A 60,948-nucleotide genomic window follows, 5' to 3' on the forward strand; every position below is an offset into this window, starting at 1 on the left:
CAGAGCGTAACCGAGGCCTCTTTTGAGATTGGCGAAAAAAGCCCTCTCAGACTCAGAAATAGTAAAAAAAGACAGTTTTTTTGGCAACAGCAAAAATACTGTTTACAGACTTTGACAACAAGGACACAATTTGAGGTAGATAGAAGATATTGGCAAAGACATAAGTGATTGCTGATCTGTTGGCCGTGTCATGTTTCGGCCGGTGTGACAGATGTTGCTCAGCCTGTTTATATTAGGATTGTATCGGCTGCGTTGCATAATGTATGTTGTGGGATGACAAAGTAGTAGGCAAATATGCTTAAAGCCGCAGTCCGGAAGAATTGGCCTGGAGCTCCACCTAAAGTTGCGGAGGTAGTTAACTTTTATGCCACTGTCGTAAATACAAATCGCGCTTTGTATACACGTGTATGTGTTGACAAGCCGAAGGATATGGAACCAGCAAAGACAAAGCCAGAAGCCAAAGCAGTATGTCGACTGACAAGGTAGAGTATAGCAAGATTTTACACAAATATGACTGTACGAGCCAAATTTATGATTTCATGTAAATTCATGAAATTCAAATTCATGATTTCATAACAGTGAAAATAAATAATTTCATTATGATTTGAAAGAATGCATAGGTTAAAATGCATCATTTAGTATTGTATTTAAAAACTGAAGAACTTCTGAATGTAAGTTTCCAATCAGATAGTGTTACGTCAGTTTAGATTTGAGGTCAGAGACGTTGGAAACGACATCGTTTTTTGACCGTTTGAAATTATAGTTTCTATGTTTTCTAAGTAAACATTTTTTAAAGAAGATTTTCTTGCCTCACTCAATTTTCAAATACTAGTTGCTAGACTGATTTCAAACCTGTGGTACAGAAGACTTTGAAGGTAAACGGAGTGCCACTACAACGACTCTACATAGTTTTATTTATTGTGATATCGTAGATGAATTCTTACATAACCAAAAGAATAACAATAAAAAAAATGACAACATTTAGTTTGCATTCTTTCATAAATAACATTGGCAGGGATGTTGTTACGACCCCCTGTGCCCCTCCGCACCATGCCTCTGTGTGACGACCCTCACTCTCGTGTGTATTAGTGACAGAGAATCGGACCAGGGGTTCTTCACAGTGGCTTTTATTGCCTGCATTCACAATAGAAACAATTAATCCATAAAATCTTTACTGCAAACGCGACTGCATACGTACGTCTCCAACAGGGATAGTCTAGCTCTCAGGTACGGGCTAGCTAACACTGCCTTACTGGCTAACCTCATGCGTTGCAAAGCATCTAAATTATATAGAAATCAAAATGCACAGCTCGTTAATCTTCGTGCAAACCAAAGGACTAAATAAACCAAACAAAAAGACAGACAGCACTGGCATAGCACACTGAATGATCGTATAGTTTGAACACTTGCAATATATATATACACGTTCTTAAACATTTACATTTTGTACAAACCAAATACCTGCATTCACAATAGAAACAATTAATCCATAAAATCTTTACTGCAAACGCGACTGCATACGTACGTCTGAAAAAGCACAAAACCAAACTCAGGACAATGCTCTCCCTAACGCATAGCGCAGCGTGGTTGCCGCCAAAATATACTTTATGTTGGGGACAACCAGGCCCGGGGTGGGTAATCGGGAGAATCGGGAGAGTTCCCGGCGGGCCGCTTCACTTCTGGGCCGGTCGAGAATTACATTTTTGGACATTTGTCACGTTAGTCCATCTTCTCTTAAAGTAGGCTACACACGTTCCGCATTCTGGCACCGCAGCCTCTGCATGGGTTGTACCATGCGAGGAAGTTCTCCCCTCCCAAATAGAGTTGGTTGGGTCCACAGCCCGTCTTTTCCAAAAAGTTTTCTCAAGATAGGCTACCAATAGCTGGGCCGGCCCTACCGCAACGATACGCGTCAGGGAGGATGGATGGGAGGAAGAGGCCAGGAGGGGCTGAAAAAGCCAGGTTGATAAAAAGAAAGGCATTGGAGGAGGATGCTGCCAAATGTGCCAAGCTTACCGATTTATTTTCAAGAGGACAAACACAAGTGTCAACTGGTAAAGAAAGACATAGGGCTAATGATTAGCAACGTAACTATTCGGCTAACATTGTAGCGTTGGGTAATATCGTTGTAGCGTTGTCAACCTATTCGCAAGCAAAATATTAAATTTAATTAAAATATTAGCCTTTTAATATTACCCAATATATGGCGATCCATATACTTTGCAAATATTATGCAAATATTGATAATATAAATGTTTATTTGTAGCTTCTGAGCAGCAGTTATAATAAGCCAGTCTCCTGCTGAAAATGATGAGCCTGAAATTTGCAATGAGGAGGTCATGACTACAGGGACAGGTAGAGAGGATAACAGAGTAAACAATATGAATTAAAGTTATTTAATGTAAGAAAGAGCAGTACATCATATACGTTTCTGTTGACTTTGTCCATCACACAGGTTGCATGTGAGAGAAGCTTCTCAACCTTAAAATTTGTGAAGAATAGGCTACGAAGCTCATTGAGTCAGGACAACTTGGAGGCTTTCATGTTAGTGCGCACAGAGAAGGAAATCCTCATGTCTATAAGCAACGACACAGTTATAGATAAAGTGGCTGAAACCAGTGCACTGCTTAGGCGGTTAGGCTGTATATGCTGTTGGTGCTATTCGCAATGTAACTGTACTGTGAGTTGAACTGTAAACATTAGTTCCATATGCCTTTTTGTTGAAGAGTGGGATACGTTTCAAATGCTTTATTTATTTATTTCTGCTTTTGTTAATTTATCAACCTATCCTTGTGGAATAGTGGAATATTTTTTGTTAACTTCTCATCTTAAGTGGATTATTATTTAACCTTTACATTATTTGTTGAACCATGGTATTAATAATAAAAAAACTACAGAATGGTAAGCTGAACTGTTGCTTCATTTATCCAATTTCCACTACCATGGAAAAAGTGGGCCGGTCTTGAGCCTGAAATTCCCGGGCTGAAAAGTGGCCCCACTCCGGCCCTGGTTACAACCTTTACAAATCACTTCCTATCGTTAGCAGGGACGTGCGGTCCTATGAGGCAGGTGAGGCAGAGCCTCACCTGTCATCTTGAAAAGTAAAAAAAAAAAAAAAATTATAAAATAAAATAAATATTGATATTTCTCTACTAATCTGTGGAATAGGTGTAATTTCTGCATGATTCCAATCATTTCGAGCATTTTTATAATCAAAATCGCTGAATTCGCTGAATTTGCGCATGTCCTATTCAAATAGACGGGAGAAAACAAGGGACGTGCGGTCAGGTTAGGCACCATGTATTGTCTATGGGAGCTAGTGAGGCAGTGCCTCACCTAGGATTGCGCAATCGCTCCAAACTGGGTTTTGCGCATGCGTGCGCATGCGTAGAACCTTTGAGCTGAGCTCAAAACGCATTGAAAAATCATGTAGGTGAGGCACACAGTACCTCTGCCTCAATGAAGGGGGCGTGCGAGAGCGCACCTGTCGGGGTTATGCTGGGAAACGTTGCTCTTCTTCTACACTTCTACTTGACGGCGAAAATGGAAGATTTTATTGCTAAGCTGAAGCAGTTCTCAAAACTGGACTTTCAGTCCAAACGTGAAATGATTAATAATGGGAGACCAATGCCGGAGTTAAAATGTATGCTTCAAGCGACGGGACAGAAGATAACTCGATCGACTTCTCACATTCAAAGCCAAATTGCTTTGAAGATGTTTGGAACCTCAAGAATAAATTTGGTTTTGAACTTACAGCGGCAGCTCTGTTGATTTCCCATTATTTCTATTGGGATTGTTTTATGTCTATGTGAAGCCATTTAACATCACTCAAGTGGTTATGATCACTTGGAACCCAAGACTGCTTTTTATTGGTGAGCTGATTTTGAGAAATTAAACTTAAATTGTAGGTAAGTTGTGTTTCCTGGTTGCAATGGTTATCCTGTTGCTACGTTAGCTAATTAGCTAGCTAAGGACACTTAATAACCTTACGAGTTAATCGGAAGAGTTTAATTTGCATGAAATGATAGCTGGTTATCTAGCTCATGTTATAGTCTCCTCGATTTAACTCTTAAAATTATAATGGGAAAAGGTAGAAACCCTCAGGGTGCTTGTGCAACTTCGTAAGAAAGAGTTCATATTCAGGAGTTCATATTCATGAGTGCATAATATTTACACATGAGTTCATCACAAGCTAGCAGCTGCCTACTGTATGCACCTTACCTATGTGTGTGTAAAGAATGCTGATATGAAAAACAACCAGTAGTCAATGTGAAAGCTGCCAATTGAATGGTGATCTTAGATACTCTATCGTAAAGGCGCCTATTAACGCCCCAGCTATTAAAAACATTTATAGATCGAAAAATCTTTAATCAATCAATCAATCAATCTTACATATTTCAGTAGCGGTGGGTGTCTAGATTAGGACTGGTAACTTGTTTGGATTTCAACTGAAACGTGTTTTCAGTTTTTTTCTCCGTTGTGTAGCCTTTCTGTATATATGTCTATGGAAAGCTCTATGACCCTCACAAATTCTCGTTGCGAAATTGAATTCGTTCAGTTCGTTCCATGAGGGTTTGTACACACAGAAATAAATCGCTGTCTAGTACACTAAATAACGCTGTACTGCAATGTTTTGGACACATACAAGTTAAATACCCCCTTTGGGTAGGAGCGTATGGTGTTTAAAATCCGTTATCCTGGTTGATATAGAAATCAATATTAAGTAACATGTACCTGCGTGAGGCTGTTAATAGGCGCCGTTACTAAATTGGGTTTATGTATTTGTAAATTTGACTCTGAAAAAGTCAGTGCCTCACCAGCCACGAACCTCACCGCACGTCACTGATCGTTAGTTTGCTAGAGCATCCATTAGTGCAACTTATATATGGGGCGCCGTTTGTAAAATGTTGCACGTTCGAAAATCCTGCTCAGTTTTGCTACATTTAGCATTTTCACATGGAACAAAAAGCACGACAATATTCGAATGTCACTTTTTCAAGCATTTAGAGAGAAATTCATGTAAATTCATGCGATAACTTTTCCAAGGATATTTTTTGGCAGTAACACAAAGTTGTTGAATAATATAAATGTTTCATCTAAATGTAAATGTTAAATATAAATGTAAATGTTAAATGTAAATGTTAAATATAAACGTAAATGTTCAATGTTATATATAAATGTTAAATGTAAATGCTAAATGTAAATGTTAAATGTAAATGTTAAATGTAAATGTAAATGTTAAATGTAAATGTTAAATGTTCAGTCTACATGTCAGATTTGAAGACTGAACCTTACAATATTTACGGTAATTGGCTTTCATAGTTTTCACGTCACGTCAGAATTACCAGCTTGCGGGCAAGAAAATACACTCCACAGCTGTCTACCACTGGAATTTATACTGGAACTGACCATCTTTCATTCAAGATTATTTAATATATCCGCTTTAAAATTGTCTGACATAGGTAGTAAAATGCCAGACAGTTGTTGCTCGGTTGGCTGTTCAAATCGGCGAGGAGACAAGCCCGGCTGTTTCCAGCTGATTGTAGACGTCTTCTGGGTCAACTTTTCTCAGGCGGGCAGTAAGCTAGCCTTCTTTTTGGAGCTTGCAATAAAAGCATTAACCCTGTTTTGGTCGCCTCATTCATCAGAATAACTACCTAAAACGGGAATAGATCAAGAAATAAAGTCAAGAAACAAAGCATCAACACGATTAAAATTGGATTACCCGGTTTCTGCTCTGAGATTGCGACAAGTACCTAAGCAACTAGGCTAGGCTACTGTATTTTGTCATCCAACTGGTAATACTACAATGCCAGTAGAAAATACTTGGGAAGATAATTTCAGTTGTCATTCGTCAGACCAGGTGGTTGTACTTGTGTTAACCAGGAAATTGTGTAAAATGATAAAGAACAGTGTTGGGTAGGCTAAAGGTTGCTAGCTAACAGCATGTAGCTCGCTAGCTGGTAGCTAGCTATTAAATGGCAATCATCTTTGCTCTGATAATGAAGATGTTTATTAGTTTTCACCTTCCAGACGACATCGTTATTAACCCATCCCCTTCTGAAAATTAAATTACTATCTGTGCTTTTGGTAGGCTTTCAGTTTTTGAGGTGTGTAGGGGGACGGATTTTCTATTAGATATATGTAAATATCTCCAAACTGGAGCTCAGGCAGGGACTTCTACGACGTTACAGAAATACAAATGTCAGCGGGTGCAGTAAAGGGATCACAGGTTCCCAAAATGTAATTTTTTTCTAGATATCTCTGTCTGGCTATTGTGGTATGATCTGTGTTTGATGGCGATCGTAATTGAGTAGGTTGCACTGCTCGACGATGTCCACTGTTGGTCGACACATTTTGCCCGCAAGGTATCCCTGGTAGTGTTACTGAAAGCTATGAATTACCGTAAATATTCTAATGTTCTGTCGTCAAGTCTGACATGTAGACTGAACATTTACATTTACATTTAACATTTACATTTACATTTAACATTTACATTTAACATTTACATTTAGCATTTGATATTTGTATTTACATTTAACATTTACATTTAACACTTATATTTAACATTTATATATAACATCGAACATTTACGTTTATATTTAACATTTACATTTATATTCAACATTTACATTTAACATTTAACATTAACATTTAGATGAAATATTTATATTATTTAACAACTTTGTTACTGCCAAAAAATATCCTTGGAAAAGTTATCGCATGAATTTACATGAATTTCTCTCTAAATGCTTGAAAAAGTGACATTCGAATATTGTCGTGCTTTTTGTTCCATATGAAAATGCTAAATGTAGCAAAACTGAGCAGGATTTTCGAACGTGCAACATTTTACAAACGGCGCCCCATACTTATATACATTCATATACAATCATTAGTTCGTAAGTAAAACATGTTCATTTATTAAAATATCAAATTATTCACAGAGCGCTCCCAAAAGCCTGCTTACCTCCAACAGGGATAGTCTAGCTCTAAGGTACGGGTAGCGCAAACGCCCAAAATGTGTTAAAGTGAAAGAAAATAAACAAGCAGTCGCGCAGCCTTATATTGAATCTTAGTGAATGCAGTATAGTATTTGGGACATTTCCAGGTTTCACACAGAACATCAAAAAACATTGGATCACAATGGTATGTGAAATACAAATTTTGTTTGAATTCACTTAATCTAAAGTTAGGTTCATTTCAACTCTGTTACACCTGCAGTCCCTGTACTGGCCACACGGAGGCAGCAGGTTGTGGGCCTGCAGCGGGGACACTAATTAACGGTAATTACTCACACCTGGCGCCGGTGTGAGTATAAAAGCACCTTAAGGTCTTGTGAGCGGCCCTTTTTCAGCTTCTACTCCTCTCATTTACTTTTGGACATACTTTTTGGCAAACACTCCTACCCTAATAAAGTGATTTATTGGTTAACAATGTGAGCATGCGCATTAACTTGCCTCCTCTCAAAAGAGGAGCAGAGCAAAGCAACAGGCAACAAGCAAAGTCCATTGCTCAATAACTAAAACTAATTTAATAATTTGGCCAAGCATTTCGCTTAATACAATGAGCAAGATCCTAAGCACAAACATGGGTAGGTCACCGCAATGTTCCTTCACTCCACACAATAGCTTTAGTTCATGCACTGCTTATTGCCCCATATTGTGTACCAGTGTGGGTTGATCCTGTATTCACACAAGTTAATCAAGTTAACAAGTGTAGCCTATTTTTTTGCCAAAAACAATACAAATAAGGTCTTACTGGTCAGACGTGTTGATGAAGCAGTGACTCAGAAAGACAGACAGCTGGCTGGTTGCACACAAACTCTATTTGCTTAAGTGTTGAGGTCAGAGTAATTACACATCTAAAAAGAGTGATGCTTTAGCACTCCCACTCATCTCAATGGCAGTTAGTCACATGCAGCAACTGGGTGAAGCAGCACTACACCAACGCTGTGAACAGAGGCAGCTGAAACTATCTAACTTAACTATCTTTAACACTGCTCTCTCCACTATTTCAGCTGAAACTATCCTTAACTATCTTTAACACTGCTCTCTCCACTATTTCAGCTGAAACTATCCTTAACTATCTTTAACACGGCTCTCTCCACTATTTCAGCTGAAACTATCTAACTTAACTCTCTTTAACACTGCTCTCTCCACTATTTCAGCTGAAACTATCCTTAACTATCTCTATAATAGGCTGATGGCTTATCTTGGCCAACAGATTACCTCAAAATCACAAAAATATTATTAATAAAAAAAACATGCTGCCTAAAGCATAGGTGCATGATTGAAAAAGAGAAATAATCTAAACTGTAATCTAAAGAAGACATAAAGGGACCTTAAATATGGCCATGAAGATACTACAACATATCTCAAATTACACTTTGGTCCTATTTATCTAACCTACTGTACTCGTCCTCCAAGGATAAATTGTCCTCTTTATCAAGACCATTCTTTCCTCTGTTGAAATAGACAACATTAATATGCAGGAATCTGGGGAAAGAGGGGGAGGCCTGGGCAGAGGGGTTGGATGAGCTGAAATGTTATTTGGATGATACCCTGCATTAAAGAGGGAACGCTGTGTTTGGTGTCTGTTTTAAAGTCAGCAGCAGGGCTCATTGTGATAAGGAAATGAGGCAGATGTTACTTGATCAGGTATAATGTGAACCAATTACCACTCCATTGCATGTTACTACAGAGCTGTAAAAGGGTTGGGGTTGGCTCCTCGGCATAAGTAGTGGAGTCAAATTGAATGGTCATTGATAATATGATAAAGGGTGACAGTGATGGGCCTCTCTAACACATGACTGATATTTACAGTCAGTATGGAGATGGAATGACCTAGTTTGGGCGGGCAAATGGACAGGGCAGGGCAGGGCAGGGCAGGGCCACAGCAGGTTATACCAACACAAAACAATGAAGTGAAATGTATGACCATTTTATTTAACATTGGGACTTCCCTTGAGGGCAGTATATACAATAGTAATATAAAATCCTGAAAAGATTCATTTTTTACAAATGTAGCTCATTACTGAATGTTTCATGTGTCGATGTTCCTGTGTAACACTGTCAAAACATTCCCTAACTGTACCAACATAGAACCATAAACACAATTGGCATTAATAGACATTACTCTAGAAGGTCATTATATACACACCCCCAAACACTGTTTCTAAAAAAGACTTACAGCGTAAAAAAAAATCCTGCACTGAAAAGACTAAGGAAATATTGTCATTGAAACAGCACATTCAGAATAAACAAAAAAACATCAAAACTAATGTTCAGTGGCCGAAGTTAATTTCAGTACAACTGTTTCAATGCCAATGTTTTATTTTTCAGTTTAAGTTTAAGTTTAAGTTTGGCCTTAAATTAAAAAAAAAAACTAAAAACAGAAAACTAAAGTCTTAGTTTTTAGAATCAGAATCAGAATCAGAATAGTATTTATTTAGGTTTCCAGCCAGTCAGGCTGATATAGCTATGATAGGATCGAAAGCTTTGGACAAGCCCTAGTTATTCTGCACAGCCGCATTTGTTGCATTTGTTCCTTGATTCCATTTTTGTACTTACTTTCCAGACAACATGATCCTGCAGTCTCCATCACCGGTGGGTTCTGTTATTATTTACACTCTTTTGGGGGTAGGCCTTGCCCATGCCATCTCAACCTGGCAGGATCTGCCAGATCCAGACTCCACTAATGTACCTTCTTTACTGATTTCAGTGTGCCATCATACTGATGTTCCCCTCCTCTACCCCGCGCGGGGCCACGAGTTTGGTCCCTGTGCTGTTGTTCAGGGATAGGCTCCGCTCCTGAGTAGAACTGATCCCTATCCAACAGTTTGGTTTAGGGTGACCACAACAATTGGTATCGAGTGTTTGATTAAAATACTACAGTGACACTACTGCATACTCTGATACAATAAAGCTTTCTGTAATGTGGATTTTAGATACTTCAAACGGTACTGATTTAGATTTAGATTATTTTTTTTACCAGGACAGTATAATCATGCTCCAGAATCTAGATATCATGCCCCCAAAACCAGTAAGGGTTCTCTTACATTAGGCTCCAGTCAGATGCACTGGAGGCTTCTGCTATGATGGGTAAAGATAAAGAGAGCCTACGTGTCATTGAGTCTATCATAGTTTCTGAAGGAATGCACAGAATAACGTTTTTTTATGAATAGTTTTATTACTTCAGTGAAGAAGATTAACTGCTATATTTCTATATTCTCTACAAATACAACATTGCTTTCAGATGATTTCTAAAAGTGAATTGTAATCACACACATTTTGCCTTTGCAAATATTCAAAATAGGGCACCAGTTTTTGAGATAATCCAATCAAGGAAATGTATCACATTAGCGTAAACACCTGGCTTGTTTGCTTTCCCACAACTGTCACCCCAGCTCACCAGGCCATACAGGAAGTGTGTCCCCTCCATCTCACATGTCAAGGGCCCTCCAGAGTCTCCCTGCAAATGGAAGACAACCAGTAGGGAAACAAGATTTAGCTGTTAAATATACTCAGATAAAGAAAATATATTTTCATTTTTTCTTTTTAAATCATTGCTTACAAGTAAAAATCAAAAGAAGGAAGTATACCGTGTATTGTCATCTAGTTTTAAATACAAGAGTTTGAATAACGTTATAAAGCCATTATTAAGCCATTGAAGAAGACTGGAATCAAAGGATGTTTTATATTTTCCTTCAAGGGCTTTACACTACACTATATAATGTGACAGTCTGCAGATATGAATGTTTTTTTTTGATTAAGTCCTGAAAGAAATTGAAATGGAACAAAAATCACGATGTAGCACCACAGTTGTAATGTACACCTGCAGTAACACATTGATTATCCCATGAGCTTAAGCAAAAAAAAAAGAAGCTATGTGCTTTTCACTCTACATGTATTCTACCCTTGACTAAAGTCTATGGTTTGTGCACCACGTGGGCATCAGGGGGAGCAATACCAACATCTAGGGGGCAATTGCACTGTCAGTTAGCATTTGGCTACCTTAGCTGTGCTTTAGAACTGTGCAACTTAATGTGGAAGTTTCAGGAGTTGAACACCCAGCTGTGCACTAAGAATATGATTGCTGTGTAAAAAGAAGCGTGGGTTCAGCTGATGCACTGTTGAACCATCTGGAAACTGGAACTACGATACAGAGACAGTGATGCCAGAATGCCACTTAATGACATTCGATTACATTCACACCAATATCAATATTATTAAAAGTGTAATATGAATAGCCTACAACCATTTGCATTGTATATGCATGTGTACAAATATTCATAATACTTTTTTTTCTTAAATAAAGAATATAGCTGTTACAGTGTCGGCATTATCGTGTTGTGTTGGTCAAACAGGGTGAAGACAATTTTGAGTGTTGTCTTGTTAAATGAAACAAACAGAAGGCCCGCAGAAAAGGTGGTTGATGACGTGTCCTATACCAGAGGCATTTTCAGACAAAAGCCACGCATTCAAGGTAACTACAAGGTTAGAATTCCACTTTGTTCCAAAACTTTTTTTTGCTTCTTTGTTTTCTGTTTTAGATGCCAGGTCCTTTGACTCAGCAAATGAGGATGAGGGGAGCCAGTCTCAGAGATGAGTGGGTGATGTGTGTATGCCAGACTAAAGTGCAGGAGTGAATTTGTGAATTAACAAATACACTTTTTATTTCTTTTTGATCATGAATGTTAAAAAGTTGTCCATGGCCATTTCTGTAGGCTATAACGTAATGATACATAGGCTAATAGATTGGGCCTAAGTATTTCATAACATTTATCCTGGCTGTGTTAAATTTCACAATAATTTGCCGTATTAACACCAGGTTTAAGCTAATATGCACAAATCAAACTAAACCTGAGCTACAGGTGCAGATGACACAGCACTGGGGCTTAAGAGTCACATTACTTTTTTCGCAACATGCAAGTTTAAAACCGTCAATGGCATGCTATTCATTCAGCTGCAATTTGAATTCTGATTCTGTCCCTTTTTTTACTATGCAAACTGGGGACTCTTATGAGCTTATCTCGTGCGTTAGAAGTGGACTGAGGCCTATCAGACCTCTTCCTGAACAACACCACACAACCGGTTAATATGCCATTGAAGACATGCACAGGTTACATATTCTTTTATTATATGTTGTAATGGATACTTCTCTTGTTTGGCTTCAAGTGTTTTCATCTTTAGAGGTTCACTCAACACATTCCCAGTGCTTAACATGAATCAAAATTAAAAAAAAGCAGAGAAAACCTCGACAGGTAGTTGACGGGTAGTGTTAACGAGGGTGTGAACCAGTTTTCTTCTATTTTAAATAAATCACGCCTCTTACATGAGCATGCTTTCATTATTAAGTGTTGTGGGCAAGGTTAGGAGAGACATTTCAAATGTGTGTAAGTGGAGGCGTGTAAAAAAGCACCAAAGCAGAAACATGACGATACGACCCTATTTGAGAGGATACGAGCCTATTTGAGAGGATACGACCCTATTTGAGGATACGACCCTATTTGAGAGGATACGACCCTATTTGAGAGGATACCACCCTATTTGAGGATACCACCCTATTTGAGGATACAACCCTATTTGAGAGGATAGGACCCTATTTGAGAGGAAACAACCCTATTTGACGATACAACCCTATTTGAGGATACGACCCTATTTGACGATACAACCCTATTTGAGGATACGACCCTATTTGAGGATACGACCCTATTTGACGATACGACCCTATTTGAGAGGATAGGACCCTATTTGACGATACGACCCTATTTGACGATACAACCCTATTTGACGATACGACCCTATTTGACGATACGACCCTATTTGAGAGGATAGGACCCTATTTGAGAGGATACAACCCTATTTGAGAGGATAGGACCCTATTTGAGAGGATACAACCCTATTTGACGATACAACCCTATTTGAGGATACGACCCTATTTGAGAGGATACAACCCAATTTGAGAGGATACAACCCTATTTGAGAGGATAGGACCCTATTTGAGAGGATACGACCCTATTTGAAGCTGATTGAGAGAATGCCAAGAGTGTGCAAAGCTGTCATCAAAGCAAAAGGTGGCTACGCTGAAGAATCTAATATATAAAACATATTCTCATATGTTTAACACTTTTTTTGTGAACTACATAATTCCACATGTGTCATAACTGTGATGTATTCAGTATTCAATGTAGAAAATATTAAAAATAAAGAATACCATTGAATGAGAAGGGGTGTCCAAACTTTTGACTGGGACTGTATATGAAAGCAACATATACATGTTTAGTATTGAATTGATTGTTACAAAACGTGTAGCAGTCTGACCATGTAAATATAATTCATGACAATTTAAAATATGTGCACATGACTTTGACTTCTGGAAACTAATCAGCCTCCATGACACGTCTGTCCCACCAGAGGACCAATCAAGGGATCAGTTGGGCCAAAGGACACTGAGCTATACCACTGGATTGGCTTGTGGAAATGGATGGAAATAAAGATAAGAGTATATAACCAGCCATCTTAAGACATTAAGGTCTCTTGCTTTCTAGTTCTTTTCTGCACCTCTTCTACTTCTCTCCTCTCTGTCACCCCCATTAAAGAATGTCTGCTCTCTCTCTCTCTCTTTCACCCTCTCTCTCTCCCTCCCTCTCTCTCTCTCTCTCTCCCTCTCACTCTCCCCGTTTCTCTCTCTCTCTCTCCCTCCCTCTCTCTCTTTAAGTAACAGCCTACAACCAATCAAGATTATTATCAGAGCAATGGCACTATGAGACAAGATAAAGCCTTTCAATCGTTTATTGGTCAACAACAGCAAAACGCAGTTTAGGTGAGCACAACTGCCCCCGCAAAGTGAAATACTTACCCTGTTCTCTAGTTTCTTGTATTACCAGGGTCAGCGCTAGAACAATTACCCAAGGGGGGGAGGGGCATGAGGCTTATAGCAGCGGGGTGTCAGATGACTACTAATATAGTGGTGCCAGATGACTACTAATATAGTGGTGCCAGATGATTACTAATATAGTGGTGCATAGGGAACAATACACATTTCCTTTCCTTTCCTTTCCAAAGCTGAAAGAGAAGGCAAGGCACACACCGCTGCTGTTGAGCTCTACTTTCATTTTATTTCAGTTGGTTAAAACCGAGAATACAAATTGAATGTGATTAAGGAAGGATAATATGGGTGCGGTCAGTGCAATGTCATTTCAATTCGTCATTTCAGAGTCAAGGGCATCACTGCTATAGCCTGCTATATTTTCCAAAAACAACAGCAACTGAAGGTGATTTAAATACACCAAGTAATGTCGGACAAGCTAACTCGACTCAACCCCCCTCCTTTCCTTCCCTCTAACCATAAGTTGAGTATTTCCCCAAAAACGATACACTCGATAGAGCTCATTAACAAGTGATGGCAAGATGAAGCTACATGAAGTCTTAAAGCTTTCCAGCCAAATGTTTTGAAAAATGGTTCATTTATCGAGTCTTCGAATGCACTCTAGGGACACCTGCTGTTCAGTGAAAATAAGATAAGAGAAACATTCTCTACCTAGTAGGCTGAGATGTGTGGTAGCTTATGGAAGGCCTGATACATTGAACATGAATACAGAATCATCAAAGTCATGTCAAATAAAAAAATAGGCCTAGTTCATTGGAAGTATATATGGTCAGTGCAATTTTGTAATGAAATTTAAATTGTTCATGTATGATCCAAGTATTAGCCTTTTCATATTAATGCAAGGACTTTGGCAGTGCCAAAGATAAAGTAATGTAATATAATATAAATCACCTGATCAGTGAGTTTTCCGGGCAGTGTAAGCCATTTTGACATGGTTCTTTAAAATGGACAGAGTGGATAACATGTTGCAAAAAGATCCGTGACAACATGAAATAATAAAATAATAATTCGGCTTGTATTATATTTCATGGAAATCATAGCCTACAGGCTGGAGAAATCAAATCAGAGTTCCCCACACGTTACTGACTCCATTTCAATCAATATACTATTATTACAAAATCACCACTCAAAATATGCAGCTACCTCAAACACTGATAATAACCCGTTTAAGAGAAAGAGCTGACACTAGCTAGCTAACTCCTTCACAAGCCAGTGTTTCAAGAGGTGCAGCTGCCATGTTCTCATGCGCTTTCTAGTTGCCCATAGGCCAAAAAACACTCTGAAATCAAGACTCCAAGCATAGTCTCTTTCAGTGTTCTACACGGAGAATGAGAATTGCCTCCCTCCCCTTACTGTTCCCATGCTTTTGAATCACGTACTAAAATGTAATGAGAGAAGGACGTGATTAGAGAAATGGGCAAATGCAGACAGATTATTAACAGTAAACTAAAATATTATTTATGAATACATATTGATGTATTTATGAACACATATTATTTTTTTTCCATTTTGAAAATCGTTAGGCTTTCAGAAAAGGCTTAGCAGGCCCTGGGGGTCGGCCACTGATTCTGCCCTGCATTCTTCTCTCTCTCCCCCTCTCTTACCACCTATCTCTGCCCCTCTCTTACCACCTATCTCTCCCCTTCTCTTACCACCTATCTCTCTCCCTCTCTTACCACCTATCTCTCCCCCTCTCTTTCTTTGCATGCAATGGATTTAGGTTTATTTGAGGTAGATTTCCAATAGGTTTGATTGGAATGGAAATCATGATATTTAACAATTGGCAACCATTTCATTTAAGACTATTGTGATTGTTTATGGTTATTAACACAATTTGGATTTCAATTTGAATATAATCTGGTCTATGCAACTAGGGTTAATGTTTTTTGTAAGAATAAAATCATTCAGCAATCATACAATTCTTCTTGTGAAATGGCTTTACTTAATCAATATCAGATGAACTGGTCTTAGTGATCTTACAAAGGAGGTGATTGGTCCACTGTATGAAGTTGATATTGTAATATTGACCTCTGTAAGGCAGGAAACACTGTGAATCCCATCTTTTCCAATCACTATATGTTGCCTTTTGCCCCATTTTTGTCTCAAATATGCCTTTTTCTTTTAGACTCGAATGCCAGCTTTCCAGAGTCTCTTCACTTTTGACATGGGACTGGTGTTTTATGGGTACTATTTGATGAAGCTGCCAGCTTAGGACAGGTAAATCATCTATTTCTAAAACTAGATATTCAATGTTCTTATGCACATGCACAGTTGTACACCACAGCCTCCCACTTCTCTTTGTATCCTGGCTAGAGCTAATGTGCACTGTTACATAATACACACATTTGACCAGAGCTAGTGTGTACTGTTACATAATGCACACATTTGACTAGAGCTAGTTTGCACTGTTACATGATGCACACATTTGACTAGAGCTAGTGTGCACTGTTACATGATTGTGCACACATTTGACTAGAGCTAGTGTGCACTGTTACATAATACACACATTTGCACAATATTTTCCGCCATCATTTCTTAGAACAATAATAGACTGATGCGTTTCTGAAGAAAGCTATTTCTCTCTGACCGTATATAGACAATAATCAATTCCACAAGTGCTGCTTCTGCAGGTACTAAAGTAGCCCAAAGAAGGCCAGTTCAAAAATGTAACTTTAAAAAATAAAGTCTCCAGTTTGCAGCTGTGAACTTGAGTAATTTATGGCATTAATCCTGTCTACACGACATTTCTGATCAATTTGAAGTTATTAGAATGGAAAACATTTGATTTTCTTTCAGAAACAAGGCCATTGCTCAGTGATTTCAAACCTTTGAACAGTATTGTATATTACTTATATAATGCCAAAACACACATCAGAGAGAGAACTAATATATTGGGAATTCACCAATCCGGTTTACAAATATATATTGACCTTCATGCCTACCTACTGATTGTATTAATGTGTTTTCAATTATATGTTTTAAAGTAACAAACTCCACTGGCACATATTTGCAAGCTGCAAACTCTCCATGGCACAAGTACATGTTGTTACGTCATTTGATAGTAGTTGTGTTGCTAAAAGGATTTATGAATATTTTCAGACAGGCAAATTGATTGGATATGAGATATGGTACATCAGAATCAGGGTTTCAAGGAAGTAACTCCTGTGTTGACATTAAATGCAGGAGAACAGATTTCATGCAATTTCTTTCTAGTTCACAAATCAGCACTGTTTTGTCATTTGTGTACAACATTTCGGAGGACATCCTATAATTTGCAAAATTCGAAAACTATCTTTACTGATGCCTGAGACAGAGCATTAGTTTCAAAGTCCTTATCCTATATAAGTCCTATAATGTCCTCCTTTGCTGGTGTGTTTTGACAACACTGACAGGCGCCAAGCAATACACGTATTGTACAATAGCTGGCTGAAGTCACCCTTCTAGATTCTGTTACATGGCATGTAACTATACTCATGGTAATGATACAAACTACACCCATACATGGACTACCATTGCCACCTACTGACCTGTCTTAGTATTGCTGGTTGGAAATACAAAAAAGACTGTTTTTGTCAGTGACATTATGTATCTGTCTACCTATCTATCTATCTATATATCTACCTATCTATCTAACTATCTATCTATCTATCTATCTATCTATCTATCTATCTATCTATCTATCCATCCATCCATCCATCATCCTCATCATCTTCAGGGTGATGATGGGTTTCCTGTCAATAGCCAGCCTTCTCTGCAGGCCAGTTTCAGATTGGAAACCTGATCTCATTACTTTATTTGAATGGGGCAGACAAAATCTTATATTATTCATGGCCCAACGCTTTCTCTAGCCTTTCTATAGGCCTGCTAGGGGGTGACTCCTCTGGACCATATTTGTTGGTGTGGTCTTCCATGAAGCTTTTGGTGTCCCCCCAAGTGTGATATGAGATTTCTACCCCTGATGAGAGGCAGTGGTTAACTACTAAATATCATTTCAGTGGAGGTGTTTATACATGTACATCTACTGCATCTGTAGCACTGCATTAGTATTAGTGCTATCTGGTACAATGTACTGAACGAACTCATTAATGAATGAATGAATGAATGAATGAACTAATGAATGAATGAATGAATGAATGAATGAATGAATTAATTAACTAACTAGCAGGTCTTTGCCTTTTCTGTCATGTCTATAGGCTACAGGTGGTGATTCAGAGGTTCAGGAGCAGTCTCTGATCCCTGGGTCATCCTGGACCAAGTAGTTGAAGACATTTGTATGGATTCATTTTGATATAAGATAAGATAAGATAAACTTGTATTAATCCCGTGAGGGAAATTCAGTCATATTGGGTTGCTAAAAGATTTCCTCATTGCCTCAGCTAAGAAAGTTAATATGCACTATCTGCAATAAGTGTCTTCAGTCTCCCTTCACTTAATTTAGGCAGTTTTCTCGCCTCCGACTCAACTGTTGCTCAAGATTTTGGCTGCTTGGTAATGGGGCCATTTCTATCCTGTCTGTGAAGTCTATCATTAGAACTTTGTCGGTAGTGCTTTTTAAAAGCCTTATTGGCAAACATGTTCTAGAATATCTTACTTCCAAAAGGACTGTTTGGAATGTTGTCATGCTAGCCACAATGACATCACACTTTGAAGCACATTGACTGTTATCCGATTGATGGTTCCTTGCCATCCTGTCCCAGATAATACATTTGAAAACAGCCAAGCCCATTCAGTGTCTTTATTCCCACCACTGCTCATTTTTTCTCCCTTTTCTGTCACCGTTTTTGTTCTCAACCAGGGGCCAAAGTGTAGTAGACAGGTATGCAAAATGAAATCATGAAACGTATGAATCATCTTTCTAGCAGCACAGTGTAAGTCCATGTTATATCTGTTCCCTGCCTCAGCTTGCCTGGCAGGTTGGCCAACAATGGTGTCATACATGGGTTACTATTCATGTTTTTGCGCTTCAGTCATTATGTCTTTTCAGAGTTTTTTACGTTTAGAAATGTACAATTATTGTTGTACTTTGTCCACTAAATGAACAATTTTCATTTGCAATTCTTACACTAACACGCCCAGTTGTTCGACTAACACTCCCACTTACCTGACAGGAGTCTATTCCACCCTCGAGGTAGCCGGCACAGAACATGCTCTTATCCAATATATTGCCGTAGACTTTTCTGTCGGAGCAGCGGTCGTCTGATATAACGAGGACATCAGCGTCCATCAGTTGGCTGGAGCCAAATTCTGCTGCAGTTGATAGAAAGAGTACTTGATTATCTGAGGCAAATATGTGTGACAAAACTAGCATATGAATGGTCAGAATGTTTAACACCTAATAGCTACAACAAACAACATAAAGCAAAAGATTTGATCATACACTCTGGTGTTGCACCCCATCCTGCGATGCTGCACTCCGTTCCGTCTGCCAGAGTGGTGTTGGGCAAACACACTGCCTTCACGTACTGAGACTCCGTAGCGCACATCCCATCTGTGGCCTTCAGTCTTAACAGAGCTGCATCGAATTACAAACACATACAGATAACATCACATCAGTGTCTTTTTCACTCATTAGCCACTTTATTATTTAAACCTCTCTAGTGCTGGGTAGGACCCCCTCTGCACCCAGAACAGCCTAAATTCTTTTTTTTGCATGGATTCAACAGGGTCCATTACATTCAGTACAGATTCTGGTCCACTTTGTCATGACAGCACCAGCGCAGTTTTGCTGGATACACATTCATGTTGCCACTCTCCTGTTCCACCACATTCTAAAGGTACTCAAGCCTGTCCAATGTAGTCTCACTTTTCTGTTCTTAGCCGACTGCAGGGGAACCTGAGTCCAATGTAGTCTCACTTTTATGTTCTTAGCCGACTGCAGGGGAACCTGAGTCCAATGTAGTCTCACTTTTCTGTTCTTAGCCGACTGCAGGGGAACCTGAGTCCAATGTAGTCTCACTTTTCTGTTCTTAGCCGACTGCAGGGGAACCTGAGTCCAATGTAGTCTCAATTTTCTGTTCTTAGCCGACTGCAGGGGAACCTGTCTGCTGCTCTAGCCCGTCCATTTGATATTTTTTCGTTTTCGTCTGCTGCTGTTCCTGGATGTTTTATTATTTCCGCACAATTTCTTTGTACACTCTAGAGACTGAAATCCCAGGAAATCATCATTTTCTGAAATACTCAAATTACCCTGTCATTCTACAGTGACTTACGTTACCAAATATCTGACAGCTGTGCAAAATATTTAGGTCTTAGACTACTAAAAGTTTGTTAAGTGCGATTGACTCTTAAAATAAACCCCCTCTACGAAATCAACATGTGGCCTCCTCCATGTTGCCATGCCCCTGGCCCCTGGCAACACAAACAGCCAATCATCAGCGAGAATATGAGTGCAGTTAATAAAGTGCGTAGGAAAGCAACAAGCTGTATCCTGAGCCGCACAGGAAGACACTAGCACCACTCCACTGATTTAAAGACACTATCACCACTCCACTGATTTAAAGGGAATATTTCTTCCAGTATGGCAGCACATGGAGCAGCTAAAAGCTTCCAAACAATAGTGTCAAGTCAACCCTATCCGTTTTAACGACAACGAGTGAGTGTCAACCATATCTGTTTTAACAACAACGAGTGAGTTTTACAGTTAAATGTGAAAATTGAGCACAATTTAAATGACTAAGTACATACCAAAATGTTATTGCCTTTTTCAATTGAGTGGGTTTATTTTTAAGAAGATTTATTGTATAGATAACTTGCCTGTTTTACTGTAGGCTACTTTACAAAACATGATGAATGCCTGTCAATCGCTGATGTCTTAGTAAATTGGCTACATTTATGGATTTAAGCTAATGAATTTCATAAATTAAAAAAAAAGGCTCGCAAATGGCGGCTGGAGTTGGCATCTCTCAAAGGTTGCAAATAAACCTACAGTAGCCCATACATTCAGTTTAATTTCATTTAATTTAAAATGGCATTTTCCCATTCTTTACTGTGGAGGGGAATTTGTTTGGAACCATTTGGCAGTCCACGAATCACATGATCACTCAGCAAATTTGACTTCAGTTGGCACAACTCTCTTTCTCTACATGTTGGATTTGACCATCTCAGCAGTTTCCACCCATTGGAGCATGCAGCTTGTCATCAGTCACCTCACGTCACGCCTCGACTGAATCTCAACAAAAAGCCTACACAGAATGTACAGTGGAGCAGTGCTGCAATGCCATATTTAAGCAATATAGTACGAGTGCGAGTGGGGTAGGTAAGGGATATTCCCACGGGTGGTGTTCGGCCGTAGCCACGAGGCCGGAGGCCGAGTGGCGCAGGCAACAACACCCGTGGGAATATCCCTTACCTACCCCACTCGCACGAGTACTATATTGCTTTTATAAAACAATTTTATAGTCAACCAATTAACATTTAAACACGAAGTTATTGATTAAAAAATGTTTATTTCGCCATTGTTTCTCCGCAACAAAAAAATAGTTCCATTGTCAACGTCTTTTGGAATTATAAGAACTTTGAATTAACGGTTATCGCTTAATTGTATCAACGTGCTATAGAATGTTTCATCGCGGAGTGATTTATTATTAGCTGTGAAAAGTCAGAGTTGGGATGTCCTGGGATATTCCAACTCATGGAACGTCTCTCGTCCAATCAGAAACAGCTAAATAATTCAATAGAACCCAATTGTTTTATAAGATACAATATATGACTAGCGCTTAACTTGCACTTCAGCAGTTACATTCCTGCACTTCTTTTTCCTTTCTAGGTCGTTTTTCTAATTCTTATGTAAAGTAGTATTTATTGTTACACCATGTTCTTTATTGCTCCTAGCTTGACTGTTCTCTCCATTGTACGTCGCTTTGGACAAAAGTGTCTGCTAAATGACTAAATGTAAATGTAAATGTAATGTAAATGTAAATGTAAATATCCCAAACGGTTTTTCATAGTAAAGTAGTTATATTGAAAAATGTCCTCCCACTATATTTAAAAAATATAAAGCCTTAAAACAGGTCATTAGAAATGATTAGGGCTGTCAAGTGATTAAAAAAATTGATTCCTGACCATGCCGTCTTTATGTATGTAAGCTCTTACACACACAATGGGTGGTCTTATGCTTACCACTCCCCTCTCACCTGGGGTCCAGCTCCAGAACGCTTGAGAATGTACTACTGCTGCAGGCATTCCACACACTGGAGATCATTCAACTATTGGATGTTCTCACTCAAATTAAGCTTAAGCTCTCAATGCAGTCATTAAAGTCACAGGACATAGTGAGCAAACCAGTGATCCTTTGACAGGATCTTGCAAACAAAGACAGAAAACACTGCTACAGACCAAAAGGGGGACGAAAAAAGGACAGCTACAAGTAGTAGCATTTTCTAGCACAGACGTAATTAGCATACGAGACTTAAAAGTGGCCTACCCAAGAACACATTAATACTTCACCTAATCAAATAATGCTGTAGACTGTTTTCTCAGAACAGGGCACGTGGCTGAAGGTGGGGGAGTGGAGAGATTCTCTTGTGAGACCAGCCACCAATCAGCAAATCAGATGAATCCACAACATGCTCGCTGGTAAAGGTTCATTGGTATATTTATGACATGATGAGGGTCTGAACATGTTGTTAAACCTGTATCCACTGTACTAACACTACACTCAGAAAGAACTAAATGATCATGGGACAACCAAGGACATTCATTCACTTGAAGATAAACTTTCTGTGATGACTGCCAACAGTATGAGTACTTGCTATTCGTCATTGACAGATTGAGCCACTAGGTGGAAGCCTTGTCCTGCTGCAGAACATCGATTGCTGCTTTTTGCAAAGGAATTGTACACGCACATTTTGCCATGATGGGGATTTCTCCTCCAAATTGATCGTGACCAGGGTTTGGCTTTCACAGGACAGCTGATGAAAACCATTCTGAAAATGTGGAAATATGACACATTCTCCTGCAGGCCATAGAGTTCAAGAGATGTGGAAATATGACACAATCTCTGCAGGCCATAGAGTTCAAGAGATATGTCCTCACTGCAGAGGTAGGAAAGGAAAGCCACAGGGTAGTATTGGAAGACTGTTGTCAGGATCTCCCTGAAATGTTATGTTGCAAACAATTGCTTGCAGAGGTAAGACAGAAAAGATTCCGAGAGTGCTACAAAACGTCAAGTGAACGACAAAAGTTTATGCTAAAATGCTTTAGCACTCATAGGCACTCGAACCTGTATGCAAGATCCTTCTGCTTTCTATCTCTAGGCAAATGAAACATATGCTGAGTTCACCTCTCACAGTCAAACCCCTCTTGCGATGACTTGCTAATCTGCAACCATCTGACCAACACTACCATATCCTCCAAATCCAATATCAACCTTCACCCTTCTTCAGATTCATGCATTTAGAATGCCTTTTTCACCTTCTCTGCACAGACACACACTACTTTATCATTATTGAGCTGTTTGTGTGCTGTTGGTAATATACATATATATATATATATATATATATAGCAGTATTACCTTATATATATTTTGTATTTATTCTCCTCCCTGTAGGTTTTTAACACCAGGTATGTTTTAATCACCAGCCCCTACTGGTTCTACTCAAAGTTTGTTCCTGTTAAAAGGGAGTCTTTTCTTGCCATTGTCTCTATGTGCTTGCTCTAGGTCAGTGGTTCAGGCCTTGGACTCTGTAAAGTGCCTTGACAGAATGTCAGTTGTATATGGTAATATATAAATGAAGACAAATACAACTGAATTGAAAACATGCATCTCTCTGGGATTTCATCAGTTTCTTTTTTCTTTTTTTACTTCGCCCCCTCTCTTTTCTACAGATGCTGGTGCTCCCCCTAGAGGTACTATCCAGTATTTGCACAGCCTCAATAAGGACCCGTTTGAGCTGGAACCCCCTCTCTACAATTCTAAGCACAAAATTGTTATTTCAAGCTGAAATCCTTATTTCTAACTTTGTCATTGTCCTGTCTATATGTTCGATTAATTTTGCACCTTATTTGATGGACAAGAATATTAGTTTTCCTGGAAAACATGTCATTTTTAGGGTAAATCCAAACTTGAAGGGTAGTGAAGTATCTCAAGCATCTCACCGATATCATTGTAAACTGCTGAAGATGTTTCTCTGTACTTCTCATGGACTATTGCCATTTCCACCGCCACAGTCTGCTCAAAGGACTCCTTCTTTCCAAGGTCCAATCCTCCGAGGACCACCTGCATCTCATTGTTTTGGGTTCTGTAAAAAAGGATCGTTTTTTTTAGAACACTATGTACTATTTCTCACAGTAGTAATAACAACTATGTACTATTCTCACAGTAGTAATAACAACTATGTTGTATGATGTCTCAATTCAAACTGAATTGGCATGTGGGACATGATTTTCCCCCATAAACACTCTATTGACCGATCGTCAGGGCCCCGCCCCCTTAGTTACTGTTGCTACGTCCGACACAATTCCCGGAACTGTCAAGCCAAAAGCCATGGCGAGTACGGGGACAAGCGCTATAGCTGTCAGTGTGAGTGATGATTTTTGGAGTAATAACTCCGCGATATCCTCCAGATCAAGGCAAAATGGACTGCAATATGCAGTGGAAGGATATATCCAAAATATTAGGATCAACAACGAAGTGGACACAACAATAATCGAAGCATAAGCATACAGGTCTCAATCAAAAAAATGAGAAACCCCACGACCTCTTCATTAAATGCAACCAGCACAGCCTTGTAGACTAGTCATGTTATTTCACCACTGGGTAAGATCTGTATATAATATTTCAAGCGAGCTAATAACCTACAAAGATTCTTTATTCTTATTATTTATTCTGTTTCTGGCGAGAGACTCTGGATGCTGAAAGTATTTCACAGTCACTGTAGTGATAACTTGCTTGTAAAATGACGATCCTGATGTAATGCTATGGCTTTGTATCAGATCGCCAGATTATTGCTCTCAGGTTGTGCCTTATGCATACCTTGGGATACTCAGGAGTAGGTTGCCCATTCACAAAATGCCACAAAGATTAAAATAAAAAAAACTTCATATTTGTTCAACATTGATACAGTATGTTAGGATCGAGCTAGTCTCTCCAACTAAGGTGTTAATGTTAAAATCAAAATGTTAATGTTACCGTCTGTAAAATTGCACACTGAGCTATCCTAGCTAGCGATGTTGATGTTACGTCTGTAAAATTGCACACTGAGCTATCCTAGCTAGCGATGTTGATGTTACGTCTGTAAAATTCCACGCTGAGCTATCCTGGCCAGAGATAGCAAACGCCAGCAGCATAAATATAAAGTGTTCGTTAAAAGTTCTGTTCAATGCTGGCGTTTGCTATCGCTAGCTAGGGTAGCTCAGAGTGCAATTTTACAGACGGTAACATTAACATTTTGACGGTAACATTTTGATTTTAACATTAACACTTTAGTTGGAGAGACTAGTTATGTACTTGTAGTGGTAATAATACAAGTTGTCATGAACCATAACTGTTTGGGGAGGTTCTCTCAACTAGACAGTTAGTTATCATACCTAGCGATAGCGTAGTTCGCTAGATAGATATCATAGCTAGCTGCAAGCAGCTTCATTTACTTTGGAGCAGACATATGTGTGTTTTTCGATAAATTGAGGTGGGAGTGGGGTCTCCCACACTGTTTAATCCACCGCCGGCACCTTTCCTCTTGTGTTTTGGGCTTTGGAAATGCGGAAAAAAACCACGCATGCCTCTAATCTCTGTGTCAGATCTAAAAGTCCCGTAAGCACACTGCTTCACCATGCTGCTCAGACCTCAAAGTTGTCGGACCTTCTTCTCTTAGTAGCGGTTGCTAAGGTATGATTGGACGAGGGCCGTTCTAGGGAGGAGTTTCGCGATCGGTCAATTGTCACTATGTCAGAAGGTCATGGAAACACTCTATTGTCACTATGCCAGAAGGTCATGGAAACACTCTATTGTCACTATGCCAGAAGGTCATGGAAAAAAAGGTGTCCTCCACTGATAATAAATATGGGTGTGCATTGTATTAAGTACCTACATATTTTTCAAACAGCAAAAAGACTTTACAGATATATTGAGCTCAGGTGAAGGTCTAAAATGAAATCTTGTGTAACTACAAAAAGGTGGAATGTCAATATCAGCAATTACCTGGGATGCTGCAATTTGCTCATATCTAGTTTGCATGTACATTTTTATTATATCCTTATTTTAACTATGTGGTTAGATTATTCCAACTAATATTAGTTTTATTTTCATCCCACTATAGGGAACATTTGTGAAAACATAGTGGCCTGGTAATTTATGTTAAATCTGGGTTTTTTTCCTGTACTAATTTGAAATGCTCCCCATACCAAGATGTTTGGAATTTCTTGCACTGAAGGTTTCTTTAGGGCCTATCTTAATAATTGGGGTCGGGATTTACAGACCCCCATCTGCTGACTTCAGGTTCATCGATGCTACAGGGGACCTTCTTTCTCAGAACATCGATACTAAGTTGATTGTTATGGGTGACATTTTTTAGCTTTGCGCTCTTTAGACATGAGCATAAACGCGATCTGATAAGCTAGCACCTGTGCTGCCGTATTTGCATGAAATGGGATTTGATTGGCTGACACGTGCGTTGCCTCTCGAAAAGTTCAACATTTTTCAACTTTCGGCGCATGCAACACAAGCAAAGGAACGCAACGGAGCCACAATTTCAGTTTGGCAACGGATGACGTTAACGGATCCGTTAACAGATCAACGCATTGAAACGCAATAGTTGGAGCCAGCCGTTAGTCACGCCTGCGGGGCCAGCCCAGTTTGGGAACCACTGACTTCATTTAAGTATAGTTGAGTATAGCTAGTATATATATATATATATTTTATTATCAATGCAGGATATCTTGGGAAGTTTGCTAAATGCTTCACCTTTTTATACATATACTTTTAATGTATTTATAGTGTATTATCCACACATTTAGATTGAATTATAACTACATTTCCTGTGTATTGAAACTATATTAACAGTTATCTGAAAGGTGGATTCAAATATACAAAGTATGAAACAAAGTACAAGTTTAAGAAAAACAGAATTGGTAAAAATATGTACTTAAATATATTTAAGTCCATCTTAATGGTGTCTCAATATAGTACAGTCAAGTCAACACTATTACACATATTTTAGTTGTTATTTATTCTCTGAAGCTACTCATTACCATTTTTACTTTATCTATCATGAAAATGTGTGTGTAACAGATACATACATTAAGGATGTTTGCAATTCATCATTAGTATAAATTTTTTTTAGTAACGCTTTGATAGTTTCCAGTTTGATTCACTTACATGCAGTGGGCAGCTGTCAGCACCCAGCAACTCTGAATGAGAACCGCTCCACAAATATGCCTGAAATCCTGTCTTGAGCCTCTGATTCGCACCTGTAGAGAAACCTGCCATGGACGAGCGCCTGGGATAGCCTTCATACCACCATAGATCCGATTCAACATCCGCCGTGGTTGAGGCTTTCCACAGGTGGCAAAGCTCCTACTTGGGCCAGAGGTAGGCCCCCCTTCTGCTGTGGTGGCTACAAGTATAGTTGGCCTAATTGGCACAGTTGTAGGCCCCCCATCTGCTGTGGTGGGTACAAGTATAATTGGCACAGTTGTAGGCTGAGCAGGAAAAATCACTGGGGAAGTTGTTGGATCTTCTGTGTCGAGCTGGGGCTCAGTGGGAGCTGGACTCACATCATCTGTAAAAGATGAAAAATGTAAAACACCAACCAATTCCTCTGATAAATAGGTATACAATATGCACTTTTTTGAAAAACTCGGAATAATACCTTGACATTTCCTCACATCGCAGTGTTCCCATCTCAGTCTTTTCCTTCTTCTGATGAAGCACCAAGGTTTAACATCACCATCTGGGTTTCTGAGTTCAGATAAATAGTGTGAAATCACCAAAAAATTATGAAAGCAAAGGACTTAATGATCAAATATTGCACATATGAATTTACAACAGTGCTGAAAAAAAAAACAAGTAATGGGAATTCACTCCGAAGTCTTTGGTAAATTACCAATCCTTAAAAAAAACCTGTATGCGTGCTCCTATAACAATGCCATGTAGAAGTACCAGTGAAAAAATGGCCAGTGATCCAAGTTATTTCTACATCTGTTTTTGTCATCTGTATTTTCAAAATGGAAGAAATATATAAATATATAAAACCTCAAGGCTGTAAACAGGGAAATAATAAACATATAAATAAACACGTAAATATTTGGAAACTCTGTGCTTTACTATCCTCTGTTTTTTGTACATCTGTACAAATATATAAAAAAAACAGATTTATTTCATTAAAGATGCCTCGAGAAGCCTTGTAGAAAGACAAGTTTTGTTCACCTCATTTTTATTTTATTATTTAGTGCATTATTGTATGACATTAAGTGTATATCAAGTAAGGGATAATGTATTGTCCAGCGGTCATTATCCCAAAATAAATCCGGACAGGACGAACAGGACCCCGACGCACAGCGCAGTGTCCTGAAGGGATTTCTTTTTTGATAAGACCGCCGGATAATACATTATCCCGCTTATTATACGGTTACTTGCCAAAAGAAGACATTCCTCCAAAATACCTCTTTTTAATGATTTTGTAGCCGTTTCGTGATTTCCGCTAAGAAAAAATTGTTCTTCAGACTAATAGTACTTTAAAGTTTCAGGTGTTGCGTAGAAACCCATTACTTGCTGACTTCAAGTAACAATGGGCCTCATTCTCAAACATTTTCTGAAGTTTCTTCAGTTTTCTTAAATTGAAAGCGCGTTCTCGTGCACCTGGATTTGCATACATACATGCCCCGCCAGCTCCTCATAAGGGCACGCAATGTCAAAGCGGAAAGCGAGCACTGTTCTAGTAAACGCAGATCTAACTTCACCGGTGCAGAGGTGGAGGTACTGTTGCAGGATGAAGATGTGTCCATTCTATTCCACTATGGCTATATCAACGCGATTGAGTTTAGTGCTTATTTATTTATTCACTTACATTTGCAGTGTTCGTGTAGTCCTTTTATTTATTTTAGCACATCACGATGCTTCGTAGAATCATGACTATAAATGTGAAACGTAATTGTTAATGATACAAATATTCTCGTATTTATTATTATTATAATTTTTTTAATCCGAGGATGTCTGTAGAGTTGACATGAACGCAATCACCAACGATTTCTCACAAATTCAGCGCTTAACACTTCTAACACGGAGCGGCCAAGTGCGGCATCTTGTGGTTTTTTGAGGAATCGCATTTGAGAAAACTCTGGCCGATTTACGACTGCTATTTCGCGTTCTGAACTTCTTCTGAAGTTCAGAACAAATCCCAGATGAGAAAACTTTCATGAATACCAAAAAACCTCGTAAGTGGAGTTCAGAAGAAATGCCTTCTTAAATTCTTCTTAACTGCATTCAGGAATGAGGCCCAATGAGTTTCCGTTACATTCAATGACCTGACTACTTGCGGAATGATATGAAACATGTGAATTAGAAGCACAAAACCCGTTGCCACTTCACAGGATTTCCAACCTGGAGTACCAATCAACACAGTGAGTAGTAATCGGTACTTTCTCATAACCATGAACATGAATTTGAGGAAAAAAACTAGCCACCTACAAAAACACAGCAAAAATGGTAAAGACCTACATAATAAAGTTATAATTCTTGCAAATACTTCTGCAAAGTACTTTGACTGTCTGACTGACAAAAACAAAACAAAGAAAATCTGTGACCTGCAAAAATTGTGAGCAGCCAGTCCATCTGCATCTTCAAAGGCACTGAAAGGGTTAACCCCATTCTGAATGAGAAAATGAGAGTTCCAGTAGAGGCACTCATCTCCATCTTCAGTTTCAGAAACTTTCCCACGGTAGGACTCTCCATCACCTTCATAACAGTCATCTGGACCTGTTGCAGAATAATATCCATTTTAAGGCTAAACATCTAAGAGAAGCACCTCAAACTGTGTAAAATATCTATAAATGACAAAAGAAACCAGCTACACCTGAATCTAAACCTTTGGTAAATTAACCAAATTTTATATCGAAAACACTCTTCAGTCTGCACATGGAGAATTTCTGGTATTCCCATCAGCTGCTCTGCACTGTGAATCATTTGAAATATCCTTCCTGGTAAGGAGTTGAAATGCATTTACCAACATGGCAGAGACTTCCATTGAAGTTGTCAGGGCAGACGCAGTCAAAGTCACGCCCATCCTTTATGCATTCGCCACCATTAAGACAGGGACTTGGGTCACATGCAGCATCTTTAACAAGACATAAAGGAAGAAAATCAACAGTCAGTATTAAATAGATAACTGAAGCAGCATCTAACAAAACACATTCAGATTCTCAACAAACATCAACTGTACATTTCATTTGTCATTGCATGAAGAGGAGGGAATACAGTGAAATATGGTTAGAGCCAGATGTGGCAAGTAACAAAGTTTGTTTATTACGTTATCGTTCTTAAGTATTTTTCCACGTATCTGTACTACGGATATTTTCCATGCAAAATACTTTTTATTTTACACCCTTAATTTTTAAATGCAAAGCCTGTACTTTTACTCCTGACATTATTTTAATGTTTATTGTCACTCTTCTTTATCCATTTAATAAATAATCACAAAAAGTGTGTTTATTTAGTGCTCAATTCTCCAATCTTCATACACATCATTTTGCCTCCTTTGGACAGTGGATCATTGTTTCACTCAATGAAGAAGAGCTATCAAAGTTTTTTTAATGTGGTCATCATACGGCAGGTTCTCTGGACACTATTCTCACCACCATCCTCCAGTCTATCTCTCCTACAATTGTACCTGCTATCACACACGTAGTAAATGCTTCACTTTGTTCAGAAAACTTTCCTACAGCATTAAAACACTCTCGGGTTATTCCATTGCTGAAGATGCAGTCCACGAGAGGTTGTTGATATTTGAGGTCAACAGCCAAAAAAATTACACCCCTCCTTTCTTTGCTCCTGAAGGTTGATTGGTTGGAATTGTTTAGGGCTTGGTTCAAGCCACTGTGCTTCTCATTCACAGAGCAGGACTGTGTACCCCAGATTGGTTTAGAATCATGGACGATACTTTTAATCTATCTAAAGTGAAGAATTATAGATCTTTCTTTATTCTTCCCTTTTTATCAACGATTCTTGAAAAGGTGTCTTAAAATATGCTTCAGAACAATTTAAACAGTCTGGTTTTAAGTTTGGTCATTCTACCAAAAACGCTCTTCTGTCTGTGACTGAGGCATTGAGAGTAGTAAGAGCCTCTACTCAGTCATCAGTTCTTATTTTACTAGACTTGTCAGCAGCCTTTTACATGGGGAATCATGAAATCTTCCTCACCAACTCTCCAGAGGTGTACCTCAGGGCACAGTGCTTGGACCCATCCCATTTTCATTAGGTGAGATCAGCCATTCCCACTGGTTCTCCAATTACATTTATGCAGATGACACTCAGCTGTAATTGCCCTTCCTTCAGTATGCTTTAGTGATATCTCAGTTTGAATGAAGAACTGTCACTTTCAGATCAGTCCTTCGAAGACTCCTGGTATTCCCTGTCAATCTGTCTATCCCACATAATATTTACATCCAGCTTGGCCCATCGTCACTGCAGTGCTACAAGAAACATGGGCGTTATGATCAATGACTAAATTAGATTCACTGACTGAACGTTCAGACATGGCTTATGACCAGGCGCAATTCGTCAGGTGAAATTCCGCCTCGGGTGCGTTGTCAAAAAAATCATGTTTGGCTGTCAAGTAGCAAGTTCAGTTGCAGTGCAGTGTCCAGCTGGCGGCTAGGAAGCTAAAGAGCTACTTAGCTGGTTAGTGGATTATTTGCCCCAAATATGTTCATGAGCAAAGTAAACAACAATCAATTTACAACAATCAAGTTATATGTAACTTATAAGCAGCTAGCTAGCTACTATGTATTCTAATAGATTTTATGTTAAAGTGTTAGCATCAAGCTAACAATAATGGTTGAGAGCTTCAGTTAAGACCTACAATATTCTGTTTGCACTGACAGCATTCGTGTAGCATATAAACAACAAGCCGAGTCAATGTAAACGTATAAAAAGTCGTGTAGAAACCTTTATTCACATAAAATATTTCCCAGTAACAGAATCCCGAGACTCCGCCATCTTGGTTTGATTTTTCTGATTACTCCCGCTCCTCTGAACAACGTAGGCTTCCAAATCACACACACACACACCGAACTGATTGGCTCTCGGGTTGTTCTCATTTGCATAAGGTTAAAGAATCGCCAACTTGGAAATCGGCTGCAGAGGCGTATTTATCCTCATGACGGGCAAATAGCCAGAATTTAGTCTCCCATTCAATCCCAATGAGAGCGAGACGAATTACGCCTGGTCATATGCCCTGTCTGAACGAGCCGTGAGCATGTGGCTTCTGTCTCGAGGTCTTGATTGTTCATCCTCTATAACACTATGAAGATCAAACCCTTTCTTGCACAATGTGCTTCACAACTCCTTGTGCACACCCCAGTTATTTCTAGACTAGACTATTGCAATGCTATTCTAGCAGGCCTGCCTGCATGTGTGGTGAGACCGTTGCGGATGATCCAGAATGCGGCAGCGCTTTTGGTCTTTCATCAGCGAAATACACATGTAACTCCTTTGCTAATTACCCTTCACTGGTTCCCTGCAGCTGAAAGACTTACATTTGTATCTCTTACTCTCACAAACAAGACATCCAATAGATTGGCACAGACCTATTTCAATTATATCATGCAGATGTATTTCCCCTCTTGACCACGTTATTGCTCAGAATCCTTCTCTCCACAGCAAGAGATCACAATCAAGACTCTGTGTGGTGGAATAACCTAACTAAAGTTTCCTCGTTGTTCTAGTGACAGCCTTGGAAATTTCAAGAATTATATTTTTATTAATTATCTATTTATCTTTAATTATCTATATTAAGGCTCACCGCTGCAAAAATCACCTGTTATGCAAATACATTTGTTACACGCCCTACAATTTTGATATAATTAAAGTTTTGTAAGTGTGTGCAGTTTTGTAAGTCACTTTGAAAAAAAGTGTCTGAATACCATAGACATAAACAAGCTACCACCAATGCCCTCCCAAAACCCTATCAGTTTGACTAATGTCAATGCCAATGGTCAATTTACCAACTTCATCTCTGCGTCCGAAAGTCCCGTGACAAAGAGGTTGGTAATGTTGTGTAGCCTAATTTCCTCAGGGGAAAAAAGTCCCGTGACAAAGAGGTTAGTAATGTTGTGTAGCCTAATTTCCTCAGGGGAAAAAAGTCCCGTGACAGCTTATGTGGTGGAGAAAAGAATGCATGTTATGAACGCTTATCAATCAATAAGCCAAAAAAATTGAGGTCGTCTTCAAAGTATTTTCTCCCAAAAATAATACAATTTGTATAATAATTAAATAAACAATCTAAAAATGTTTGATAGCAAATCAGTCCTAGGAAGAAGTGCTGATCCCACAAAAATAGAAGCGACTTAAGATAATTTAGACCTTTTTAGGAAAGAGCAAAGAAGTCCATCAAACAAAGGTGAAGTGAATCATTTTAAATGGTGAATAAGCTAAGATTTAAATAATATTAGGACATTTTCTCAGCTCATCTTATACTAATAATTAGATGGCATTCTAAATTTGAAATAACGTTCTATACAGAACATTTAATAAGATAGAATTGACCATAAGACGAAATACAGGAGATGTATTAGATGCTGATTGATAAATCAGTGTGCCCATATCACTGGCTGATGTGAGGTATTTGTAGATTAATCAGTATCCATGTTTATACTAGTAAAAGTAACGGACAGCCAAAAGTATGAGCCTTCACCTATATTACCAGTGTTGTTATTGCCTACCTTGTCCACCACACTCGTTTCCAAGGCTACAAATCTCAACTGACTGTTGCACAGTATAATGGAGTGAAAAGCAAAACAAAAAAACAATACTTGTATATATTGGCTGTTGAGCTCAAATATCAACACCCTTTGGCCATGAGTGGCATGTGAGTACATGACTGAGCCCATACTTACACCCATTTCTCCACCTAGGGTACCACTGGTATTAAAACAACTTCAAGCACATTCACTACACAAACTAAGTCTTCTTACTGAGAGGCATCGCTGACACCTCTATTGAAAGGTAGTTGTCAGATTATTCTAGGCAAACACCTAGGCCTTTCTCTCCTCCCCTCAGTCTCCTCATATTTATATTGTTGTCTATTCTGTTTATGCCATGCATAATAATCTCATAATAGTCTCCTATGGAGGTCCAAATTAAACTGTTTTCTGGGAAATACAAGAACCAACTAGTGCATTTCAGCATTGTTACTGAATATGGTGGATAGAATGAAGTTGGACTCACCACAAAGTTGGTAGAGAAGTGTATTTGTGAAGTATTTTGTTTGGTACAATGGTAATTAAATAAATAATGGAATCATGGTACAAGCAGTATGATTTGCGTTGTGTTTCTGCTAATTTCAAATCTAATCAAATTTAAGGAAAAATGTTGGTTCACATGTATTTTCTATCTGTGACCCTCACCCAAAACTCTTTTTAATGAAACAGAGAGCACAAAGGCTAAGTTTATATACAACTTTTAAGTTGAACTCATTTTGTTTAGTTTTCTGGATCTCACCATCGTACTTGTGACAGGAAGCCATTATGACAGAAGATGTACATTGTAATGACAATCACATATGTATCCTTAGTTTGTGAACTGTTGGAGATGAAGTAGCAACAACCACTTTAGTGTATGATTTGACAGCTATGAGTTCAAATAATGCATAATACTGTTGCACATTAAGTGAATGTACATGTACAGTATGTGTCAAATCCAATAGAAATATTGCATCTTGGCCTGTCAGTTGGCTTTTTTTGCATGGTGCCGAACTTACTTAATTTACAGTTGGGGAGCTTGAATGGTTCTTTGCACTTGCATTCATAGTAGGGTGCAGTTGAAGTCAAAACACATGTTCCATGTCCACAGGTCTTTCTCTTGCAAACCTTTTTGCCTGTAAAAAAGAATAAGCATAAGGCTGAGCAACATGTTTTATTCAGTTGTTTTTAATTGTATAAAACATCTGCTTGGATAAAATCTGTTTGTTAAACATAATTATTTCTCAATAACATTTGTTATTTCTTAGTATTTTCTCTTCATATTGTAAAAAAAGATGCAAAAGATTTCTTACTTTTCTCACATCTTCTACCTTTAAAAGGCTTGGGGCAGTTGCATTTAAATTTATCCCCTCTTTTCTCCTCACAGGTACCATCATGGAGGCAAGGGTTCGGATCGCAAGGACCTGAGTAATGAATGAACAAAAAAACATGGTTTGGGAAAACACAATACACAGGGTGAAGAGAAAGAAAAATGAGTTTAGTATGGAAGGTGTCTAGTTATACAGTTATATTGAGAAGGATAGCGAGAAAGGGAGCCTTCACATTGACAGTAATGATGTCACAATTGCTCAATGTAAGTTACTTTTTTTATATTCTTTTTTTATAATATATTTTTAAGTATAAAGAGTAGACAAATGAATATAGATTCTCGTTGAAAGAAAAAGACCTACACAACAAAGTGTTTCCACAAATTTTTATGTAAAGCTGTTCTTGAGTTATTGTTCCTTGAAGAGTCAAAATAATATGAAACTAGATTTGGATTTCCTAGAGGAAATACCAGTGCATGCAAGGCAAAAAAAGTAAAAATTGAAAAGTAAAGATTAGAAGAACAATTAATGCAATTAAATGCATGCAAAAGGAAACAGGAGAAAGAGGTATGTAAAGACTGACAAACTGAAGGTAATACAAATAAATGAAAAAGAAGGAAAAGAAAAAGAAGATGATCATCTCAATACAAGTTTTGACTGTTGTTCATGTTATTCTACTACAGAATATTGAACTCCTGGTTGGTACAGATAGAAATCTTCTATACTTCAGTCCCAGTGAAATGAAGGTACAGTTTTAACAGTTAAACCATGTTGTAAACAACAGAGAGCACAATGGTTAAATGAACTGAATTGTGTGAAATGAATACACGACCCTTTGTTATACCTCTTAGGTCCTGCATCTCAAACAACCATCCACTGTCATGTTCATCATCATCATCATCATCCTTTGGGTCTTCTGGAACATCATAATCTCGAACAAAGTCTGAAAAATATAATGCTCTGTTTGAGTAGCTGTATTGGCATGATGATGCAATAAATACAAATGTATTTAGGGAAATAATAACCATTGGAGTAAATCTGGTAGTTTCCCTTCATACCATACTAAATCAAAAGCCATTTAAGGTAAAGTATGGCCCAATGTGAGCATGTGTCTTTGCAGGACCTGTACTTTATAGCTTGATAAATGAGAAGAATATAAGATAGTTAGACGGAGTATGTTAACCCTATGGAGTCGGGAACTTCACTGGCAATGCTGTGAATAAGACCTTAACTTTCCATCTTAAATAAAATCTTGGTACCACATTCATCATTTTTTTTTTTAAAAACCTATTAACCCACTAAACCCACTAATTTAACTTATCTTAGACACTATTTCACTGATCTTAGACACTATTTCAGTGTCTTAAATAAGTGAAATGTTCAGGTATTCACATTCCTGAGACAGCGTGAAAATACTCAATTGCAGTTCTATTCACATGGTGACAGCTTCATGATTATGAGTAAGGATCAAGTTCATCCATTGTAAACACAACAATACCATTCAGGTTCAAGCATAACTTCTTGTTTTGCAGCAGACTTTGCTATTTGGAAGATGGAAATATAACATTGTTTTTTTTTGTCTAGTCAAATTGCACAACAGGATAACTGAAACCTGAAAGAGGCAGGCAGGAGTGATAATACTAGTTTTGAGACTGTGACTGTGAGATTGATGACAAAGTTTCCTTCTCACAAATGTAATTAAAACAAATGTAATGACAGTTGCCTACTACAAAATGATTTCCCACAAATATTATAATTATTACATTTCATCACCTTCCTGAAAGAATTGCCTAAGTCATTTTTTGTCGAAAAGGACTTTTTTGCCTAAATCATTTCATCATGATGCTGGGCACCTCTGGTAAAATCGCCTACATCCTCAGTTGAACAGATCATGTGACTCTACCCCTGTAGTATAATGGCCTATGTCAAGAGTGTGACTTAGGCAGTTTTATTTTGCCTGTCAAAAGACAATATGACTTAGGCAATTTTACAAGCTTTTTAAGATGGCGGCATGAAAGAATACATATCCACTGAAGTTATTTCCATGATTCAGGGCTCATCCTCTATTGGTAAGTGATGAGGTTTACTATAATATAGGCTAGGTTATGAATATTGCATAGTTATTTTGTAAGAATTTTAGTTAGCAAAATAGCTAAGTCCATGAAGCTAGCATTAACAGTGGAAGGATCCAGAATCTGTGGCTGTTACAAGTGATGTCTGTTAACTCTTTTCTGTCTTTTCAAACAATATTTCATCTACGGTTTTTGTCTCATTTATTCCACATTACATGACCTAATTAAGAAAGATTTGAATTCCGTATTACATCATTTTAGTCATCATAACATAATTTGACCGTATTATAGTATGCCTGTTGTGCAGTGTCTAGAGGCAGCTTGTGCACCCCTAGGGTAGCTTTATGTAAGTGACCACAAGACAATTCATGTTTTTCAGAATGATCACACAGTTGTGACCGCACACCTCAAAGGGTTGAAATGTTTTTTCTTTTTTGAAGAAGATGCACTTGACAATTCTGACAGCGATCAGGTTTCATCCACTGAAAATGACAATGAGACCGTCGTTGAAGAGATGAAGCAGCATGTAGCAGCCCAAGACTCTGTCTCAGATGGAGCACACAAGGCCTTAAACACTCCTGTTGATGTTCTTTTAGATGCCAAGACACTACTGCAGAAGCACAGAGACCTACAAAAACAAGACGTTCCTTCACCCAGGCACAACCATCTCCCAGCTACATTGGGAATATCAACAGGCAGCTGCAACTGCTGGAGTGATGGCCGTTGGAATACGATATTTCACAGATGTGTTCCTTGACTCACTTCCGGTTTTAATACCGATCCCAGCAGAAATACGGATCCTTGGCCGACAGTGTCTTTAACCTGTTGGTCTGGTTGGCCCGTTTTTCTACTCATCTTTTTCATACTCTCAGCTAAAATCAGTGTAAACACCAATAGTTGTTTAGAATTACATGGATTTTAAAAGGAATTTGACCGAATTTCAACAGAGTATTCCCGGCTTGCGACCTACCCCGCCATGCCTCAAACCGGAAGCCTTGTTTTCCATTTTCTATGTAACATACTGGAAAAAGCCACTGACCCACAAAAAATAATTTTACATTTCTTTAGTACATATATGTTCATATTATATATTCAGTTGATTTTGTTTATCTTATCAACTTGATCTAAGGTTCTAATTAAAGTTGATTAATGATGTTGCTATGACATGCTGCAGAGAAATGTCAGCCTTCAACATGCCTGAAAAAACTGAAAAGCAGGAAATGAAGGGATTTAGTCCTATCTCCTCCAAAGTGCGTGGACAAGTCCTTCATGCTGGTATAGAAAGCAAGGCAATGGGATAAGCTTTTTTTCTAGTGACAATCTAATCCCAGTATGTGGCACTGTTGTCTAATCAAACCAGCCGTTCAACCTGAAAGCCACATCTTATTTGCAATTTAAGTGCACAAAGACTTTATTATTCAAATAATCCTTTGGTAAATCTTCAAGCAAATCCTTCAAAAAAAAACTCTCATTAATAATTCCTCAAATAATTCAGTAATCCTTAAATATAAAGTCAAATAATGGATGGGTAAAAAATATTTAATTCTGTATTTCTATTTGGATCATTTATTTTGTATGGATTTCCATAAATATATTTGTAAATATACACAATATACACACAAGATATACTGCATTTAATAATCTCATAACATAATATGAATAACAGAATCATAATTAAAGTATGTATTGAATAGGTTGCCTTACTCTGCTAAGAACTCTTCCATGTTCCGTTTGTTTTATCTATGATTTACAGGGCATACATACATTCTTTTGATTCCAATAAGGATTCATTTGTTTAAAATATATGTATATAAACTCAATACATAGAGTACATGTGTTAAAATGTCCAGATACTTTCCATATGGTTGCTAATACATTCAGGAAAAAAGTTCAGTAGACATTCTTTATCTGTTTGGCTCACAACTGGGATTACTCCTCAGGTTTGCAAAGTTAAGGTCCTCTTGTCAACAGCATAAACGATCTGATTTCACAGTCACATCAGATGAAATAATAAAACGAAATGAAAACTTACCTTCCACTCGCCCTCTGTGTTTTCCACGTTTTGATTTGTGTCTGCCTGGCTTGTCATCATGTTTCTTTTTTAACTGATGAGATGTGGGGAAAAAAAAAATAAAAAATTTTGTATTTATATTTTAAAAGCTACATCCACAGAACTTAAAAAAAAAGTGTGTTTGTGTTGAGTGTGAAGTAAAGCAGAGAGTTTAGCCTATATCAAAAGTAGGCACAGAAATAATACCTCAGCCTGATTGATGAATGCCAACAGAAAGACCAGAAGAATGAACAGCCTGGCGTCCATGATGACTCTCAAACAGCAAAGTCTACACTACACTACACTACACTACAACGAACCCATGTTTACAGTTCTATCTGGGTCACTGTCCCTTAAGGGGAGGATGGGTATTGATTTAATGCACTGTTGTGCAGCTAAGGTATGTGGCAAGGATTTAGAACACGATATTTTGTCCTCCTGGAACTTTTTTGTTCATTTTTTTTTAACTTAAATCCTGTGATATGGTGTAACGTGCATTGGGTGTAAAGTATTGAGCCCCCCTGGAAGTCATCACAAGATGTACATATTTTTCCACTCTGTGTTTTCATTATGAACTCTTATGTTCTCATATATTTCTAAAGGCTAAATAAGGTGTCTGTGTACTAAAATACAAAAATATATTAAAAATGAGTAAAAAGTATTCATTAATACGTGATACAGAACCCCTTTGGTGCAATAAACACCTCAAGTCTCTTGAAGTGAGAAATACCAGCTCTGCACAATGTTCTGCAGTGTTTCCCCCACTCCTCTTGGTAGAACTTATACAGATCCTCTAGGTTGGTGAGATGGCCCTACTGGACTGGAGTGCCACATATTATTGGTGGGATTTTTTATCAGGGATTTGACTGAGCCATTCTCGAGTATTCACTTGGACTGTTTTTGGACCCCTCCTGTGGGACTTTAGTCATGTGCCTTTACCACTAACTGGCCAACGGGTAGGAGAACTCTCTCACAAGCCTCAGGTTTACAACAGAGAGCAGTTTTCTTGCAATATTGTGTAGAATTCGTTTCCATTCAGTCTCCCTTCAATTTCAAAATGTTTCCCAGTTCCTGCAGATGCGAAATGTCTCCACTGATAAGAGAAATGTCATTTTTCACTGTAATCATGATGTTTCACTGTAATGATGTAATTATGGTGTTTCACTGTAATGATGTAATGATGGTGTTGTTTCACTGTAATGATGTAATGGTGGTGTTTCACTGTAATGATGATGTTTCACTGTAATGATGTAATGATGGTGTTTCATTGTAATGATGTAATGGTGGTGTTTCACTGTAATGATGTAATGATGTAATTAGGGATGCACGATACCACTTTTTTACAAACCGATACGAGTACGAGTATTTTTATTTGTGTACTTGCCGATACCGAATACCGATACCGATACTTCTTAGATTTGGTCTCCATGAAAGTGCAATTAATTTGGAGGCAGATTTTATTTTATCCTCTGCAGATTATGTCAAGCCTATAGTACAAAATTAACAGAAGGCTATCCCAAGCCAAAAATAAACAGAGCTTTCTGGTTTTAACACACAAAAAAAGCCTTCAAACAGACAATATCATCACATTAGACAAAATGCAAATATAACCAGATAAAGGCAATTCAATTTGCTGCATAGTTAACAACACAGTCTGCTTAACAAAAAGTGAACAGAACTATTACTGGATTAGCACAAGAGCACATTTCAGTTACAAAAGGATCAGAAGAATCTCCTGCTCAAGTAGAATCACTTAACCTATGTGGCACAGTCTTTCTCTCTACCTCTCTCTCTCTGTGTGTGCGTGCGCGTTTTTTTCTTTTGCAAGACGTCAGTTAAGATTGGTTGCTTCGGTCTTGCGCCACTAGCATCAGTGAACTTTGTGTACTTAGCACTATGGTGCGTCTTCAGATGTTTAATCAAATTGCTTGTGTTAAACAAAGTACTTTCCTTTCCGCCCCTCGACACCGTAACAGTGCAGATCTTACACTGTGCCTTACTCCTGTCGTCGTCATTTATCTTAAAATGAGCCCAAATCGCCGTTAAGGCAGCACAACGGAATTGCTAATCGCTAACGAGATGCTAGCAGCTAAATTTAGCGAAACCTGTATACTGAAATACTTTGACACTATGACAAACTTTCCTAACACAGTGAAACATCAAGCAAATGCAACACAAGACGGCAAATAAGCTACTTACTAGTCTGGCAGAGAATGGTAGGACAGGTAGGACAATAAATCACATTTTGTGTCAGCATAGCCCAGCCAGTTTGATGCAGTGAAATACTGATGAGTGGTATCGGTGCTTGGTATCGGCAATTCAACAACGAGTACGAGTATTTTAACGAAGTATCGGCACCGATACCGATATCGATATCGGTATCGGTGCATCCCTAGATGTAATGATGATGTAATGATGTAATGATCCTGGCAAAGGCCTTCATGGCTTCACCTAATTATGAATGTATGTAATGTTGGACTGTGATTTTATATGGCTATTATCAACAAATCATATTAAAACATGAAATCAAACACTGAATTGATGTGTTAAAAAGTAATGATGGAAATGTCACTGTCTTCTGTAGCACGTTAGTGTGTGCGTTATGTCGGCACCATGTGCACCGCCAGGCACTACGGCAAAGCCCAACATTTTTTTTAAATACACACATCAAATACTACTTCAAGTTAGGATAAAATAGGTCAACATATTTAGAAAGAGGTTAAATCATAGATGTGTAACTTTGCCTATGTTCTTCTGTGGCTATGTGATGTCAGCTAAGTTAGCTAACGTTAGTTAATATTTTCATTATCCTGTCATGAATTTTAACTTAATTAAGGCTATGAACTGAAAATATGGCCTGTGAAAATGCTGCTGCTGTTGTGAACACGTCTCTCAGCGCGTCAAGCTCAATCAATAAATCAGTGTTTTAAATAATATCTCAAAGAAATCAACCATCTTCTTTATAGGTCTAAAGTTTTCTCTTCCCCTTCATAACCCTTTACTCCTATCTAAATAGCAATCTGGTAATCAGCTGTGGTAAAAACCTTCAGGCAACACAGGCAGCTTTATTCATGGCACCAGGGAAAGTTACAAGCACCACAAGCAACATATCCAAAGCTCTGTGGGCCAAGGCCCCTTCTCATGACAAACTCAACTCATGTGACCTATACAGTCCCATTGATTCAGTGACAAACAGGTGGCTAACAGACATATGACCAAATTAGTTTTGGCTGGTTTCTATCAAGACAAGGAAAAAGTGATGACTCGAGGGGGGTTTCACAATACACTATATACATCCTTCTGTCTGTCAATTGTTGTCATCACATGCTCCATCCTATGGTGTCAATTATGTCCCCATGGTCCTGCTAATATGTTTCTCATGTTCCTCGTTAGAAAAACTTTGTGTATGTACCAAAATGCAAGGCATCTATAACACTAGATGCCTGAGAAAAGCACGGAACATTGTAAAGGATCACAGCCACCAAGGCTATGGAATACTCAAACTGCTGCCGTCTGGTAGACGTTACCGGAGCATCCGAGCACGGACTACCAGACTCACAAACAGCTTTTCCCCCCAGGCTATAAGGCTTCTGAATCAGCAACATTGACCCACTGAACAGTCGTCATCACCATGTACTTTCTGCTCCCCCACTCATACGACTACACTTACTACATATATGTACATATTTTTAAATTGAATTTAATATTCCTCACTTCACCCTGTACATTGCTGCTAGCCCTTCTTTTATTTTAAATTGTTGCTACTTGTAATATGTTATATGTCATAAGTTGTTTTTGTTATATGTTATTTTTTAATCTTGTATGTCGTCTACTGCGTAGATTTTGCCTGCCAAGTCAGAAGAATCTGCATATTGCAGTCTAAATATGACCAGTTATGGTCAAATAACTGACTAATTGGCCATCTCCATGTCTAAATCAGGAGATCAAAAGCAAAAGGTGTTTCAATACATATGCAAGTAGTACATTTCAGGTTTGAATGTATTTTTTATGTTTTACATTTTTATATAGACAAATAACTTATTTTGCCTTTGGAGAATATACAAGAGCATACATGTTTGTAACACAAACACTGATAAAGCAAATAAGTATAAGTACCTTTTTAATGGAGGAAATGGTGATTTGGTGACAGTTTCAGGGGGTAGAATGCTTTTGCATGGAAGTACAAGCATTAGAGGACCATAACAACTGCCTTGTAGAAAGAGTGAAGTAAAAGAAATCCCCAAAATTTTAGATATTATGTTGTTTGGTCAAATGAATCAACATGTACAGTGGTGGGAGAATCAGGCACATTTCTAGAAAAAAAAAGTCCTACAGCTTCTTTGCAAGTATTACAGATAGCACTTATAACTAGCCTTGTTATAATGTAAGACACTTAAAGTAATGGAAGAAAGCAAGTCATTTTGACTCGCAAAACTCGCAGTTCGATGGTCATGTTGACACACAAACCAATATTTATTTAAGACAAAACTTTAGACTTTGTTCAGGAGATTGGTTTTACATTTACAGATCTGAAACAACTTGAACTTTGCCTTGCAGCCTATAAAAACAATGACAATGAAATGCACAGTCTGCAATTATGGAGACGAGTTATACATATTTGAGCTCAACAGCCAATCAAATGACACCCCTCCCTTCCGTTAATGTTGATTAAATGTGATCTGATTTTCCTGTCAATCTCAGGTTTTGAGAAACGTAATGTCCTTGTGGCAAGCGGTTGTGTTGTAGAGGTAAAGGTCAGGTATTTAGCTATTTACCAAAGCGATGTTCAAACAACGTGAATCGAACCCTGGTCAACAGCTTTCAAAGCAGTGACACTAACCACTGCACCATGGCATTAACCTGTGTGAACTCGGACTCGGACTTTCACACAAAGAAATATTTACCTCAAACCAGTATCTATAACCCGAAAGGCATTCAGGTTAGTGATGGAAGCAGATCCTTCCGTTAATAACCTTTTATTAACAAAAATAGCAAAATAATACAAACAAGAAATATAGCTGCAAGCAGCCATGAGGGGCAAGCAGCCCAGCAGGCCAGAGTTGCCATGGAAACTTGATGTCATTATCTGAAGGGCATGGTGTGAACTCTCAACGTTCAAGAGAGAGAAAAGAGAAAAGAGGAACTTTTATTAACTCTTTAATTTTACAAACTGAGGTAGTCAAAAACAACTGAAAACAGATAAAACCACCGGCTTGCACCCAGTGTTACTGGCACCCTCCCCTTGTAAGCCCTGCTTCCTACTGACTCTTCAACCCTTTGGCTGACTAGTTGCTGCTCAGTGCCAAACTAGTCTAACCATTTGCAGCTGAGCTTTCAATTAGTGGACGGCCCGACCTCCCTAGTCCCCAGAGCACCTCCCCACGGTCATAGAGCCTTCCTTGTCAATGTTTAGACCTAGTGGGACCCCAAGAGCAGCTTGGGGTACCCCAATGGCTGTAAGCACTCACAGCAAGTTTAACATCAATTGAGCAAAGATTGGCTTCTCTTTGGTGCTTCACCACCAATTTCGATTGGCTGTGACGGGTGACCGCTTTCGAAAATCATAGCTGCGAAAAACACTGTAGTCACACACTGTAGTCTTCTCCTAAACGATAGGTATCACTGCCAGGAAAAATACCATCTAAACCACTGGAAGGTATGCAGCGAATTAGAGTGGAATGACTAACTTTATCACCAGTGATGACGGACCCGGGTTATCGTCTATAGGTGGCCGTGGCCAAAAAGCCGACAGAGTGAGGGTTCAAAGACACAAGGGTTTAAGGCTTGAAAAACGATCAAGGAAGTCCAACACAGAATGGAGATTAGGAGAACCCAAACTAAATTCCAATGCAAAAATGAATTAATAAAAAAAAGACTCAAAATTCCACACAGCAAAAATGCCAGTGTTAAAATGTTGGGGAAAGTGTTAAATAGAGAGTGTGTGTTGTTTTAACACTACATAGCTTTAAAATAACATTGCCAGTTTTTGTGTGACACTTTTATGTTGCCAAATTGGAGTGTTAACTAGTTGATGTTAAATTAAGCCACGCCTTCACGTAACGGCTACAAAATGTGTAATTCACTTTTTTGTTTTTTCCACACAGGGGTGCAAACTCGTCACCTTTCTGCGAAATTCGCCGTTTTTGATCCAAAATAGGTAATTTGTGTGATCCGTGTAGATCTGCAATACAAATATTTTTAAGGGGGGGGGGGGGTCCTGCAAGTAATCTGCGAATGCAAGCTGTCATAAATATTTTTTTCGAGCTTGTTCGTTTGGCCAACCCATGTCATGCCGTAATAGACAGGTGTATTACAAGACATGTCTTTCGGGTGAAAGCGTTGGTTTCGAGCGGCCTTTTTAAGATGGCATTTACGGTAACGTGTGACGTTGGTACGCTGCAATAACGTTATGCTATCTAACGTAGGCTAACGTGCTAAAGTCAGACAGTTGGCTGACAGACGCTTCGCAAATCACATCAACCATTTTTGCTGGTTACAATAACGGTGTTATCGGATAGTACAGTGTCTTTTTCTCGGTAACTTTTGAAAAATGTACATTCACATAAAAGACATGTCCGTCAGCCGAGTTTGGTCGGGTGTTTAGCTGCTAAAGTTATCTTCTGTCCTGTCGTTTAAAGCAAACCTTTTAGCTCTGGCATTGGTCTCCCATTATCTATTTATCACTTCACTGGATTGGAAGTCCGATCTTTCTGTGCAGGCTATTGACAAGCAAAGTTGAAATTGCAAGGTGAAGGGAAAATGGCAGAAGCCGGTGTACCACCGAAGAAGGTCAAATATATGTGTACATTTAAGTCTTGCTGGACAGAAGAGTTCGCAAGCATATCCAACAGTCACCTGGTTAATAGTCATGCTTTTTGCAAAGCTTGTATTGTTGATTTCAACATAGGGCACGGCGGTAAGGATGACGTCCGTCAACACGTTTAGTCTCAGAAACATGTCCGTGCTGCCGAGGCACAAAAGGGCACTCAGGCAACATCGAATTATATCACCAAGGGACAGATCGAACAAGACCAAGTGCTGCAGGCTGAACTGAAAATGGCAATGTTGGTTGCCAAAAACGACATCTCGTTTTCATTTTGTGACGAGTATTCAGCCACTGTGGCATCGATGTTCCCGGACTCCGCAATTGCCAGAAAGTATTCGTATGGGAGAATGAAGACAACCCAACTTCTGAAAAGTAAGTTTCTCCCAATTTCCATTCAACGGTGGTGTATTCCTTCAATATTAGTTCAATATTAATATCAATATTAATATTAGCAGATAGTCCCAAAGCACCAGCATAATTAAAACAAAACATTAGTAGTAGTATTTAAAAGTCACTGTTACTTATTTCTTTTTTAGGTGCCATTGCCCCAGAGCTCAACGATGAGGTGACAGCCACCTGCCAGACCCAGCCATTTGGCTGCGATGAGTCTACCACAATTCAAAAAGAGAAAGAACTAGTCATTTTTGCTCGACAATATGACGAGAACAGTCTTGAGGTTGTCCACAAATGTATTGATATGCGAGTCTGCAATGTGGGAACAGCAGACAGCGTTTTTGAGAAGCTGGCAACCTCTATGACGTAAGTTTAATGGCGTATTAGATTTAGATTACATCAGATTCATCTTTATTGTCACTGAACAAGTTAAAAGTTCAGCAAGGGAATGATGTGGAATGCACTTAAGGCTCAGTTCAATTTCTTTGTATCCTATGTTTTCAACAAATGCATTTGTCTAATGACAGAACCAGAGGAATTTCATGGGATAACCTGGTGGCCTTCAACTCGGATAACTGCAATGTGATGAAAGGAAGGCACAATTCGGTCATAACCAAATTAAAAGCCAAGCAACCTCACATCCAGGATGAGGGCTGTGTATGCAACCAACGACGAAGAAAGGAAGAAGAGGAAAAGAAAGCCAAGTATAGAGGTAAGTCTTCTCATCTCAGCCATTAAGGTGTCAAACGAAATAAATGTAGTATTGTGCATTATTTAATATTGGACGTTTCATTGCTGTCACTTAGGCTAGCTATAGCTAGCTAGCGACTGTTACTTTGCTAATTTGCTACGTAGGCTATTACTAGCAAATGAAACTTCACTGGTAACCTACATGGATGGAAATGTCAAAAGAGCAGTATCTGGATAACGTATGCTAGTTATGAAAAGTACAGTTGCTGTCTACATTCAGGCACGTGCACAGATAGACCCCTAGTGGTGCTCAAGCACCTGCCCTTTTGCCCAGGATGAGAAAAGTGCCCCTTCTGCTGGAGCCAAATGTTTTCTTCATTCATCAATATTTAAGAATAAAAATGACTCTCTCTGTCATCAATTCCCCCCAAATGTGTTTTGATATATGGCGGGGCATTTATTTGAGCTCTTGTCAGAATTTCGCCCCGACATGCTCCGCGGCGCTCACAAGCCCCACGCGCCCCTCCCTCCTCCTCCTCCTCCTCCTCCTCCACTTAGTGCTCATGCAGTGCTGAGCGCCAGGCCAAACGGCTGCAGCCTACGGGCTGAAACACACCAAACGCGTTTTTAAAACGGCAGACGCTTCAAAAACGCCTTGGCAAAGTGCGGCGGGCAAAACAGCCACAGGGGCACCAGGCTGTTTTGCCCGGCGCCTAGGAAGCGGAGCTGCGTGCGCAACCTGCCTGGGCCGAGTGTGACATTGATGAGCGGTGCGCCTCCGCGCCTTGCGCTGGAAAGTTGAGAATAGTTCAACTTTTAAGCGCATCTAAAAAACGCTAGAAAGACGCAACGCGTGGCGGAGAAAAGGCGCACACGCAAGGCGCGTCGTACCATAGGAAACAATGCATTTGCTAGCGTCCCGTTTTTAAAAACGCGTTTGGTGTGTTTCGGCCCTACTTCTTCTCTGACCCGCAGCATCAGAAAAACAGGTAATGGCGGTGTTTGTGCAATCCCCCGACGTTGTTTGGTGATACATTAACCACAATATTAGCGCCGTTGAAAACATTACGTCGCAACTGGTCCGACGTTTCCTAAATAAATAAACAAACACAAAACTCCAAGCCTTGTCCAGCTGTTTACTGACGTCTGTCATGTTTAATGAAGAGAGAGGGGTAGAGAGATACAGGCAGGCAGACAGGCAGGCAGGCAGACAGGCAGGCAAACAGGCAGGCAGAGAATTTAAAGGCAGTTTTACGGCTCTACAAATTAGACAAGTTCACTAGTTTTGTTTATTTTAAAATCGTAATTATTGAAATGAAAGGTAGGTCTTAAGTTGAGCTACATGACAGTCTGGTGAGGTATATTGTGGTATATTATTAGTGTAATGCTGCTCATGCTTCAACTCAGTCAGAAAACAGTAAAAACAAATGTGTGTGTAGGCTACTGTGTTGTCAGCTTTACAGAGATAATGTAAGTCACTCTTGATCATTATGCACAACATTGATTTATCTCATTTACAAAATTTGCAGCATAATGCCAAGAAAAGAGAGACTCCAAAAGCAGGACAGGGAACTGCAGCACGCAGCTCAGGGTAGCAGCTCTCTTTTATCTTGGATCAGGCCCTAGTAAAACAAATAAGGGAGAATCAGTAACCCTACCTGGTTCAGAGGAGCCCATCATGGATGAGGAAGGACAGACAGAGTGTAGGACTGAGTTATGTTCAGGAGATAATTTGAGTTAGTTTGTTAACAAAATAAATATTTAAGTTGAGAATATCCTACTGTGTTTTTTTTATATTTATTTATTATTATTATTTTTAATTTCATTAATCATTTTGGCGATGGGTGCCCTTTTTTTTGGTTTGAGCACCTGCCCTCCAAAATGTCTGTGCACGTGCCTGTCTACATTCATTATAAATGGCATAAGTTCTGTTTAGTGAATTCACAACTAGCAGGTGCATACACACACAGTAACCATTTTAGGGATAGTGGTGGTGTTCACCCTTCTGTACAGTTCCTCCCCAGGAATATACTAAAATGTATATGTGTTTTTTGTTTTGTTTTGTTTTAAATTGGCCAGATGGCAATTTTTGCAGAGGCCGACACCTGCTGGAGAAAGGACGCCTGATTCGCCTCCCTCTGAACTTTGTAAGTAGCCTACACAACTAGTACTATTGTTGCTGTTTTTGTTTTTGTTATTAGCAATTATTACTTTCATAATCACATCACATTAATACTACTAATTGTAATCAGTAGCCTAGTATTGTTTAGCCTTGTATCAGTAATTGTAATGTATCTACTACAGTGTTTCTCAAACTTTTTCAGACCAAGGACCACTTAGCCAATACAAAAAAACTTGCGGACCATCTAACTAAATACTAGTATATCCCTGGAACAACATGCCTTCTACCCAGACTTGGCGCCATACAATTGTTAGCGGCGCGTGATTTTCGCGGGCGGGCACTCCTTTTTTACGTACCGGTAGGCTAGTTATAGATATGACGAGTTTCTAGTTTCTCAACGGCGCTGAGCTCAAGATATATATATACCCTCTCAACCCTTTCGGCTGCTTGGTCTGTCGCCGCTCGCTGCGTGTGGGTCTCCCTTGTCCGCAACACCCACTGTTCGGCGTTCCACCGTCATTCACTGCACCCGAGGGAACAAACACACACAGGTTATAAGACATTTAGAACATCACCACTCCATGTCCCCCACAATCATAAAAATTGCAGCAAGTTTTATATAGCACAGCTTACTCACCCATCATCCTCTGACTTAGTGGGAAGAATGGCACTGCTTCTGCTGAGACATGAGCCGAGTGATGTCTGGCTCCAGACTGGAGAGTTTCAGTCTCATATTTGGCTCCACGTTGATCCGGTTGCGTTGCTTTGTTTTCAGACCAACAAGTGTGGAAAATCCAGCTTCACAGTTGTAGGTGGTTGGAAACGGCATCAACACTTTAAGAGCCGAGCCAGCCAGCTCAGGATGCTCAGGTTGGACATGGACCCAAAAGTCTGTCAAACATTTATCTCTGAAAGTCGTCTTCTGATGTGATTTCCACAAGGCTGACAGCCTCTCTGGGTGGACGCATGGAGCAGACATGTTTGATGTGTTCTTTGTCTCCGAATGGACTTCTGATCCACTCATGGCCTGCATCTAACTCTGGGAAATATCTTCCCAATGCGAGTGACGGCCTTGCAGATGTTCCTTGAAGGCTGCAACAGTGTCGCCATCCAGCTGCTCTTCAGTGGTGAGAAGAAAATCTGCGAGTGTCGGAAAACTGTCATATTCCTGGCGATCGAGACGGCCACACCACAATTCCATCTTGAGGCGTGCAGCTTTGATTTTGTCCTGGACATTGAAGACTGTGACAGCTTTTCCTTGCAGTGCTAAGTTCACAGCATTGAGAGTGCTTAAAACATCAGCCAGGTAAGCCAACTTTGCCAGCCACTGGAAATCATGCACTTGGTCATACACTTCATCACTAGGATGGAGGAATAACATCACCTTGTCGCGCAGTTCAAATAAACGGGTGAGGACTTTCCCACGCAACAGCCAGCGAACTTCAGTATGAAAAAGAAGTTTTTTATGTTCGCTTCCCATTTCTTCACACCACACTTTAAAAAGACGTGAGTTCAGAGCTTTGGCTTTGATTGTGTTAACCAATTTCACAGACTGGTCCAGTACTGCCTTGAGACATGGGGGCATCCTCTTGACAGCCAGCTGTTCTCTGTGAATGCAACAATGTGTTGCCGTGGCCAATGGTGCTACTGCGCGTACTCGCGCTGTTAGTCCTCTATGTTTCCCAGTCATCGCAGTTGCACCGCCTGTACAAATGCCAACGCATCTTGTCCAGTCCAGGTCATTCTGTGTAATGAAATCGTTGAGTGAGTCAAAAATAGCTTCTCCTGTTGTGTTGGTTGGGAGGGAACGACAAAAAAGAAAAGAAATCATGCACTTCTCCTGCATATATGTACCTTACATAAGAGAGCAGATTTGCTTCATTCCCGATGTTGGTTGACTCGTCCAGTTGTAGAAAAAAAAACTGGCTTTGGCGTATGCGTGTCAACAGCTGATCTTCAACGTTTTGTGCCATCAATTGTATTCGCCGCTGGACATTGTCATTAGACAGCGGTATTTTGTCAACTATATCACCTGCTTTTTTCCCTCCTAACAAAAGCTCAGCTATGCGCTTCGCAGCTGGTTCAACTAATTTTTCACCAAGCGAATGAGATTTACCCAGTTTTGCGATCATCAGGGATATGTCGTATGAAGCCTCTGTAGTCAACGCATTTTCCCCGGCTAGAAAAAACTGAGGGCTCCTTCTTCATCTGTTTCTTCAGTTCATCCCGTTTTCTCTCAAAAAATCCTATAGGTTTCCCCATGTACTCCTTGTGCCTACCTAAATGCCGCTTGAGCTTAGCAGGTTTCATGCATTCATTTGCTAACAATTCATAACACAAAACACAATGTGGTTTAGGATCCTATTCGTCCCCAGTCCAAAAAAATCCAAATTGTATGTACTCCTCGTGGTATTTTCTTTTCACTTTAGCAGTGGATTTTTCATGTTCAGGCTGAGGCAAACTAGCACTACTAGCATCCAAGGGCTCCACGATCGCCACTGCGGCTGAATCATCTCGGCGTTGCACCTTCTCCTTATCTTTCTCATTTAATGTCCTTTTCATTGTCCCCGTCTTAAGCCACTGATCCATGACCTTGTTCATATATTAAGCTATGTAAGGGATAATGTATTCCGCTAATTATGATTTCCGCTAAGACATTTTTTTTCTTCACACAAATAGAACGTCAGGTGTTGCGTAGCAACCCATTACTTGATGACTTCAAATCAACGGGACTTTTAGGAACGTTTTCGTTTCTTTCCTGAAAACTGGGCCTGACACCAGCGCTCAAATGTCTCGTACTTTCCGTAAACATTAAAATTGACGGTAAAATCTTCCATGTTATTGATAGTTTTTTCCCCGCAAGGTGCTACCAAATTCAGACAGTTATCAATGAGAGTTATAGTTAGATACAACTTACCACAACATTCCGTTAAATGACCAGACTACTTGCGGAATGATATGAAAGTGTGAATTAGAAGCAGAAACCCAGTTGCCAATGACAGCGGTCAATATCTTTTCGCAGCAGTGGATATCAAGATATTACGGACCTGCGAACGTTGGGGTGGCCCATTCAAATCAACGGAACTTTTTGGAACATTCTGAAGAGCCGTATAATAATCTTTAATAGATTGGGCTACTACTGACTCTGTTCTCTTCGTTCTGAGTTGTATGTTAGAAATGTTGCAATCATTTACTGGTGGCCGTCGCGGACCACTAGGGGGCACTGGCGGACCACCAGTGGTCCGCGGACCACACTTTGAGAACGACTGATCTACTACAAATGACATGGTCAGATACAATGTATTTGTACAATACAACTATGTGGTAGGAAGATAGAAATGACCAAATGCAATTGTGTAACGATCAGCATGGATGAACTCTGTGTTTAAATACAGCTGCAGGAGAAGGTAGTACTCAAGGGGCCAGTAACACACAGGCCATGAACACACAGCCTGCATCAGGTGGGTCTATTTAATAGTATTTATTCAAGCCACATCCATACTTTAAAGTACAATAGAAACATGTTAGCATGTATTAAATACAATAGCTTGTTTTCTTAAAGAAGTTCAACCACATTCATGATCATTTCACTTATTATATTAAAGGGGACATATTATGAAAATTCCACTTTTTTTAGTGCTTCTACACGTTAATTTGGGTATCTGGCATGTCTACCGACCCAAAAACTGGAAAAAAACAACTCCCGCGATTTGTTATGGTTCTTGTACGTCAGAAACGTCATGCTTGAGTGGCAGCGAATGAGCTTCCTTAACAGTGTCCTGTCACAATGATTTGGGCGTCTCTCTTACATGGCCTTGGCCCGCCCCCCCCCCCCCCCCCCCCCCCACCACATCCCCCCGCCCCCCCTACACTCACTTATAGATACTTATGCCAAAGAATTTCACTTCATTTTTGAAAACCTCGGATACACTTGGGAAAGCTAGCTATCAGCATGGAGAAAATGAAGCCCTCAAGATGCTCTGTGGTCGGCTGCACAAGTCAGCACAAATCTGTACATAATGTCCCAGACTCAGAAGAGACAAGAGTGAAATGGATTGAATTCATATTTAATGGTAATGTTCCGGAAAGAATTGGCAAAAGTCTGTTGGTGTGCGCAAGCCATTTTGAATTGGACTGTTTTACCAATTTGGGCCAATATAACGCTGGACTGGCAACAAGATTGACCTTGCAAGCGGGATCGGTACCATCTATTCGTCGCAGTACAGACGAGGCAATTGTAAGTATCTCAAGCAGTCCATGCACCACAGTAAAATAAATAGTTAAAACTCAGCCAATGCAATAAACAGCGAAATGGGGTTTAGATGGAACAAATACTTCCCTTCACGCTGGGTATCGTGAGCGTTGGAATATTCGCCACGTTGGCTCCTCTTGGTTCCGATTTCTGTCGTTGGAATCCTTTCGTCCCAACCCGGAAATGGCCACCAGCAGACCTCGGATAGTCAGGCAAAGGATCAACGTACCGCAGGCCACGTACACAGTAATAATGACATATAAAAGTAGGAGGCAAAGCTTACGTTCCTTTGCTCAGGAATTGTGAGCATTGATTATTCCAATACAGCTCTCCGTGATGATAGCGTGTTTTGGGCTGCTTCCATCCGTTGCTGCCCAATGCCTTCCTGCCTGCCTGCCTGCCTTCCTTCCTTCCTTCCGTCCGTCCGTCCGTCCGTCCGTCCGTCCATTAGTCTCCGTGTCGCTGTTCCCGCCGGGTCTCCAGTAATCCAGCAGCTCCCTGTTTATATACCCCACCTCCTTGCCCTCGCTCCCGTCGATAGGTAGGTTACTAATGGTCCAGGTATGTGTCCAGGTTCAAGCAATGAAGCAATCAGTGAGCCCCAAGGGGAAGTCTGTGTGGTGAACAGTGTTCTATGCAATTTCACACGGTGCACATTAATGGAGGATCACAATACACACAGTGAATACAAAAAGGGTGATACATTTCATAAGCACTCAAAAAGGCACAGCACACAATAATCACAGCAAGCTAGATACACACTAAACCATTCACCTAGTCCCAATAGGCTGACATATATAGCTCTTGCAGTTTATTCGCTAAAGATGTGTGGCCAATATGATTTTCTCTGTTGGCTATGTGATTCCTTAGGCTAGTCATGTGCCTTGCACAGCAGTTCGTTTGATGTAATTCCTGTGAGAGTTTACGTTTGCATGGGTATATAGTGCCTACCGCAAACAACACGATTACTGTGCACTAGTTTGGTAGTTGAAGGTTTTCGAGATTAATTGTTGACACAAAATAACCTGACAGTGAAAGGATAGGCTTTGTGTAAAAGTTAGCGACATTAGCATGTTGTACTGTGTAGGAGCCAACATGTGGCTAACGCATTTTTGTGTGAACGGTTAAGCTAGCCTATTTGATTAATGCTTACTTATACAGTAGATAGTTCGTTTGGATATCTATGGAGTGGAATTTGTGTCGAAGTATATATTGTCTTTATGAGAAATAGTTCTCTCATCCAAAAAAAATTCCTTGTGAAAGGGCTTTGTATTGGGGTGGGGAGAGGTGTTAATAGTCCGCCTGCATATATGATTCAAGGCAATTAGCCCTCCTGTTGACACCTTTCGGGTTTCGACACAACAATGATAGGGTCATACATGTTAAATGGGAATTTATTTGTTCATGAACGACGTGGTTAGCAGCTAAGAGACTCACCTGCATTTACCAAAACATGAATAACATTGCTGCTTTGTTGTTTAGGAAAGCACATCTAGGGTACGTCATGTCGCCTGCCAAACGGATTCACCAAAGATGTGCACAGTTGGCACGCAGCTTTCTGTGAAAACACTGCGACCTCACTACAAAAGTACAGGTTTGTTTACCCTCAGTTAGTTCATCATGTCATTGATTGTGTCTCCGTGTTAACGTTGTAACAGCATTTTATTAGTTGTGACTCCAAGGATACTGAATGTCTGTTTTATCATAGGCACACAGAAAACTGTGCCCTGCACTGATGTCGGTGTTGGAACCTCAGCTGTGGCCTTCAAAGCATCACAGCCATTCCTAACGTCGACACCAGTAAAGAGGCCAAGTAAGAGACCTCGCTTGGAGGAGGAAGAGGACAACCCTTTTGAGGGAAGTTCAAGTATGGACTTCGGAGAACCACAGGATTCTAGCTATGATCCCGATGACTCAGTCACAGTCTTGACTGAATCAGCAGATGAGACGTGAGTGACTCAATATTGAATCTAAACATTTTAATAATCAGATGAATTACATTCCTACACTTATTTTTAGCTGTAGCAGCATGGAAGTTATTTTTTTTGGGTGAAATCTTTGTCTTTTTAATAGAATGGAATCTTCCAACCCTGTTCATAAGACACCCACATATATTGTCTATGAAAACTGCCTCCTGGAGCTGTTTGAGGTGTGCCCTGTGTGTCGGCGGGTGACAGATGTGCAAACAAGAAGGGTTGGGACATTCCTCTCTGTAGAACAGAAGTGCCCACACTGTCAGTTCTACAGAAAATGGAATAGTCAGCCTCTTCTTGGTAGCACTCCTGTTGGGAACATCCAACTGTCAGCTGCAGTGTATGCCACTGGTGCATCTTTCTTCAAACTGGAGAAGGTAATTGTTAATTGACTTTACCTTAATTCACAACATAATTCACTTGTAGTAATTAATTGAACATGGAATATTATCATCTGAATTTTCTGGAGTGAGATTATATATATATATATATGTGTTCATTTGTATCTACACACAATCCCAAAAGCAGTACTAAAGAGTCCTGTGTCTTTTTTGACCTCAGATATTCTGGGCAATGCAGTTGAGGATGTTTCAGTATGACACATTTCAAAGGCACGCCCGGATGTACATAGAGCCTGCAATCGTACACAGCTGGAAAACAGCGCAGGATGGCATGTTGGACCAGTTATGCCAGCGACAGAAAGTCATTCTAGGTGGTGACTTGAGGGCTGACTCACCAGGTATGTAATACTGACAGTTACTTTTCCATGAAAATGTCTTTGTTTAGACTAAGGGCTACTAAGAAAACAACATATCATACAATGACATGTGAAATGACTTATAAAGTAAAATAATTACATCTATTTTTGAAGGACATTGTGCCAAGTTTGGCAGTTACACGGTGATGGACCTGACGAACAACACTATTATTGATCTTCAGCTGGTTCAGGTGAGTAACATAAACTCCAATGCGTAAACTAAACTAAGGAGGGGGGGGGGGGGGGGGGTAGATGTGTGTGAATAACACCACAGACAGGAAGTCTGTGCTGCTCACAAAAACCTTGGCATGGTCAAAAACAGAGGGAGGAAGATAGTCATGACTACTGAAATAATGAAAATGAAATAAATTCACTGAGATTGTTCGATATGTGAACAAAGTCCAGAAATAAAGCTGGTCAACCATTGCTTCATAATCAGAGCAATGAAGTCGGAGGGAGTTACCACATGGAGAAAGAGGGTCTGAAAAGGAGCCTCGCTCTCTTGGAGGCACGTGGTGTGACATTGGATAGCATTGTCACAGACCGCCACCCTCAAATCCAGAAATTCCTGAGGGAGGCCAACATCACACACTACTACGATGTTTGGCACATGGAAAAAGGTATTATTTCCTGTGTCTGTGTACCAGGTGGCTCATCAGGCTAAGAAAGTCCCTGTTCACATGTGAAAACTCTATGTTGGTTAATCTATGTATGCTTTCTCCCCACACCACTTTTGTTCATTATCAAAGTTATGGAGCACATCAATAATGATCACAAACTGGTGATTTCCTTATTCTATAATCAGAGCAGAAAGTTTTCATAATTGGCAATTTTGTAATTAATTAATTCACTCACTCATACAATATATTGAAGACATGCCCTGTTTAGAACATTATTTAGACTTTATGTGGGGATCATTCATTATATATTTCAATATATAACATATATTTTTATACTTAATTTCTGAGTTCTATGTGTTTTGTTTATTTATTTTGTCTGTTATGGTTTGTTTATTTATTGTTCATCTGTATTATGTACCCTCAATCAGGGCATTGCTGCAAAAGAGCCCTGTGCTCAGTCAATTCACCCTGAATAAATAATAATGATGATGATGATGATAAGGTGTCCGTGCATGACTAAAATGTTATTTTTATCATTAGGACTGTCGAAGAAACTTGTCAAGATTGCCCAGAACTAAGAATGTGAGAAACTGAAGAAGTGGCTCCCCAGCATAAAAAAACACATCTACTGGACAGCCGCTACATCAACATCAGGGCCAGAGAGAGTGGCAAAGTGGACCTCCCTCCTTAACCATGTCCAAGACATCCACTCCCATGATGACCCTGTTTTCCCCCAGTGTTTGCATCCGCTACGCATTTCAAGGGACAAGAGCAAATGGTTGACGGCAGGTATGTTCACCCAATTTGCATTGTAAATGTAAGGCTTGTGTTTATATACATGTACAATATATATGTATAAATACATATATATAAACAAACCTAATAACCAATGCCATAATCATTTTGAATCTATAGTTATGTTTTCCCCCTTTTTTTTTACAGGGACACCAGCCTTCAGCAGATTAGAGAAGGTGTTGACCAACAAGAGGGTTCTGAAAGATGTGGGGAAGCTGAGCCCTCACTACCAGACCTCGTCGTTGGAGTCTTTCCACAGCGTCATTCTGCGTTTTGCGCCCAAAAACGTAGTCTTTCCTTTTCTTGGAATGTTATGCAGGTAACAGTACGATAATTTTTTCAAAGAAATGTATACCTATTATGTATTATACAAACTATTATACACGCATACACACATGCTCTTATAAGTATTATTTTCTCCCCAAAGACTCTACCTGGCAGTCCTGCATTTCAATGAAAATGCTGGGCGTCCCCAAGCAACAAGTTCAGCTGGTGAGCCGCTATTTAAAGTGAACTTCCCAAAATACAAGAAGGGCGAGTGCACTGCAAAGCCGGTGAAAGCAGAGCCAACCTTCCGTGAGTCACAGGCTTTATTTGAAATTCCACCAAGTCAAACAATGTACAAACAGTATGTGAAACTTAAATAACATATACATTAACTGCTGTCTTTAAATGGTCTTCATAATAAATAGAATAATATAATTGCAAAATAATTATAAAAATAAAACAATAAATACAATATAAACAATAAATAAAAACAATGTAAAAGTTTTGGATTTTTTCTTTGTATTACAGAGTACGTGGATAACCTGTTGGACCTCATCTTTCACGAGGTTTTTCAGAACCCGGCCCCATATGTGAATGAGGTGCTGAAGATCCCAATACCCGCGGATCTCTCTGCCCAGTTTGAGAAACCTGACAAGCGGGAAGTTGTAGCCAGCTATGTGTCAAGGTTCAATCGAGGGCAGGTCTGAACCCCGTATACCTTCCTTGAGCATCAGGGTACACTCTTCGTATCTGGAGCACAACGCAGGACGGCAGGACCACCCTGATTCTCCGGCCCAGATAGCCCCAACACCAGCTAACAAAGCTTCTGTACGCCAAATACCTGTAACGTCTAAGCAAAGTTTACATTGTATAAGAGAATAAAAGGTGATACACATATATAAATTATTCCTTTGTTTACAGTATGGCTACAGATGGCACAAAGTGTAATTTTGTAATCAATGTTTTTATTATACTTTTTTTGTATTTATTACATATGTACCAGCTATTACATTTAATAACTATGTTTAAAAAGCACTGTGGCATTCTTTCTAGCAATCTTTCTGACAATAAAAGTGTATAGAAACAGTTTTGTGTGCCTTTAGTGTTTGATAAGTAACATGTCAACATTTGACGCGTGTAAAATGAGCAGTTAGCAAAGTAATACAGAGGGAAGGGTCATTTATTGTATTTTTTTCCTCAGTCATATTTGTATTGCAGAAATGACTAACTCATGCATAGAAAAAAAAACGTACTGCTCTATTCCTCTTAGACGTAAAAGGCCCATAATCTGCCCTATAAACATTCGATGCATTCTGTAGTGAGTACACGTTCAAACACACAGGTTCAAGGCCTGGGTGATCGACCATACATGTAGTTGGGTTCTGAAGCTGCAGTAGTCTTCTTGTAACCTTGAATATTGAAAGTGTAAGTGACATGGAATATAAAACAGATGATGACTTCATATTTACAGTGCCATTCAAAATGAATTCACACTACCTGTGGTATCTCCCTGCAGCATACATGCTCAGGCTCCGTAGGCATTTGATCACACTTGCCACAAATACACCTGTATAAACAGAGTTTTAAAAAGTGACAACTTTGCAGGTAAAGTTTATTTGAAAGTTGTGTTCATATTACAGACATAAGTCATCAAATAAGTCATAAGTCATCAAATACAACGATTTAATAAGTAAACAAGGTTTAAACGCTAATTAATGGAGGTAAAAACGTTACCCCCACCCTGCTTGGTCAATTACTGTTGTAAGATAACACTTTAGTTTACAGATGGAACTTTACTCATGTAGCATTTATATCTTTATGGCGTTCCTGTTACTTGCATTTACACAAACACTTTCACAAACAGTAACTTACATAAACACACTGTATTTGCTACATACTCATACATGCACAAACTATTCACGTACTCGAATCTCTAGCACCACTATGCTCTCAAAACCGCTAACAAGACTGTGAGACCTTAGCCAATGTACAAACAAAAAAAAATTTAGAAGTGACAAAGTTAACTTACCATTCAGAAACGTCCTGTTGAGCCCTAACTTCTCGAACTTGTTCGGAGCCTCTTCTTGTTCAGGGTCTGACTCTGGTTCAAAACGATATGGTTGCACGACGCTATCTTCATCTGCAGTAGCCATATTTCTACAAAGGTAATGGCTAGCTGGGCAGGCAGCAGCTAGGCGAGCGCATCTCGTGGAGGAGGGGGGAGGGGAGAGGGGGAGAGGTGGCTCATTAGCATTTAAAGGAACAGGCACTCAAAACAGGTCAATCTGTGGGGAGGTGTTTTTGACAGGGTAAAAAGGGTGCTGTTTGAAATGATTCTTGTGGTATTTTGACCAAAATATGTTACAAACATTTCATTGAGACCCCAAGGAACCATATCAACTTGTGGAAAAATGGGCATACGATGGCTCCTTTAAACACCGCTTGTCTGGCTATACAATATGCTTGAATACAGGTGAAGGTGAAGGGACATCCAGGACCACATCAAGCACTACACTGCCGCCTGCAGACACCTCACCCTCCGCAATTCCTGATATCCAAGGAGAACCTATATATCCTGCTGACTGGCCAGCCCTCTGTGATGCGGTAAGGGACATAGTTAGTTTGCAGAGGACCAGACCAGTCCAGACTTTACATTTCCAAAAAGAGATGATGGGAGAAGCTGCCACCACAACCACTTCTACAGGAAATTAGTAAATGGGGAGAAAATCAAGAGAAGCTGGCTTGCATATTCAAGAAAAAACAATACTCTGTATTTCTTCTGCTGCGAGCTCTTTTCACAGAAAAATTACCACCTCATTAGTAATGGCCTCAAATGACTGGAAGAATTGTAGTGAGGTCCTGAAAAGCCACAAGCACAGTCCAGGCATTCGGGGCACATGACCACATGGAAGGAATTGGAGACTCGACTTAAAAAGGGCCAGACAATTGATCAAATGGAAATGACACTCCTTCAAGCTGAAAGGAGGAGGTGGCGTGAAGTCCTGACCAGGTTGGTGGCCATA

At 39.4% G+C, this 60,948-nt stretch overlaps 3 protein-coding genes across 3 annotated transcripts; 2 read left to right on the top strand and 1 right to left on the bottom strand.

Moving 5' to 3' along the window:
- Nucleotides 1-8,924: 8,924 nt before the first annotated feature.
- On the bottom strand, nucleotides 8,925-39,572 carry LOC105892739 (hyaluronan-binding protein 2-like). The gene is made up of 13 exons (XM_012819044.3): nucleotides 39,438-39,572; nucleotides 39,213-39,285; nucleotides 35,953-36,051; nucleotides 35,094-35,204; nucleotides 34,800-34,916; nucleotides 30,048-30,158; nucleotides 29,629-29,800; nucleotides 27,696-27,784; nucleotides 27,203-27,605; nucleotides 23,986-24,128; nucleotides 19,268-19,402; nucleotides 18,992-19,137; nucleotides 8,925-10,470 (listed from the first exon to the last, which is right to left on the bottom strand). Exons 1-13 carry the CDS (start codon nucleotides 39,495-39,497, stop codon nucleotides 10,306-10,308), a joined length of 1,824 nt encoding a protein of 607 aa, XP_012674498.2. The 5' UTR covers nucleotides 39,498-39,572; the 3' UTR covers nucleotides 8,925-10,305.
- A 13,551-nt stretch (nucleotides 39,573-53,123) lies between these two features.
- Nucleotides 53,124-56,055, top strand: LOC122133412. The gene is made up of 4 exons (XM_042709583.1): nucleotides 53,124-53,498; nucleotides 54,996-55,107; nucleotides 55,222-55,462; nucleotides 55,587-56,055. The coding sequence occupies exons 1-4, from the start codon at nucleotides 53,214-53,216 to the stop codon at nucleotides 55,876-55,878; spliced, it is 930 nt and encodes a 309-aa protein (XP_042565517.1). The 5' UTR covers nucleotides 53,124-53,213; the 3' UTR covers nucleotides 55,879-56,055.
- Nucleotides 56,056-56,107: 52 nt separating this feature from the next.
- On the top strand, nucleotides 56,108-58,856 carry LOC116223275. The gene is made up of 7 exons (XM_042709587.1): nucleotides 56,108-56,225; nucleotides 56,358-56,434; nucleotides 56,683-56,863; nucleotides 57,443-57,652; nucleotides 57,806-57,977; nucleotides 58,086-58,234; nucleotides 58,454-58,856. Exons 1-7 carry the CDS (start codon nucleotides 56,108-56,110, stop codon nucleotides 58,630-58,632), a joined length of 1,086 nt encoding a protein of 361 aa, XP_042565521.1. The 3' UTR covers nucleotides 58,633-58,856.
- Nucleotides 58,857-60,948: the final 2,092 nt, after the last annotated feature.

Source organism: Clupea harengus, chromosome 13 (genome assembly GCF_900700415.2).
Source record: "Clupea harengus chromosome 13, Ch_v2.0.2, whole genome shotgun sequence".
Lineage (NCBI taxonomy): Eukaryota > Metazoa > Chordata > Actinopteri > Clupeiformes > Clupeidae > Clupea > Clupea harengus.

Bases quoted from the DNA above. Each gene is read 5' to 3' on its own strand.
- LOC122133412 (XM_042709583.1), top strand. From the start codon at position 53,214: ATGGAGAAAATGAAGCCCTCAAGATGCTCTGTGGTCGGCTGCACAAGT. The intron at 55,108-55,221 runs GTTTGTTTACCC...GTTTTATCATAG, and splicing joins ACCTCACTACAAAAGTACAG to GCACACAGAAAACTGTGCCC. The intron at 55,463-55,586 runs GTGAGTGACTCA...TCTTTTTAATAG, and splicing joins ACTGAATCAGCAGATGAGAC to AATGGAATCTTCCAACCCTG.
- LOC116223275 (XM_042709587.1), top strand. From the start codon at position 56,108: ATGTACATAGAGCCTGCAATCGTACACAGCTGGAAAACAGCGCAGGAT. The intron at 56,435-56,682 runs GTGAGTAACATA...CTTCATAATCAG, and splicing joins TTGATCTTCAGCTGGTTCAG to AGCAATGAAGTCGGAGGGAG. The intron at 57,653-57,805 runs GTATGTTCACCC...TTTTTTTTACAG, and splicing joins GAGCAAATGGTTGACGGCAG to GGACACCAGCCTTCAGCAGA.
- LOC105892739 (XM_012819044.3), bottom strand. From the start codon at position 39,497: ATGGACGCCAGGCTGTTCATTCTTCTGGTCTTTCTGTTGGCATTCATC. The intron at 24,129-27,202 runs GTAAGTGAATCA...CCTTTTTTACAG, and splicing joins CTGACAGCTGCCCACTGCAT to AACCCAAAACAATGAGATGC. The intron at 10,471-18,991 runs GTAAGTGGGAGT...TTCCATTTGCAG, and splicing joins GTGGAATAGACTCCTGTCAG to GGAGACTCTGGAGGGCCCTT.